At 47.3% G+C, this 72,089-nt stretch overlaps 1 long non-coding RNA gene across 1 annotated transcript; it reads right to left on the bottom strand.

Annotated features, from left to right (window-relative positions):
• Positions 1-16,412: 16,412 nt before the first annotated feature.
• On the bottom strand, positions 16,413-43,525 carry LOC142432176 (uncharacterized). Its single transcript, XR_012780870.1, has 3 exons — positions 43,477-43,525; positions 35,471-35,632; positions 16,413-16,717 (listed from the first exon to the last, which is right to left on the bottom strand). It is a non-coding gene; the product is annotated as an uncharacterized LOC142432176 (long non-coding RNA).
• Positions 43,526-72,089: the final 28,564 nt, after the last annotated feature.

Genomic DNA, 72,089 nt, shown 5'->3' with positions numbered 1-72,089 from the left:
GGGCCTGCTCCCCCTTTGCTTTGTTTGCTGAGAGAGCAGGATCTGTGGTTCTGCTCTCTGCGGATGTGTCACCGCCGCCTCTGCGTGGATTCAGATCCACGGTGAGGAATGCCGGAACTCAAATCCCTGCTTCGCAGTCTGCGAGGCATACTCCTTGGGCGGAATTGCTGGGCCATGCAGTTGTTCTACGTTTCAAAGGGCTGTTTTTGTTTCCATGGTTGCAGTATGTTAAGATTCCATCGCTTCAGAAGAGGGCTCCAATTTCCCCACATTCTCACCAGCACCCCTCCCGCGCGTCCAAAGGAACAGCCGAACTCGTGGTGGAAAGTCTGAACTCGCACATGCCTGATCTTGCTGAGCAATGTCTCTGCACTCCCGGGCCCTTCTTTGGACAAAGTCTACTCAAGTCCATTGCCCATTTTATAAATTGTTTGACTTTGTTATTGAGTGGCTAGGATGATTGATTTTTAGCAATTAAACCCGTACACATACAGCTTCCACATAGTTATCAGCTGTCAGTTGCTTTTTCAGTTTATTGATAGCTGTACTGTGTTTTCACCCCACTAAATAATTTATTATCGTAGTCAATTTGGCCACCACTGTTTTTAGTGTAGAGTGCTTTAGGGGTGCTTTCCGGAACGGTGGTTAAATTTTCTCCTTCGTCTAGAGCAACGGTCTCAGCCTGTGGGTCGCGACCCCTTTGGGGCTCTAATGATCCTTTCACAGGGGTCCCGATTTACAACAGTAGCAAAATGACAGTGATGAAGTAGGAACGAAAATAATGTGATGGTTGGGGGGGTCACCACCACATGAGGAACTGTATGGAAGGGTCGTGGCATGAGGAAGCTTGAGAACCACGGGTCTAGAGTGTCTTATTTAATATGTACTCGGCATGGGCCATTTCACTCCGTGGTCTCCCAGTGGTTGTCCTGTGGGGAGAATGTCCCACTGCCTTCTGGCCTTTGACTTTGCATCTTTGTCAGTAGCTTGACTTTTCCTCCTGATGGTGTTTTAGAAATATTCACCGTATCTTCATTGTTCTCAAATTTCCTAAAGTGTTCTTGAAATAAGTTTGTTTTTATGAGTTTATGTACTTTTCTCCTGATTCATTCCTTTCGAGGTGTATTTCAGTTAACTTCCTTCTGCTTACAGAATCCATTAGATTTTTAGTATTGCCGACCTTTTCATCGAATCCATGTAAGCGTTGTTTGCAAAGCTGTGCGTAATTCCGTGCAGCCTGTTCCTCTGATGCCACTGTCCCTGACTGGGATGCCCTCAGACTGCTCAAGTGGCTTCGAGTCTCGGGGTGCCAAGCCGTGTTTCCCCGTGTGTTCACTTCCGTTCACGGTGGGTTGTTTGCTCCTGTGTTTTGTCCGTTTTGACTGAACTGGTCTGTAATATTGTAATTTCTGTTGTAATGGAAAATAATTCGAGTTGCTGGTCACAGTGGATTGGCATCTGGGCTTCTATCAGGCATCTGATTAGTACTGACTGCCTGAGAATAATTGTCATCAGAGACTTGCAACATATAATTACCATAACATCTTACCCAACTAGTGTCTAGTTCAGGCTTTAAAGATGGCTCTCTCTGTCCAGAGCTCTCCATCAGCAGCAGAGTTTTAGTCTTTCATGCTTACCTATGAATGTTTGGGTTGACTTCTAGTACCCTCTCTACTAAGATTTCTTGGGGGTGTATCTAAACAATTTTGTCTTATGATTTCATCCAGTTTATCAAAGTGTGTAGCCCAGGATGGCCTCCAGGGTGGCCGTCTCCTGTGCTGGAACTGTGTGTCCTGGCTGTGGCTACGCCAGCTCTGCCGCAGGTGAGGGCTGAAGGGCAGTGCATGCAGGAGCCCTGAGGGCGAGGCATTCAGAATGGGGACCTGAGTCTGCTATTCGGGCAGGTGCCGCCTTTGGCAAGGATCTGATGCATGGACGCCCAGCTTCCTCAGTCATTTGGGGCTAGTAATGGTAAACGACTCCTTAGCTGGGGTGAAAATTAAATGAGACAATGTGTGTTATGAATGTGGCGTAACGCCTGGGCCACAGTAAGGAGTCACTAAATGGCCACATGTTTTACATGCGTACCGTCATATGTATAACAGGTTTTTAACTTCCAGAGACTAACCTGTCAAATGTTTAATGTTTCCCATGAAGTAGTCTAACATCACTGCACCACTGCTGAAATCCCCATTGGCTCACAGCACAAAAGACACCTATGAATGATGAGAGCACTGTGAACCATGGTCCGTGGCTCCGGAGTTCTGAGAAGTAGACTCCAATGATTCCATGATGATTAGGGACCTTTTGGCTAGAATGATGCTATACCCTGGACCATCCTGACTGCGAAGTCCATGAGTTGGCCAATAGCTACTACTGAGTGATAGACGGGTATGTGGCATGGAGGACAAGTCAAGGTTCGTAGTTCCAGACTAAGTAAAAGCTATCAAGGAATCAAGATGGAGGATTGGGAGGGAAAATTGGATGCTCCCTTACTGGCTCATAATTAGAAACCCGGGGTAAGAGTGAAGATTAATTCAAGCTAAATGACACGAGCATTTCAAACTAAAGAGACGACCATCTTCCATCCGTTCGGAGATGGTTACAGTCTCCCCAAGGCCCAGAAACCATTCTGTTAGGGAGAACACACAGACTGAAGAGGCAGGTGCCTTCCTCTTTTTGCTTCGCTGGGCTGATGAGATGGTCTGGAACCCAAATTCGGGGGGTGGGTTTGCGTCCTGTGGAAATATACAAGCATACCCTTGACCCGCTGTTATTGAAAGGTCGGGCCCTTTCCATTACCGATAAGTGGGTCTTTCCATTTGACCAGGGCTTTTTCCCAATGTCTTAAAATAGGAGTTTGCCCTTTCTCATCAGAGTTCAAAGAATTTAACACAAAAAGGGCATGATTTAGCACATGATGAGGAGAAATATGTTTGAATTCCCCAGCCATTAATTTCACAATTTGAGTTTTTAAAGTTTGATGAGCTCTTTCCTCCATAGCTTGCCCTTGAGGATTATAGGGGATTCCCGTATTATGATTAATGTCAAAATTAGAACAACAAGTCTTAATTGCTTTGCCAGTGTAAGCAGGAGTATTATATGTTTTAAGAGCTCTGGGTATGCCAAAATAAGCAAAACTTACATGAAAAGATGTTGAATTATGTCCTTATATGCTTCCGCTGCCTTGCAGAGGCCATAATTTCATGAGAATATGTGTCTATACATACATGCACTTAAGCCAATTTTCCAAATTGCGGGACATGAGTTAAATCCATCTGCCACAAATCAGTGGTCTTACACCTCGGGGGTTCACTCTCATAGGTAAAGAAACCGCATTTGGAGGACACGTTGGACAATCTTTGACTATAGCTCTGGCGGTTTCTTGGGGAAGGTGAAACTGATACCTAAGTGCAGAGGAGTTCTGGTCGTGTAAAGCATGGCTTTCTTTAGCTTCCTCAACTGCAGGAAAAATGAGAGGCCTTGTATAAAAATCTGCCAATCTATTACCATCATGTATAGGACCAGGAAATTGGGAGTGAGCTCTCACATATCCAATAAAAATGGATGCTTTCTTTGATGAGTTGAAGCCTGTAAATTTCTCAAAAGGGGAAAAAAATTGTGGTCTTATCTCCTGGAAGCGGGGCAGTTTCAATACGAGGAAATAGTTTTACAATATAATATGAGTCCATGTAAAGATTAAAAGGAAATGCAGGCAATGTGTTAAAAGCCTCTAAAACAGCCATCAACTCTACCTTTTGAGCAGATGTTTCTGTGGTTTCAGTACCTATTTTCTCAAAGTCTATAATAGTCACAACTGTGCCGTTAGAAGACCCATTAGTAAGCACTAGAATAGCTGGTCCTGGTAATGGCTGCTTTAAAGTACGCTTTGGAAAATGACTGGGTGGAGTTTGAGAAAATGCAATAAGGGATTATTAGGAAGATGATGTAATATATTTCAAAAATAAAATACCCTGTTACGGCCACTAGCCAATCATCATCATTTTCCATTAGATAGGTTAACTGTTCAACTGTGTAGGGAATGATAACATTAATAACATCCTTTGCAAAACTGTTTTTTCACTTTTTTTTCCTGGATTATTGTGGCCACTAAAGAAGAGTACCCTGGAACCATCCACTTCTGTGAAATCATCCAAACTCCCTATACTTTCCACTAACTGCATAGTATACGGAGACGTGGGTCCAGTTTCTTTAACAGCACTTTTCAGTTCTTTAAGTACTTTTAAAGGCAATGGTTCCCATTCAGGCTCCCCTTCATCTATAGCATCTGTAATGGGGAAACACCTCAGGAAATCATGCCTTCTCTTGGAGCCTGTTGGACAGCTCCTAAAACCCCTGCTTTAGTGGGAACCATTTTTGGAGCAGCCTTTTTCTTTTTAGTTTCTTCCAAACAAGGGCAGTAGGTTTTACAAACAAATCCCAATCCTCGTTGTTATATTTGGCTGCCTTGTTTAGCATCCTTTACTGTTAGATTCAGGGAAGGAAGGCGAGCTCACCTTGGGCGCACAGAATAATCACGACCAGCGGAGCTGCAAAAATGGCAACAGGAGTTTATTTGCTAGCTCAAGCTAGGGCTTTCCTCGCTCCGCTGCCCAGCGCAACAGGGATCCAGTGTCCAAAAGGGAAATAGCCCGGAGCTCTTTGTTCTCCAGGCTTTTATAGGGCCAGGGACAAGAGGCGGGACAAGGGGCAGTCCAGGCTTGCTGTTCTTTAAACTTATTGGAGAAAACTTCTGGCACCAGCATTGTCCAGCGGTGATTGGTGAGTAGGTTCGCATGTGCTTTCCTGATTGGTCGGTCACTGGTGGGCTGTCACTCGAACTCTATTGGCTAAGGCGTCATTGGGTGATGTGTCCCATTGGTTAGGTCGGATCAGGCGATGTGTTACATCAGTGACCAGGAACCTGAAACCGAAACTTAGGCTTACCTCAAACTTTGATTTTCAAACCGCGTGTTTGAACTTTTACTCTGCTGATTCTAGCAGTTGCACACCTGTGCCCCACATTACCAAAGGAATTTCTTCATGAGCCTCTACTGGTAATAAGTGGTTATTGCTTGTGGGACTTGGATCTAAACTATCTCTTAAAAGACTCTATAAAGAAAACATTTTTACAGGAACTTGTTCAGGACTATTTTCTTCATAATACTTTTCCAGGTCTTCTCCCACCTTCTGCCAGGTGTCTAAATCCAAAGTTCCATGCTCAGGAAACCAAGGAGAACACTCCTGGATAAAGGAGAGAAAACTTGCTAAAGTCTTATGGGCCCTAGCCCCCTTCTTTTTTAGGGTTTGCTGGATGATGTCAACAAATAACTCTCTTTCACGAGATTCAGAGTTTCCCATTACTACTCACCCTTTCGTACTTAGCCTTACCTCTGCTAAGGGGTCTGCAACACCCAATCGGTGAGAGTCTAGCCTGACCGAAATCTACTTAATTGTCAGGGGGTTCTTACCCGAGGGTCCCTGTTCGGGTGCCACCTGCCTCAGTCCAGCTGCAGCAAGGTCTGGGTTCCCTCAAGGTGGGTCACGGCATTGGCGAGTGGGAGACAGAAACCACATGACTCTAAGGTTGCGGGTGGCTGGTCCAATTTTATTCATGCAAAGCTTCAAATTACATGTTCTTTTTCTTGGCTTAAAGTTTATGGCCTGAGGTCATACATCAGGAAATTCTCAGGCCACAATGCCATGACAAGTTAAATAAATCACATCATGATTCTGGGTTAAAAATTAGTACATCTTGAAACCAAAGCTTTCTCAACTACAAGGGTGATAGACATAAACCTTCTAACAACAACTGAGTACACTTCATCCAACTAGGGCACATTGTTCTAACTATGAAATCAATAGAGCATTAATACATTTCATTATCAAAAATTACTTGACAGGCTTTAGCTGTTCTTTCTTAGGCTGTTCCTCTAGGGCTTTCATTTCTTGTTCTACTAAGTTCACATATATTAAACTCCCAAAAGTCTTTCTGTAACAAGGTATGAGTTGCCTCCCAATGGGTAGCTTTGCTTCAGTGGACTTCAAACATCATGGAGGCCCTCTTCTTGCTAACTTTTCCATAAAACTTAAACTACTAAAAGGAACTTGTACACTTTCTTTGTTAAGTATTCTTATGCCATTTTTATTATGAGCCCTCGTATAAGGTAAATCAGGGTCAGGAACTCTATTTCTCTTTGGGAGGGGGTTAGCATATTCTACCCCCTATGCAGTAACCAATATAAGTAGGGGGGAAAGAAGAAGATGATAAACTTTTTTAGAGTCTTGCACAAAAGCTTCCAAACGAGCTTCTGAGATTTCCGTGGGTTTCGGTTGCAATAGCTCAGCCTGCTCAAGATCTAATGTAAATTCCTTAAGGGGGGTTTCTGGCTTCCAGTTTCTAGTTTTATTATACAGTACACTTTGCACACAGTCAGGACATGGATCTTTCAAAGCCACAGGAAGGGGAGTAAGCTCAACCTCTAGGGAATATTCCTCAGTTGACATCAGTTGTTTCCTAAAAGGGTAAGTGATCAAAATTACCAAGAACCAGAGAGCAGCTAAAATTATCAATAGTGACAGATCAGGCCAATAATTCCAAAAGGTTCACCGGAGAGACTTCCTTGGGTGGAGCCTTCTTTGATTGCTCCTCCTCCATGCGCAGACTTTGTCAAGGCCCATGGTTGGAAGTGGTCTCGGCGTAAAATGGTTGCATTTTTGTTTCTAGTGTAAAGGACCCGGCTGTGTAATGAGTTACGTGTCAAGGTTGCTCACTGCAAGGTCAGTAGTTCAAACCCACAAGCCTCTCTGTGGAAGAAAAATTTGGTTTTCTGCTCTGGCAAAGATTTCACAACGTTGGAAACCTGAGAGAGCAGTTTCACGCTGTCCTGTTGGGTCACTGTGGGTTCACTGTGAGTCAGAGCACGCTGCAGTGCAAGATTTGATCTACATGACAAAGATAGCCTCATGGAACAGAAGTCATCTCTGTGAGTGCCTGTTTTTGAAGGATCAAGTCCTTTTATCCATATATATAAATAATATATTTGCTCCATTTTAATAAACAGAACCTACAGAGGTTTATCTGCGTGTGAAGGTATTTATGAACATGCATGTGGCATTTTGCATGACTTTTGCCATGCTGGAATGCAGTACATTTAGGAAGAAAATAATGCTGCTAGGTTATCTTCCTTCCCTCTTTTGGAAGTCTGCATATTTCTCGGTACAATGGCCAGAACATGTGGTGGTCCCTGGAACGTCAGCCGTGCACCTCTGCCTCACATCTACCGTATATACTCGAATATAAGCCGGCCCGAGTATAAGCCGATGTACCTAATTATTACCTGGGAAACCAGAAAAACTGATTGACTCTAGTATAAGCCTAGGGTGGAAAGTGCAGAAGCTATTGGTGAGTTTTAGTAATCAAAACAAATGAAAATAAAATTACTAAAAATTGAGACATCAGTGGGGTAATGTATTTAAATATTTATTTTAAATAAAAACATAAGTAAAAGGACAAGTCATTTAACATTAGTAAACCAGCACAGTAAGTGGAAAATAGGTTAAAAAAAACAGTAAGGTCTCAACAATGATACCTTAAGGAGTACTACAACCAAGCTAAATGTAAAGAGTTAAAATCCTTCAAAACTGGATCCCTCATCATCATCCGTATCCCAAAGCAGCACTTCAGCTGGTGTGAGGTCATCATAGACGCTGTCCTCCCTGAGATCGTCGTCATCACCACCACCGTCACTGCTGTCATTTTCATACAGAGCGCAGTCTTCACTGCCATCCAGAGCATTACTAATACTACATTTCTGGAAGGCACGTGGCACTAGGTCTTCTGGAATGTCTTCCCATGCATCTTGAACCCACTTTGCTATTAGTTTTATGTCAGTCTTCATGAGATTTCCTCCTTTTGTTAGTGGAGCTTGACCAGATGAGATCCATTCATGCCACATTCTTCGCACATGGTCTTTAAAAGGCTTATTCAAAGATACATCCAGAGGTTGCAGTACACATGTAAGCTCACCTAGAATAATGGCTAAAGTAACTTCACTAGATTTTGTGAATTGTTTTATGTCATCTGATAGGTGGGCTCTGAACAAATCCCAAACAAGTAACGATGGCTTTTTTTTTTTTTTAAAGGCTGCTCCTGGTCGTCAGCTCCAAATTTCTTCCAGCCATTTTTTTTTGTTCTTTCTTTATCCATCCAGCCTTTAACATGTGCACGCACAGTAATTCTTGGTGGGAAATTGATCTTTTTAGGCAAGGTCTTTCTTTTAAAAATAATGACAGGATGCAGCTTAGTTCCATTAGCCAAACTTGATAGAACAACTGTAAAGTGTTTTGTTTTTTTTTCATTTCCTGTGGTTTGGAGAAAAATGTGTTCTCCTAAACTTGCCACAGTTCTGTTGCTTGGAAGATCAACAGTCATGGCAGTTTCATCCATATTTCCAATATCTGCCAGGTCATAATTATAAATCCTTTTTTGTTTTATTATAAATGACTGGAATGACATAATTTTTTCCTTCAAGGTCTTGTGGCAATTTCTGGGAAATCTTTGTTCTTTGTCTCAAAGAGAGTAGGCCAAACCTATTCATGAAGCCGCCGGTACACCATCCTGCTGACACAGCAAATTTTTCAATGCCTGATGCTTTATAGTTGTCATCCTTAGCCATTTGGAGAGCACGTATGTGGATTCCCATGCGTGTTATGCAGTAACCATTTTGACGACACTCCATAATCCATTTATGCAATTCACTCTCTAGAGCCCCATAAAAAAGACGTTAAACCATGACAAGGTTTTTTAGCTTTTGGAATCTGTTCCAAGGCAGCCTTCATTTTCTGCCACTCTCTCACTTGCTTTCGTCAACACAGAATTCCCTACTTGCAATATTGTTATTACTCTCTTCTGCTCTTGACGTGTTAGCTGGGAGGAGTGGGGGGAGTCCATGTGGGCAGGGGATGCAGGATGTGAATTAACACAGAGACCAGAGGGGAGAGACGGAGCACAGCCACAGACACACCCTTACCGGTTCAGCTGCCACTATGGGTGCTTCTGCGAATTGGAGCCATCCTCGTCATAGGACGGCTCTGATTGGTTAGATGTGAGTAAACAAACATTCAAAGCCCTGCAGTGTCAGCGGGCCTTTGAATGAACGGGGGAGAAACGGCAATCAACCAGAAGATAACTGGCGGTAGTCCTGTTACCTGGGGCCGGGGGCAGCGAGATGTTACATCTCGCTGGGGTACCACTGACCCATGTATAAGCTGAACCCCAAGTTTTCAGCACATTTTTTGTGCTGAAAAACTCGGCTTATACACGAGTATATATGGTACTTCCTGTGGAACTGTCTGAGCGTCCGCCTGGAGCGAACGGAAGTTCACAGGACTAGGCCTGCACAACAGTCATGGATGTGGGGTCCTTTCCTCCACAAGCAAGGCAAACGGGGAGGAGCCACCATCCCCTAGAAGGTCCCCTGCCCACAGGGCACTGCTTCAGGAGGCCCTCCGCTCTCGCACTGCCACTCACAGCCAGCGCGCCTCTCAGCAGCCATCAGGTGGCGCCTAAATATTTTGATCGAATCCCAGCACCCATGTCAGGTGGTCTCAGCCATGCGATCAGTCCCTGTGCAGTGTTTAAAAAGGACTTTCAAAAGTACAGGTTTTATTAAGAATGTGGGAGCCTAAAAGAAAAGAAGAATTTACATAAGAATGCCATTAGGGTTGGTGGTTTGGGTGCTCCACTCAATAATTTTTGTCATTCAATCTCCTATTGATTATTAAATTAATCTGTTATTCAAACAGCAATCTAAAGCAACTCAGCCCTTATTTTCTGGGCACCTGTGCCTGTCAACAAGTCTAACAAAATTGGATGAGTTTGTTTAAAGTACCGTTCCACGGTTTCCCAGTGCGCGCCTTTTCTTTTGGCTCCTCGGCCCTCTCTGCCGAGAAGGCGACCCTCGGAAGTTTCCTGGGACTCTGAGTCAAGTGGCTGCAGCCAAGTAAGAGGAGCGAGCGCGTCAGAAAGAAAACTGAGCACAAATCCTGGCCACCGGGGCACGCTGTCAAAGTCTGGTCGCATTTCAGTGCTGGCGAGAGACTCCTTCCCACAGGCCCTGAGTTGTGGGGGGTCTTGTTGCCCTTGCTGGCTCGGGTGGTGTCACTCGTCGCTTTTCCTGCAGTTGAGTCACCTTCAGGTTCACCTTGGGATCTGTGTGCAAGCTTGGCTCACCTTCCGGAACCGCTGAAAGCTCCGGACATATTTTCCTTCTCTCATCACACCTCCCCGCACGCCTTTCATGTATCCGCTTGACCGAAAGGAAGTGATCGGCCTCAAAGCTGTGTTGACATATCTTGTGGGCGAGAGTTCAGAGCACCTAGTTTGGGGATTCCATTTTCCTGCAAACATCTCCAGTCTCCAGTTTCCTGTTGAGGTCTCCTGCGGAGTGGGCCACTAACCCCACGTCTTCGGACTGTTCTCCGTGGGCGGCCCTGCAGGTGTTCTTACCTCTCGGGCGCACTCGGGTGCACTTGAGGACAACCTGTAAAACTGAGCCGCCGAGCGTGGGAAACGGCATTTCCCATGAGTAGCAGCTAAGAAGAAGAACTCTAAAAGCAAATTACCCCACTTCACAGGAGAAAGGACTCAGCCAGCCATCGAATGCATTTGGTCTCAGGGTTCTCGTGTGTGTGTACGGGCAGTCATAACGCTACCTGGCTCGTAACAGAAGGGAGGTGTAGGCCTCAATGTAAATGCTTCTTCTGGGTGAGCTGCTTCCCCAGCATAACTCATCTACCCACCGGGGTAGTCAGGGGGACAGAGAGGCCCTCCGTGCAATCTTTGCTCCAGTTGCCTCTGCCCCAGGGGGAAAACTGGTAGTTTCATCTGGAAAGCAGGTGCTGATGTGTTGGTACCAACTGCACTTCCCTAGAGAACGCCTGCGTGAGACTACTGCCACTGTGTCTACTTGAGCTCTTGGTCAACTAACAAAAGTAGTGGTAACAACTAGGGGCCATATGTATTCTGAAAATGATCAGATACCTTTTACCCAGATTATGTACAAATTTTGCTCATGGGAGTACATTCATGTCATTGAATGATACAATCTGTAGATGTTAAAATGTATCTTCTTTTAAGCACTCACTTTGCAGGTCTGAACTAATTGGTTGCACCATTTCTGCATTTCCGGTTCTAGAGAGTCTTGCCAAACTCTTGTACTCGATCTTCAAACATACCCATGAACGTGACTCCGTTTCCCACGAAATCATCATGGACCGTTCCAAGGGTCATTTTGTTTACTCCTTTGCCCTGGGTGCTCCCTCTTTCGTGAGAGTGATGACAGGTCTGATCGGGCTGTCCTCCTCCTTCCCCAAGTCTCTCCTTGCTTTCCTTCCCTCTCACCAGCTTTGCCGTGTGGGGAGGTGCAGTACTGAGCTGGGGATGATCGGCCTGTCCCTGTGGCTAGGACAGCGTTACACCCAGCCTGCAGCTTCCTGCTGTCAGAGTCTTGCTGCCGCTCAGTGTCTCTGTCAGGTGGTTGCAGCAACCTTCGGATCCTGGAAACAATTCCTTTCCATCAGAAACGATTTTAAACATGGCTCTGTCAGATCCCTGAACTGCTCAAAGATGTGTGGTAGAATGTCCAGGAGGGTCCAGGTAGCCTTTAATAGAGGACTTGTATCTTTTTATATTGTGAGTAATTCCGTACAGTGAATCGCCTGGCTAGCCCAGTGTGTTTGTGGTTGCTAAAAAATGTTGTGGCTTTGCATTTTAAAAGCGTGGGGGGGGGGGAGGGGATAAATGCTTGTCTTGAGCAGTGTATTTTGAATTGTTGAAAGAGTACCAAAGAAACCTACATAGAATGAAGTGAAAGGCATGATCATTGGAATGAGACCCTGTCATCGATTTTCCTACCAGTTCTAAGTCTCCATTCAACCAAGCAAAGCCTTAGCTGGAAACTGGGCTTCCCCGGTTCTCTCTGCCTTAGATGGGGGTCAGGGATGTCCTGCTTCCAGCAGCAGAGATGATTACCACTTTGGGGACCCAGAGAGTGGGGACACTGTTGAGTAGGTGTTGCTATCTTTACTTGCCCCTTGATAAGCAGCGTTTCGCGAGTTTGAGCACAGGAACTGGAAATTACTGTTTTCTCTCTCCGGTCCGTGATGCAAAATGAGAGGGGGTGCATGTCTATACTGAGTAGGCAGGTCTCTACCTGACGTGAAGTCGTCACACAATTTGCCATCCGCACATTTCTTAATGTGTGGGACGCAGGTGGGAGCGCCTGCCGGTTTGGCTGGGCTCACAGCACTGGGAGGTTCTCCTCTTCCGTGCTGGAGGTGGGGAGAGCAGCCGAGCCACTGCGTGTTTTGAGACTGCTTATCCGCATGTGGGATGGGTTCGGGGGGGCGTGGAACTATATACCCACTGTGGACCCCACAGGCGGCGTTTCAGAGGCATAGGGTCTCCCTGGAGATGGTTGTTTGTGTGGTGACCGCCACCTCCCTGCCCTCAAAGAGCAGCCTCTCCTTCCCTAGGGCTGCCCAGTGCTGCACCTGAAGTGGCTCGGGGACTTGCCACAACCCTCTAGATGTCTGCTGATTAACTCTCCAGCTGGCCTTCCACTTGCTTATCTTGGAGAGGAGATTTCATGTCCCTCTGGGCATTAAAAAAACACCTGATGTATTAAAGGAGCTCAGAAGTTCAAACCAGAAATGTTGCTTCAAATGCAGCCTATTGACTATAGACACACAATTTCTAGACACAAAGCACTTTTTCAAGAGCATTTTGCACACTCAAGAAGAAAATGCTTTCCAAAGTGGCCACACCACCCCCTGACCTACCCACTTTGGGGAGGTGGAAATTGTCTTTGCCTTCAGTAAACCCTACCCCTCCCTGTTGGAGGATCGCCCGTGGTGTGCATTTTGACAAGAAGAGCCCTTTGCAGCCAAGGTGGAAGCAGGTCCCAACCTCAGTCAGATCTCCACGGCCACGAGGAGGCAGGTCCAAGACGACAAATACATCAGCTAGTCTTTCATGGTCAATGTTGTCTGTGAACTTGTTTAAAATGAAATTTCTTAAAAGTTGTTTACAGATGAGAATCTGCCTCACCTGGATCCAGAGTAATTAGTGGTGTGTGTGATCAAAGTCTGAAAATTCTCAGGTGAGAATCCATTTATCAGATGCTTCACCCACAAAACACTGTGATACTGATGTCTAGAGAGTAAACCAATCTATTTCATCCATGATATCTGGCTGTATGAGAATTCATAGGAATACTGTTTACTGAATGCCCAAGGAGCCTGTTGGTGCTCTGGGGCAGGCATGCAGCTGCTTACTTCCAAGTCAGCAAGTCAGCAGTTCAAACCCAGCAGCTGCTCTGGGGAAGATTTACAAGACCTCAGAAGCCCAATCGTGGCCCAGTGTGAATGGGAAAGGACTCAGTGGCTGTGGGTTCCGGAGTGCCTAGAGCCGGCTGTCCATCTCTGCCTGTAACTGTCTGTGTTCTCATTTCTCTGTGTTCCATCAAGGAAGAACCTGAATTTTGTTCTCCAGACCCGTGCTAACAGCTTCCACCGAGAGCGAGAGTCTCTTTAGATTAGGTCTGGCTCTCGGAAGCCTGCGAACTGACTGCTATTGGCATCGGGTAGCATGCCTCCCTGCCTTGGCACAGAGGCAACCACGCAGCCAGATATGGGGTTGTTTGGGGAAACTAACGATTCCACCATTTACACGGCTCACGGGAACAAATCTAAAAGACAAAGCAAAACAAACCCAGTCCCTCCGAGTCTGCTTTGACTCCTTGTGACCCTGCTGGAGGGTGGAGGACAACTGCCCCCATGTGGTTTCTACAGACGTGGATCAGTTGTTCTCAACCTTCCTCTCGCCACAAGCCTTCCATACAGCTCCTCATGTTCTGGTGACCACCACCACCACCCCCATCACATTATTTTCATTGCTTCTTCATCACTGTCATTTTGCTAAGAATCGGGCACCCCCTGTGAATGGGCCGTTCAACCTCCAAAGGGATCATGACCCACCGACTGAGAACCGCTGCTGTAGGTCTCTCTCCTGTGAAGCAGCTGCTGAGTGTGAACTGCCTGTTTAGAAGCCATAGCATTTAACTGCTCCTGCACCAAGGCTTCTTGGGACACACCCACCAACATCCGGATTAACAAGTGCCACACACACACCGACTACTGGCTTCATGCACATTTCCACGCCAACCTAACAGGGAGCATTCTCGCTGCTCTTGGCACACACTCCTGCTTATCCATCCCCGGCACAGGTGTGCTTTCTTCCCCGGCCAGGCCAGACAGAAAACACCGACATCGGTGTCACTCAGATCCGGATGTATATCAGTAGGACCACCGCATCCCAGCTAAGCAATTCTTGCCAGCAGGTGACTTGCCACCTCTTGGCTGCCATATGTCCATCGGTAAAATGAAGATGCTAATCGTGCCTACAGAAGGTTGGGTTGATGTGAACACGACGAAATATAATTATAGAAGAGACTTTATCCAGCACCTGCCATTTAGTTGGTGCTCAGTCCCTGGGAGGTCTTCTATTGAATTCACTGAAGATGGGGACCTGTTTTGTTCAGTCCTGTATTCCTAGCACTTAACCTGGGGCCCAGTGTATAAAGAGTGCTCAGAACATTGTTGATTGGGACAAGCTTTCCCAAGAGCAGGGCCTTTGGAAACTGTAACAGGAGGTGGTAATTCTAGGAGTGACACACCTTTATTTCATGTGATATTTGAAAACAAGTATTTGTTTGGAAAACAACGGAGAAGCTCAGATTCTCAAGAGCACAAAGGCAGTTTTGTGATTTTCTTTATGAGGAGAGGAGAAGGTGGCCCATAGAAGGGAGAGGGCTTGCCTGGAGCCCTACCGCCCACGAGCAGAAGGGGACCAGTTGGCACCCTGCAATTAGTTTTCCATCTGTACCATAGTGCTGCTCCACAGCCTCTCGTTTTCAATAACTATCAACTATTTTTTATTCCAAATATGCTACTCAAACATGGTAGATCAATCATGAAACACCGTGGGTGTACAGTGAGATGGAGTGCCCACGATGTTCTCCCTCTTTCTCCGGAGGCAGCTATGGTTTCCAACTCCTTCCAGGGATGTAGTGAACAGATACTAGCTCATGAGGTTTAGTCACCTTTCATGTCACACGCACTACACTGTTCCTTTTATTTGAAACATCTTGAAGCTATTGCCGTATCATTTATATAAAAGTAACCCTCCTTTTAATGGTTGCTTGATATCCCTCCATTAAAGAGAAGCTATAATTTTAGTCATTTAATCATAAGTTGAATTTTTGGATGGTCCCCAACCTTGGGTCACTTGTTACAAAGTAGCAGGGAAGACACCATGTTTGTATGCACTACATCTGTGGGAGAAAGCAGTAGAACAACCGATGGACCAAAGAGTATGCATGGTTGTATGCAAGCTGGTACCCACGGCTGTCCGGGGACATCGACGCACAGATACACTATACGACAAGACGAGGACTGCCAAGGGAAGTTGCTAAGGCTGTCATCTTTAGGGAAGCTGATTGCCACATCTCTTTCCTGAAAAGCAGCTGGTGGGTTTGAACTGCCAGCCTTTGGGCCAGCAGCTGATCACTTAACCACTGTGCCACTTGCAATTTTGATAGATGCTGCAAAAACCACACTCGGGAGAGTTGTTGTACCAACTTGTGCTTCCACCAGTTTTTGAGGCCGTAGGTGAACTAGCACGCTTACCCACATGGACGAATGATCTATCGAACCTGTGCTCTTGGCCTGTCTGATAGATGGACAGCGGAATGTTATGAGCACCTCAAGTTTTAATGACCAAGGTGGAGTCTCATTTCAAGTGCATTTCCTTCTCTGCATACTCTGTACCCGTAGTCCTCAGTTTATATGAGCCGTTAGTCTTAGGTTGCTATGTTGCTAGTCTTTTTTGTTTTAAGGTGTTGGACTTTTTGACTGACCTTATAGAATGAGAAATGGGAGGGTGTATCATACACCTTACATGTGACTATTGTCTGAATCTGGATAAAGGGAGGGGTGGATACAGTCGCACAATATTCTCAGCTCATAGACTTGTCTTCCTCATTACACAAGTCATGTAGCCAGTGGAAGTAAATGACCTACAGTCTCATCCTCCAGATATAAACTTACTGACAAAATTTCAGTGTAGTTGTTTCCAGTCATGCTTTGGCAGGTTTATTTGTTAATGGGAAATTTGTAAATACTATTCTATAGCATGGAGCTTTACATACTTTCAATGCTGTAAATCTACTTCCTTTCCTCAAAACATGTCTGTCACAGAATTTGATTTTTAAAATACCAGTCAGTAAGTGAATTGTGTTAGACCAGGTTGACTAGAGAAACAAATCCAGAGATACTCATTTGTGTGTGAGAAAGAGCTTTATATCAAAGAGCAATTGTCTGTTGAGGAAACATCCCGGCCCAGTCCAGATCAAGTCTGTAAGTCAAACAGTAGCCCATTTGTCCGATACTAATCCATAAATTCCTCTTCAGACTCACAACCATTCACAATGATGCCGAATGCAGGAAGATCACAGGCTGCTGGGTGGAAAGTCTTATGGATCCAGTGGTGGTGGAAGCATCTCCACATGGCTCCTCCAGCTCCTGAGTGTGTCTACTTAATAGGAAAGTGGAGCAGAGGGGGGGAGGAAGACCCATCTGTGTTAGACAGGGTTCTCTGGAGAGACAAAACCAGATTACTAGTAATTATATATAAATATATTTCTAAAGATAGATATATAACACAAGAAATGAACCGTTAAATTATATACAGATAGATAATACAGGAAATTCACAGTTAAATTATAAAGCAGTGAGACACTAGCAGTCCTTTAAGTCTTGAGAGCCGCCAGCCCCTTTCTGTAGAGAGAGCTGGGCTATATATACCCAGGCAGCAAACAGCAAGGCAGGTCACCAACTGTTGGTCCCCAGCTCTAGAGACAAACATTCCAATCGTGTGGGCTTAAAGGGACCTTGACTTACAGCGACACAGTCCATAGGCTAGGCATCCCACAGTTAGTGTACCTTTTAAATTGAGGCACAGAACAAGCAGGGCAGCCACACGCAGGCCTGATGATTAAAGAACGAGAGACAAGCAAGGCGAGGCTCACCGAGCCATTTATCTCTCCGCCCTTCAATTAATCCTACTTGTGTTTATCGGCCAGGCTGGCACAATAAACTATCGTACCATCTGAGTGGATGAGTTTGTTTCTCCAGTCAACCCAGACGAACACACTTAGTAATTGTGTGAGGCTGGGTTGAGTGGAGAAAGAAATCCAGAGACACGTATAAGTATGTCAGAGAAAGCTTGATATCAAAGAGCAACTGTATATTGAGAAAACATCCTATCCCAGATCAAGTTTGTAAGTCTAATATTAGCCTATCTGTCCAATACTAGTCCATAAATTCCTGTTGAGACTCACATAGCCGTTCACAATGATGCTGTATGCAGGAAAATCACAGGCTGGTAAGTGGACAGTCCTGTGGATCCATTGGCAGTGGGCATATCTCCAGGGCTCCGGCTGCCACCAGCATGGCTCCATGTGGCTTATCACCAGGAATGTGAAACACACACACACACACACCCACACACACCTGAATCCTCCTCATGAGAAGGCCACACCCACAAGAGGTATTATCATGCTGTGATCTGATTGACAGGCTAGACTCCACCCCTTCACTCCTTAATCTCACAAGCTGGGGCTTCCCTGCGTTTTCCTGACTTCCCTTTCTCTCCCACGGCACTTTGCCAGTGCCTTTATCTTCCGTTTGTTGTCACTGCACTGGACCTGTGTGGTTTCTCTCCCAGAAGGCTCTCAGTCTGTCATTGATGCGCTTTTCCACCCCTTCATGTCCATGTCATCACTGAACGAGGCAGACGGGGAGTGCACCCTCTGCTTAGGGAGCAATGGGCTGACCCGTCCCTCTGCACGCTACTTCCAGAGCATGGTGATTCCGCTTGGGGGGTGCAGGTGCACACGCCGGTTTCCAGGGGCTGGTGTCACTCTGGCCGACAAAGTTCGGGAAGGTGCTTCTCAGTCCCGTGCCCTCTGTGTCTTTCTCCCGGGGCTGCAGAGCAATGGATCCCCTGGCAGCATCCTCTTCTTCACTTTGTCAGGTTCACAGCACTGGCTGCCTGTCCACCCTCAGGTCCCCTGTCCAGGCTGCCATCTGCACGGTCGGCAGTTGGAAACCGCCACCAGCTCTGCACGAGAAAGACTGGGCTTTCTACTCCCGTCAGCAGTGACAGTCTCAGGAACCCACAGGGCGTCACTGAGTCAGCACTGACTCCATAGCAGTGAGTTTGCGTTTGCAGAGCTTGGGGAGCAGTCGATAGTGGACAAGAACATCACCGTCCCAGTCAGCATGTGTGACGTAAGAAACCCCACGTCAGCGTCTCTCCTGTGGACTTGGGACCTGCTGGTCAGGACGCTCTGGGGTCCGTAGGAAGCCTCCTCTGAAGTCTGTACAACCCCCCACAAAGCAGGCAGGAGTTAGCCCAGGGTCTGTGAGGGAGCAAGAGAGCAAGTCACACCCAGAAAGAAACCTGTGTGTCCACCCAGCGGCGGAGAATGCCTGGGTGCTACTTCTCCGGGACAGCTGGACTCTTGGTGAATTTAATGAGCACGCTGAAAGAGCAGGCCCTGTGGGCTACCAATGGATGGTGTGAGTCCACTTTTACTGGCACAGCAGACTGGCTCAAGTTAAAATCATAAAGACAGCCTTTTTGACAGTTCTTGTGTTTGGCAAACACCGTCTAGAACATTCCAGAAGCAGGACAGGAGGAAGTGCAGGCTCGGGCCATGGATTGGTGCACACCCTGCGCTAAGGCCAGCCCCAGGTCGGGTTCCTGCCCCACGGAGGCTGGCATTTCTAGGGCACCTCAGCACTGCTCAGGGGCCGCCCCCAGCTCTGGGTCTCCCAGTGAGCAGCCTCACCCAAGGGACACATGGATGCACCAACCATCCAGGGCCCCCACCTGGGGCTCCGTGTCATGACCTGGAAGGACAATGGGGAGAGGGGAGGGAGAGAGAGAAACAAGGAAGACATAGGTCAGGTGGGAGTGAAGGGTGAACAAACAGGAGGGGGAAGATAGAGGGGAGGGTGTGTGGGGTGAAGGGAGAGGTGAGGGTGTGAGGGATGAAGGCATAGGTGCATGGGTGCGTGCGTGGGTGGAAGGAGGGAGGGACGGAGGGAGGGCTGGAGGCTGGAAAGGCTTAGAGCTTACAGGGTCCCTGAGTTCTGATGGTAGTGCAGTTAGGGTGCTGGGTCCAGCATGTGAGCTGGGTGGATGGCAGGCAGACTGCCCCTTCCCCGCTCCCCTCTGATCCCAGGGGCCTGGAACATGGGCGTTGGAAACAGAAGGGTGTGTGTGTGGACAGGAGCCAGAGGCCCAGTGATAACCACATTCAGGATGGGCGGAGCTCACAGGCCCTCTCCCCTGGTCATCTCACCATGATGTCCACATGGTCTGTGGTGGGAGCCCCATGGGATCAGGCCTTGCTGGGGACAGGAAGGGGAGGGGAGGGGAGGAGCTGGGCGGTGGCCAGAGGGTGGACTCAGTGCTCCTTGAGGATGCACTTGCCACAGGGGCAGACCATCTCAGGGGATGAGCAGGAGTCCCCTCTGACCTGGCTTGCTCAGGGTCAAAGGTGCAACCCTGGAGGTGGCCCTGTGGGCTGGGGGCAATCTGCCCATGTTTGCTCATGGAGGGTCCCCTGGGGCCAGCAGGCGGGAGCATGAGTGGCCATGCACTCCCTGGGCTGCTGCCCCCCCTTGGGCAGCCGTGGTGGAGCAAGTTGGACTTGGGTTGGGGACAGGACAGGAAGCCTTCGGGACCCTGCAGCCTGAGGGCAGCATGCCCACTGTGGGTCCATGAGGGCGCACGGAGCTGGGCGGGGTAAGGCCATGAGGGTCCTGCCATGGCCTGGGCACGGTGAGGGTACGCTGGCTGGTGGTGGCAGCACAAGGTTGGTTACCCTGCAGGAATGGCCATGTCAGGGACCAGGCATCCTGGAAATATGGCCACTCCAACAGGGCACTCACTGGCCCCAATGCATGGGTGGAGGGAGGGATGCAGTAGCACACCTGGGGGTAGGGCCAGCAGGGATGTCACACTCAAGGCAGCTGCCCTGGGATGGGTGGGGGTGATGCAGTGTCAAAGGCTCAGGGACTCCACTAGGCATAGGGTGGGGGCGGGTCAGCGGCTGTGGGTTTAGCTCCTGCTTCAGAGCTTTGGTAGCTAAGGACCCGCAGATGAAACCAGGGCCTGAGCCCACTAGGGACAGATGGCCCTAAGGACTCCAAATGAACGAATGAGTGAAGGTGGAGTTGACCCAGTCAGCTATCATGCAGGGACCCAGGCAGGAGGGCAACACCCCACCCCCATCCTCTCTGTTCTCACCGGTCCCTGACCACGGAAAGTCCCGACCTGTCCTGTACCTCACGTGTACAGGAGTCTGGGGTCCCCCGAGGTCCCAGGGAACGGAATACTCTGTATCTCAAGAATGAAGAGAGTTTTTTGTGGAATGGAGTCCTGTGTGTCTCAAAGAATGATCATGACACTGTCACGCTCCTCACAACACGGACATGTTTGGAAGCTATTGTGCTGAGCAAAATCAGGCAGTCCCTGAAGACAGTCACTGTCGGAGGCCACTGTTACCAAAGGAAAATAAACGCAAGGAAAAATGGTTTTCCCACAGAGAGAAGCAGATGCTAGTGCTTGTGGAAAATCAGTGTGGGAGGGAAAGTAAAAGGAGGGGGCGTAAATAATGCCCAGAAAAGATACCTAGGTAATCACACACATGGGTAGAGACAGAGAGAGCAGCAGCTATAGGCACACAGATACATCCTAACAGAGTCTGCATAGAAAGAGACATGTAATAACACAGAGACATACAGGTGAGCAGACACATATTAACATAGTGCATGTATAAAAATGAAACAGCAGCACACATACAGGGTCATCAGAGAGGGATGTAGATAGAGAGTTGCATGACAGACCCAAACTCACTGCCGTCTTCTGGATTTGAACTCAAGGACCCTATGGGACAGCAGACCTGCCCCTGCAGGCTCCAGGGTGGTGACTCTGTACGCGCGGGGCAACTGATTTCTGTCCCCTGGAGCCAGCGGGTGGTTTCAAACTGCTGACCTGTAAGCAGGAGGCCACCCTGCTCCATAAGAGCACAGACAGTAACAAATGATGGTAAAGGGGATGAAGGGATCATAGTCTCCCACGGGGGTGTCGGCGATCCCTGCAGCTCCCTGTAGGACCCCCTTCCAGACTCTGATATTGGTCAGGGCCACCGAGCCGAGCTGTGGTCAGCCTGCCCTCCATCCCCCAGGAGTGGTGAACAGAGCAGGCAGGCAGGCTCAGGCATCTTGGTGGCTGTTTGCAGCAGGATGTCCAGAGAGCTGAGGAGTCCAGGGCTTGCGAACTATGATTCCGGGCTGCTGCCCGATGTCTGAGGTGAGACGTGGGGTCTGAGTGGGTTGGGGCTGTGCAGGGACCAATGTGAGCAGGAGCCAGGTCTCTTGCTGAGGAAGAGTTGCCTAAGCGACACACAGTTTGTAACATAAATGAAATCAACTATATCTGTTTATACAAAGGCATAAGAGAAACAGGTGAAAATGATAACACAGCAACATAATTTGAACCTCCTAACAGACTCATGGTACCTGCACACAAACAACATGCTACCTGCGCACAGTCACAGGGCACCTGCTCACAGACACACACATGATACCTGATCATAGACATACACAGGGTACCTGCTCATAGACACAATGTCCTTGCTCACAGAGCCATGGTACCTGCTCAAAGACACACAGTAACTGCTAACAGACAACATGGAACCTGCTCAGAGACAAGGGCACATGCCTACAGACACACATGGTACCTTGTGTGATACAGAAAGACCTTACCCCAGCTTTGTCTCCTCCAAAGCTATGCCAAACCTTAGAGGCTGTTTGCCAGCACATGGTGGGAAGTCGGATGCATCCAGATGTTCTCCCTGAAGGCATTCAGCCATCAGACTACTGGCTGGTCCACTGTAGGTGGGGCTCACACCCTACTGATAAGGACAGTAATCGGTTCCATGGAGAGACAGAGAAGTAGTCAAACCGGCTCAGGGACATCCAAAGTTAGGCTGCCATCCTGAATCTAGGACCCGCCCATCTTGTTACATGTATACTCCAATCCCTCCCCTTCATATTGCGTGTATACGCCTAGATTGTCCCCCTCTCATTACTGTATTACCTATAGTACAACTCCTTCCTGTGACATATGTCTTTACCTGTAATTAGGGGGCCTGCATGCCCCCTAAAGGTATAGAAGCCTCAGTTAGTAATAAATCTCACTCCTGCAATTCCCACCTTGCACATCCTCAAGTGGATCACCAAGCGGGTCTGAAGTGAGGATGTTACCATGAAATGTGTCTGACTTCTTTATTTCACTCTCTCCCTCCCCCCTATCTCTCTTAGTCTCTATGACTTTCCTATAATCTTCACTTATTATCGCTGTACAATTGCACCTGCTGGGCCTGTGATGATTTCTTAGGAGCTGGCTCCCCTGACGGTACCTGCTCACAGAAACAGGTTGCCTGCTCTCGGACACACAGTACCTGGTCAGAGACACACAGGACTTGCGCAGACAGCATGGTACCTGCTCACAGACACACACTGCCCTTCCTCACAAAAACATGGTACCTGCTCCCAGACACACCAGGTACCTGCACAAAGGCACACTGGACTCCTCACATACGGGACCTTTCACAGACAAAGGGCCCCTGCTCCCAGATGCACTGGACTTTCTCCCAGACGCAGGGTACCTGCTCACACACACGTGGTTCAGGAGTTGTACCCCGGGTTTCTACTGCTGGCAGTTGAGAGGTTAGTACACTGGATTTCTAGTTCTGGTGATTCGAAGTGTTGATCACTGGCTGGCTTCTCTGGGAAGTTGAGTGGTTAGTACCCTGGGCTGCTAGCTCTGGTGGTTCAGAGTGTTGTTCCCTGGGATGCTAGTTCTGGTGGTTCAGTTGTCAGTGTGCAGGCTTGCTAGTTCTTGTGGTTCAGTTGTCAGTGTGCAGGCTTGCTAGTTCTGATGGTTCAGGGAGTTGGTCGACGGGTTGCTAGTCCTGCTAGTTCAGTGGTTAGTACTCTGCGTTGCTAACCCTGGTGTTTCAGGGATGTGCTCAACAGGTTTCTCGTCCAGGTGCTTCAGAGGTTATTACGCTGGGTTGCTAGTTCTGGTGGTACAGGGCATTGTTCGACAGACCCAAGGCACCTGCTCACAGATACACACGTCACCAGCACAGACACACAGTGCTTGCTTAGAGACACACGGTATCAGCTTACTGATAATATACCACCTGCTGAGAGGCACAAGGCATCTGTTGTAGACACACAGGATAACTCCTTACAGAGAAATGTCCCCTGGTCACAAGCAAAGTATAACCCCTCCCAGACACACATGCTCAAGGACACAGGTTACCTGTTCACACACACAAGAATCTGCTCATATACAAACACACCAATGACGTGATCACAAACAGAAGAACCTGCAAATATACACACACAGGTTACCTGCTCACAGACACAAGAATCTGCTCAAATACACACACAGGTTACCTGCTCACAGACACAAGAACCTGCTCATATAAACACACAGGTTACCTGCCCACGGAAACACAATACATCCTCATATACTCAGAGTACCAGCTTCTATACACACAGGTTACCTGCTTATAGACAAACAATACTTGCTCATATACACACACACAGAAGATACCTGCTCACAGACACAGAGGAGCTGCTCATATACACACACTGGTTACCTGCTCATAGATACAAGAACTGGCTCAAATTCACACACAAGTCACTTGCTCACAGACACAAGAACCTGCTCATGTACACACCAGGCTACCTGCTCACAGACACACAGGACCTGCTCCTCTACACATACATGTTACCTGCTCACAGACACAAGAATCTGCTCATATATACACGCAGGTTACTTGCTTACAGACACACAGTACCTTCCCATAGACGCATACAAGTTATCTGCTCACAGTTACACATTATCTACTCATACACACAGGTCACCTGCTCACAAACACAAGATCCTGCTTGTATGCACACAGGTCACCTGCTCACAGACACAAAGGACCTGCTCCTATACACATACTGGTTACCTACTCACAGACACACAGGAACTGCTCAGATACACAAGTTACTGGCTCACAGACAGTGGTCCTGCTCATATATACATTGGTTGCCTACTCACAGACACGCAGTACCTCCTCATATACACAAATAGAGTACCTTCCCACAGACACAAGAACCTGCTCATACACAAACAAAGGTTATCTGCTTACAAACAAAATAACCTGGTCATATACATACCAGGTAACCTGCTCATAGACACACAGGACCTGCTCATATACACATACATGTTACCTGCTCACAAACACATGAACCGGCTCACATACACACCAGGATACCTGCACACAGACACGTAGTACCTGCTTATATAAACACAGGTTACCTGCTCTCAAACACAGAACCTGTTGATATACATACACAGTTACATGTTCACAGATAATAAAACTGGCTCATACACACACCAGGTTATCTGTTCCCAGACACAATAATCCACTCTTATAAACATCCAGGTTACCTGCTCACAAACACAAGAACCTGCTCATATACACACAAAGGTTTCCCACCCAGAGACACAAGAACCTGTCCTTAGAAACACACAGGTTACCTGCTCACACACACAGTACCTGCTCATACATACACACAGGTTACATGCTCACAGACACAAGATCCTGTTGATATGTACACCGAGGAGAACAGTCACAGATACTAAAATCAGCTCATATACACACGTTACCTCTTCACAGACACAGAGGAACTGCTCACAGGCACACACTAGTTATCTGCTCACAGAAATGCAGGACCTGCTCATACACACACACAGGTTACCTGCTCACAGACACAATAACCTGGTCATATGCACACACATGTTTCCTGCGCACAGACACACGAACCTGCTAATATACGTACAGATTAATTGCTCACAGACAAAATAACCTGCTCTTATAAAAATCCAGGTTACCTGCTCACAAACAGAAAACTTACTCATATACACACACAGGTTTCCCACCCAGAGACACAAAAACCTGCCTTTAAAAACACACAGGTTACCTGCTCACAGACACAGAGGACCTGCCCATATACACATACAGGTTACTTGCTCACAGACAAAAGAACCTGCTCATATGGACACAGGTTACCATCTCTCAGACACAAGAACCTGCTCATATACACACACAGGTTTCCTGCCCACAGATACAAGAACCTGCCCTTATAAACACACAGGTTACCTGCTGACATACACAGAGTACCTCCTCTTATACAAACACAGGCTTCCTACTCACAGACACACAGGACCTGCTCATATTCACAGGGGGCGCCTGGTCACATACCCACAGTTTACAAGCTCATATACACACCAAGGTTACCTGCACACAGGCACGCGGTTCCTGCTCATACACACACGGGTTGCCTGCTCACAGACACACAGGACCTACTCTTATACACATTAGTTGCCTGCACACAGACACAAGAACCTACTTATACATGCCTACAAGTTACCTTGTAACAGACACAAGAATGTGCTAATGTACGCACACTGTACCCTGCTCACAGACACAAGAACCTGCGTATGTACACATAGAGGTTATCTGCTCACAGACACAACAAATGTCTCAGAAACGCATGCAAGGTTACCTGCTCACAGACACATAGGAACTTCTCATAAACACACACGTTACCTGCTCACAGACACAAGAACCTGCTTCTACACACACACAAGTGATCTCACAGACACAAGAATTTGCTCGTAGATACACACAGCTTTCCTACTCACTGACAGTATGGAGCTGCTCATACACACACACCCAGGTTACCTGCTCACAGACATTAGTACCTCCTCTCTTACACACATAGGTTTTTGCTCACAGACAAAATAACCTGATCATACACACACAGTTTACCTGTTCCCAGACCCAAGAACCTAGACATATATACACCCAGGTTACCTTGCAACAGACAAAGGGACGTGTGAATATACCCAAAAAGTACCCTGCTAACAGACACAAGAACCAAGAAACAGCGTTATGTACACCTACAGATTATCTGCTCACAGACACAACAAAAGGCTCATAAACAAAGGCAAGGCTACCTGCTCACAGACACATAGGACCTTCTCATTAACACACACATACCTGCTCACAGACACACCAGACCTGCTCACATATGCACAACAGGTACATGCTCATGCAAAAAGGACCTGCTCACACACACATCACTGGCTATCTCTGGGAGTCTTGTAGGAATGCTTTTTCGCACTGCCTCCAGCTTATTACCCAATGGAAGTAACCTACCACTTGATGTTTCTGTGGCTTCCATCTGAGGGGAGTGACCAAGAAGTCTGCCGGGTTGCATGATTGGGTGTTGCGGAGGTTGGGCAGAGGTTCCTGCAGCAGCTGGGAACGTTGAGGGGTGTTGTCTGAGTTACATTAGGACCCCAGGCACACAGGCAGCAATGTCCCTTTAGGAAATCGAGCAGAACATCCACTGGTGCAGATCAGGAGGGCTGTCCCCAAACTAGGGCCACCTACACAGTGTGGAACTCACCTAGCTGCGTGTGGTACAGGCATAAATACCCTAAAATCAGGGGAGTGGTCGGGAGGTTAGCAGTAGTGTGTGGGAGACCAGGAGAGAGACTAAGAGGAGCAAGAAAACAACATTTAAAAGCTAGCCTGATGAGCCTGTGGGAGTTGGGGGCGGGGTGGATATAGTGAAGGGATGGAAACAAATGCACAATGTACCTCAGTCCCGATGCAGGGAGTGGAGCTGCAAGGGTTTAGTCCCTGCTCCCAGGTAGTATCAGCAAGCTGTGGCTGTGTGGATTAAAGGCCCCAGTGCAGCCCTCCAGGACCCAAGGGTCGGTGGGAGGGGAACAGAGAGGAGATGGAAACAAGGGCAACAATGCAGCTCAAACCCATCCCTGCCTGTGGAGCTGCAAGATTCCAGTCCCTGCCCTCAAGCAGGTGGTGGCAAGCTGTGGCTGTGCTAAGGCCAAGCCACTCCACAGGCTAAAAATGGTCCTGGTACCAGCAGAGACCAGGCGGGTCCAAAGTCAAGCCCCAGCCGGCCTCCACTGAGGATAGACAAAAGCCCCCAAGCCCTCAAAATCCCGTGGGTCTCTGCTTCCTTAATCTTGATGATGTTCCACATGGGTTCCAGCAGTGTTGATTTTCCCTCTAAGCAACGCTCCTGGGTTGAATTCTAGAGAGATCCTCCGTTTTATGTTAATCCGTCTGCATCTTTCCTGAAGTCAGGTTACATGCTCATATACAACACACGGGTTTCCTTGCCACAGACACAAAAATGTTCTAATGCAGACACACACACACACACACACACAGAGACATACAGGACACTTGTCACAGACAGAAGACCGGCCCTTGTACTCCTACAGGTTATCTGCTCACAGACACAAGGACCTGCTTATACACACAGGCAAGCTACCTTCTCAAAGACACATAGTACCTCCTCATATAAACACACAGGCTCTTACAAGCACACAGGACCTGCGCATATACACAAAGGTGACCTGCTGAAAAAGCCTACAGATGACCATCTCATGTACACAACAAGGTTACCCGCACACAGGCACGCAGTTCCTGCTCATAGACACACACACTTGTTGCCTGCTTGCAGATACACAGGAACGGCTCAGACACACGCCCAGGTGACCAGCTCGCAGACACACAAGACCTACTCGTGTTCACATTGGCTGCCTGCTCACAGACACGCAGTACCTGCTCATATAGCCACGCAGGTTACCTTCTACCAGAAACAAGACCTTTCTCATACATATACACAGGTTACCTGCACACAGACAAAAGTGCCTGCTCACACACACAGACAGCTTACCTGCTCACAGACACACAGGAACTGTTCACCTACACTCATTGAGGACCTGATCACAGATATACAAGACATGCTCCGATACACACTCAGGGTACCTGTTCACAAACACTATTACCTCTTCTTGTACACACACACAGGTTTCCAGCTCATAGACACAAAAGCCTGCTTCAGTGCGGACACAGGTGATTTCACAGACACAAGAACCACCTCATCTACACCCATAGGTGATGTGCTCACAGTGACAAGAACCTGCTCACATATACACACAGCTTTCCTACTCACAGACAGAAAGGCGCTGCTCATATACACAAACACAGGTTACCTGCTCACAGACACTAGTACCTCCTCCCTTACACACACAGGTTTCCTGCTCATAGACAACATAACCTGATCACGCACACACAGATTACCTGTTCACAGACACAAGAACCTAGACATATATACCCGCAGGATGCCTTCCACAGACAAAGGGACGTGCGAATATACCCACACAGTACCCTGCTCACAGACACAGGAACCTACGCATGTGCACATTCAGGTTATCTGCTCACAGACTCAACAAATGGCTTAAAAACACAAGCATATTGATATGCTCACAGACACACAGGACCTTGTCATAAACACACACGTTACCTGCTCACAGGCACACCGGACCTGCTCCCATATACACAACGGGTACATGCTCACACAAGAAGGACCTGCTCACGCACGCACGCGCGCACACACACGTTACGTCCTCACAGGCACGCAGTTCCTGTTCATATACACGCACTGGTTACCTGCTCACAGACACAAAACCTATACACACGCGTATTACTTGATCTCACACACACAGAACCCCCTAGTATAAAATCACAGGCTTTCTACTCACAGACACACAGGAACTGCTCATATAAATAAGGTGACCTCCTCATAGAAACACACTGGTTACCAGCTCATGTACACACAGGTTCCCTGCACCCAGGCACAAGTTCCTGCTAATAGACACACACCGTTTCTATCTGCCTTCTACAGATAAAAAGGAACTGCTCAGATACACGCATCAGTTCCCAGACACACAGGGCCTGCTCATATACAACTTGGTTGCCTGCTCACAGAAACTACTGCCTCCTCTTATACACACATACGTTTCCAGCTCACAGACACAAGAACCTTCTCATATACACACACAGGTCACATTACCACATACACCAGAATATATGCTGATTTACACACACAGTAACCTGCGCACAGACAAAAGGACCTACTCCTATATACACACAGGTTACCTTGCCATAGACACAAGAACCAGATAATATACAAACACAGTAAGCCAATAACTCTAATGATGTTCTGCTTCAAAGCATCACACATCATTCTTACGTTTTCTTCAGCTACTCTGATGATCTTATTAGATTTTTTTCATGTGGTTTAGGTCAGCTTGGTTGTCTTCTAAGTCCCTGATGCTGTTCTCTGATTCCCCCAGTCGATTCTTCAGGTCCCTGAGTCTGCTAATGGTTTTCGTTATCACCTCCCTAAGGTCCTGAATTTCCCTTTGGTTTATCGCTCTTACCTCTTCGATCATTTCATCCTTTTTCTCTATTGTTTTCCTCATATTGTGTATGACTCCAAGGTGCATTCTGAAAATTTCTCTCTATGCCTGCTCAATGTCTGCTTCTTCTATACATGTTATTCTGTTAAGGGCATCTTCTCTCATTGCTGTTAGTTTTTCCCATGTATTTTTTTATATTTTTACATTGAGTTGTTTGGGGCTGAAGGTGTTTTGCCTTGCGTTGTTTTAGAGGAGCCAGGACCCATTTTGCCTGTGTCGAAGAGCACTGTCTCTCTCTGGGAGACTTGTGGGAATGCTTTTTTGCACTGCCTACAGTTTATTTCACAATGGAAGTAACCTACCACTTGATGCTCCTGTACTTCCATCTCAGGGGATGTCCCGTCCCGCGGGACATTCACCATGGAACCTGGAGCAGAGAGTGGGAATTGGGTGAGTACAAGAGGCCCGGAGAATGAGGACAAGACAATATCCTGACCAAGTCCTGTTTTAATGAACAAAGAGTCACAGCTTATAACGGCCAGCGGGGGGGGGGGGGGGGTGGCGGGGGATCCTCAGCCGTACATGCAGATTAGGCTACCTTGGCAACAGGCCAATCGGAGTTCAGGGGAGCGTGTCCTTCCCGTGAGTCAGTAAGGACTTACAGTCTTCAATTAGGTATGGAGTGGAGTGGCATGTACACGCAAATCAAGCATAGGGGAGGACAATATTTTACCCAATCAAGGGGATGCAGGACACGGGTGCTTATCTAAAGAGCATCACCCCTTGTTTGCTCAAGCTTTACAGCTGCAGTGCTCTGTCACGTAGGCTGGGGTAGAAGAATGTCCAGAGCTCAGGCTAATAAATTCCAAGTAATGGCCAGGCCTCATGGCTCCAAGCAGGTCCTAATAAATTCCAAGCAATGGCCAGGCCTCCCTTTTATATATTTTTCAAAGCCAAAGCCAAGAGAAATCCCTTCGGGAACTGCGTTCTAGGTTGTCAGGCATCAAGAATCATCCTTACCCATCATTGATCAATGGAATGCCTCCATAAAATAAAAGCCAACCAATGTCTGTCTTAGGTTGCTATGTCTTGTGCCGATTTTACCCGTCAATGACTGCCTGTCCTTCAGGCTTTGTGGAGGGGGATTACTCCACGAACTTGGATCAACTCACGGCTGTTCAGATGAGCTTGTGCAGTACTTCATGCTAGCTTGGTTTGAGTACATTGCAGATAACAAGGCAATACATTTCAAAAATTATATAATGTACCGTTATCCTCCTTATATTCATGCAGAAACAACCCAGTGTTAATTATCTCATTGATAAGCAAGCACATTTGATACACATAGCAACTCTATCTTTTGCCAAGTTAGACATCCTTGAGAAAATTAAAACACCTGTTTTTCCAGACCTTGCATACTTTCTTGCTCTTGATAGAGTCATTGAAGAAATCAGCAAACACTGACACAAGTCATGAGAATTTTCAGCTGTTTTAAGGTTGTCTTAATGGCCTTTAACATCTTTCTTTCCCCCTTCTTAATTTACTGGAGACGTTTTCACTCAAAACCTCAGCATATGACTGTGTCTGGCTTAGGTGATCGAGTCCTGGTATCTCCCTTACCCGTCATCAGTAATAGTCCTTGAGGTGACTATGACCTGTCTTAGGTTGAGAGACTCAGACTCGATTTTACCCGTCATTGACTAACCAGTCTCTGCCTTACACCCCTGTTTGGGGAGGGTGCGAAATGCACAGGTGCACTTCATGAAGTTTTGTTCCTAAGGCCAATAATTTAACCATAACCTTGCACAGTATCATCGGAAGTATGCATAATATCAACAATACACACACTTGCTGTGACCATGTTATAAAAAGTATTAAATTTTTGTTCTAACATTCTAGCTTTTTGAGTGCCCAACACATTAGTCACATTTTTGGATAAAGTACAATTGCTTTAGTAATAGCAGTAGCAACTAAACAATATAGCTAAAATGCTATAAGCAAACCTACAAAACTTAGTTTTCTTAATCTCTTCAAATACCTGTAATCATCTTTTTAAATAATAAAAGATTGATACAAAATAGCAATGACAACACCCTCAGGGGTTCAGGTAATACAATTGGACAAATTACAATTATAAGGCATGTTAAACTTAAAATCATCATGATCTATAGTAATATTCCCTGCCAAAAGTACATAAGACGATGTTACACAGGCAGTAACGTTTCCTTGCAGTCTGTAGGAAAGGCCCATAAGCTTCACATTTCCAAAGTAGTCTCTATTTCCATTCGGCAATATTTTTTTTTTTTAGTATTGCCCTGGTTGCTGGACCAATCGATGATATCTCTCTCTTTTGTGATGTTATACTGGATGGGCTTGTCCGTGTGACCTGATCTCCACAATATGGTTTGAGTCTCTAGTCCACAAGAAGAAAAAGACTGTAGAGTGGATGAGATTACATTTCCTTCACCTTGTACAGGGAAGACGTGAGTCATTAACCCACACTGTGATTTCCAGACTCCCCAGACAGCAGGATGTAAGAGTGGTGGATCAGGAACTTAAGCCTAGTACTGCTCACTGTGCAATGTCCCCAGAAGCACCTAGAGGCAAATTACCATCTGTATAGTTTGCAAACTGCACCAAAGTTTCAGGCAGCCATCAGCCTCCTGTGGGAGAAAACACAAACATGCCCTCGCCCCCAAATCAGGAGGGAGCTGGCTTTTGCCATTTTCCATTAAGTAGTTCTTTCCATATTACGTATGCTTTGTCTTTGCTTGGCAGTCTTTTTCCAAAGGCAGTCAGCAGCAGACTGACATGTACATCCAATTCCCAAAATGTTAAAATAAAGTATGATGAATTAAATTGCGAGGCATAGAAGGGTATATCTCCCCCTTTTTCATTTTGTCTAAATGTCGCTTAATAGTTTCATTGGCACATTCCACAATACCTTGGGTTTGAGGAGTATAAGGGATTCCAGTTATGTGTTTAATTCGAAAAGTGACACAAAATTGAGTAAATGATTTACTAACATAAGCAGATTCATTATTTCTCTTTAAGCATTTATGTATACCAATTACAGCAAAACAACGTAACATGTGTTGACTAACTAAAGACATTTTTTCACCAGTCATAGGAGTGGCCACAATAAATCCAGGGTAAGTGTCCACTGTAACATGCAAATACCTCAATTTATCAAATGAAGGAATGTGAGTAATATCCATCTGCCAAAGACATAATTGAAAAACTGCTATGATTGCATGTAGCTCAACTAACTGTGCAGATTGAGCAGGGAATTTTTTTACCATAGTGTGTAGCTGCAGTTCCATTAGAGGGACCATCAGTAAATATTGTAAGAGCATGAAGTATGGGTTTATTTTTACAAACGCTGGGGAAAATACATAAATGTTTTTTAGCAAATAGTAACAATTTATCTGGAGGATAAATATTGTTCACCAATCCACAAAACTCAGCAAATGCTAATTCCCATGAATCACAACTTTCCCATAACCAAGAAGTTTGGAGTCTGTCATAAGGTATGACTATAGAAATAGGGTCTTTCCCAAAATATGTAACAGACTCGGACCTACCTTTCATCACTAATTCAGCTATTTCTTCAAAATAAGGTTTCCGAATTCTTTTTTCTTGAAGAAGCTAAATATACCCACAATAATGGTCTTTTCTGCCATAACACACCAGATGTAAAAGTACCAAGGTTTACTATAATTAATGTACATAATTTGTTGTTCTTGAATACGTAAATTTACTAATTTTTAAGGTTTGTTCTGCTAAAGGGGAAATTTCCCGAGTCTAATTTGGATTAGGATTTCCTTTTAAAATATCAAATAAAGGCTTAAGTTCTCCAGTACTTATTTTTAAATATGGTCTAAGCCAATTAATATCTCCTAATAATTTTTGAAAATCATTTACAGTTTGTAAGTGATCTTTTCTTGTTTCTATCTTCTGGGGTTTAACGAAACCTTTCTGTAAAATATGTCCTAAATACTTGTAAGGTTCAATAACCTGTACTTTTTCTTCTGCAATAACTAACCCATGCCTTTTTAATGTTTCCCGTAAAGAGTGAAAAATAAAGAGAACCCTTTTTGGTCCCTATGAGCCATCAAAATATCATTCATGTAGTGAATGATATACACCGATGTTTCAGAAGTTCTTACTGACTTTATAGCTGCAGTTACAAACTTTTGACATAAGGTGACGCTATTAGACATTCCCTGATATAAGACTTTCCACTGATAACGCTCCATAGGTTCTTTAAAATTAACATTAGGAACACTAAAAGCAAATCTTTTATAATCCAAGGGAATGGTATAAAAACAATCTTTTAAATCTAAAATGATTTTATATGTATTGGCTGAAATAGCAGAGGGGGAAGGGAGCCCAGGCTGCAGGGCTTTCATAAATTCCACAGTATCATTAACTCTCCTTTACTGTTTTTCCTTGCAAAGCAACTGCTATAGCAAGCCTTGCGTAAAGAAAGTTTTAACATTTTAGCATAGTCTGATATAATCAGACAAGTTGCTCTTGTTTCTTAAAGGTCTCAGCGCTACCTAGCAGGCAGTATTTGCATTTTCTGAAAAAAACCAATTGTTTAATTTTTTTTAATACAATTCCTGGTTTTAATTAGACAAAGGGACAAAATATTAGCACATACTTGAAGGTGACATAGTCTACAAATGATGGCAATATTTTCTTGAGAGAGTAGTATCATTGGTATAATTATTTTTTAAATACTCAAAAAAGACTCAACTTTAAGCAGTAATAAACACAAGCAAGTGATTTTATCCTTAAAATAAACATTCAGAAAAACGTCTTTGTACATACAAAGTGAAAGAGTATGTAATACGCGCGCACACGCACACACACACACACATTGTTCACACAAACTTTGTTCACACAAACAGCTTATATCTGCTGTATTTTGAAAACTCTCAAGAAACTCTGAATTTCACAAGTAGTCTTTTCCTGACAAACACGTTTGAGCCAGCTATTACCAGTCTTCTGCCCAAAACACATTCTCTCCTATCCCAGCTTCTACTAACTCCATAGTAAAATGAGCCACAGAACCATATTGAGAACACTCAGATTTTAAATCTTTTATAGTTTTGAATGGAATGGGGGGGGGGCATTCGCCCCTCCTTGAGCATTCTGTCCTTTAACTGGATAACATCCTGGAATTCCTAAATCTACTCCATGTTTTGTTGCTAATGACTCATACTCTTGCTCCCAGGCTACCTACCCCCTTTGCCATTGTTTCATCCCAGCAGGACGTCTGAGTCTCCCAGCACCAGGTTTCAAAGTCCTAGGTCCTTATCACGATAATGTATTCATCCGCCTTCTAACTGCTTTTGCCCACTTTCAAAGCCCTCAGGTTCTTTCCAGCAGCTTCTGGGGCTTCAGTGGTGGAGGGGGAGGAGCTGGAGGCTCAGCAGCAACTTTTCTTTCAATTTTGTTTGAGCATGCAATCAAATTATTCTCACCCCGGAGTCCTTCATGCTTAGATGACAGGCTATCCCTAACATTTACAGTCCCGTCCTTAGTAAACCAAGGATATATCTTAACTACAAAATCTGAAAACTTCTCTAATCTTTGGTAACTTATATTTGTTCCTTTAGCTTATAACATCTTTTGAAACATATTTACATACATACATTTATTTACTAGAAATCTGTCCCATTATTTATTACTTCCAACTTTTCACCACTTACTCTTAATTTTCTCTAAATATTCATGGCCGTGCTCTTCAGTGGTGTCTGTCATGGGATCCTTTGTTTTTAATCACAACTTTTAACCTTTACTACCCGTGCCATTAAGGCCTCTTTCAATTGTTTCACATAAATCTGATGCCTGCTTAATTCTTGACCCATCTTTAGGCGCTCTCACCTTCAGTCTCACCGCAGCAGGTTCCCATGGCGGCCGAAGGAATTTTCTTCCACTTTAACTCGCTGGCATATTCCTGCTCCTTCATTCATCACTTTATCCCTCGTATCCAGCTCACACAATGAGCACAAGTTGTCCCGTCCCGCGGGACATTCACCGTGGATCCTGGAGGAGAGTGGGAATTGGCGGAGGGGGGGGGGTACAAGAGGCACGGAGAATGAGGACAAGACAATATCCTGATCAAGTCCTGTTTTAATGAACAAAGAGTCACAGCTTATAACGGCCAGCCAAGGGGGAGGAGCCTCAGCCACACATGCAGATTAGGCTACCTTGCCAACAGGCCAATCAGGGAGTTCAAAGGAGGGTGCCCTGCCCGTGTGTCAGTAAGGGCTTAAAGTCTTCAATTAGGAACGCAGAGGAATGGCATGTACATGCAAATCAAGCATAGGGGAGGACGATCTTTTGCCCAATCAAGGGGATGCAGGACACGGGTGCTTATCTAAAGAGCATCACCCCTTGTTTGCTCAAGCTTTACAGCTGCAGTGCTCTGTCATGTAGGCTGGGGTAGAAGAATGCCCAGATCTCAGGCTAATAAATTCCAAGTAATGGCCAGGCCTCATGGATCCGGAAAAGGGAGTAACACAAGAGACTGCTGGATTGCATGATTGGGTGTTGCGGAGGTTGGGCAGAGGTTCCTGCAGCAGCAGGGAACGTTAAGGACTGTTGTCTGAGTTACATTAGGACCCCAGGCACACAGGGAGAAAGGTTCCTCTAGGAAATCGAGCAGAACATCCACTGGTGCAGATCAGGAGGGCTGTCCCCAGACTAGGGCCACCTACACAGTGAGGAACTCACCTAGCTGCGTGTGGTACAGGCATAAATGCCCTATAATCAGGGGAGTGGTCTGGAGGTTAGCAGTAGTGTGTGGGAGACCAGGAGAGAGACTAAGAGGAGCAAGAAAACAACATTTAAAAGCTAGCCTGATGAGCCTGTGGGAGATGGGGGCGGGGTGTATAGTGAAGAGGTAGAAACAAACGCACAATGTATCTCAGTCCCAATCCAGGGAGTGAAGCTGCAAGGGTTTAGTCCCTGCTCCCAGGTAGTATCAGCAAGCTGTGGCTGTGTGGATTAAAGGGCCAATGCAGCCCTCCAGGACCCAGGGTCGGTGGGAGGGGGACAGAGAGGAGATGGAAACAAGGGCAACATGCAGCTGAAACGCATCCCTGCCTGTGGAGCTGCAAGATTCCAGTCCTTGCCCTGAAGCAGGTGGTGGCAAGCTGTGGCTGTGCTGAGGCCAAGCCACTCCACAGGCTAAAATTGGTCCTGGTACCAGCAGAGACCAGGCGGGTCCAAAGTCAAGCCCCAGCCGGCCTCCACTGAGGATAGACAAAAGACCCCAGGCCCTCAAAACACCGTGGGTCTCTGCTTCCTTAATCTTGATGATGTTCCACATGGGTTCCAGCAGTGTTGAATTTCCCTCTAAGCAACGCTCCTGGGTTGAATTCTAGAGAGATCCTCCATTTTACATTATTCCGTCTGCATCTTTCCTGAAGTCAGGTTACCTGCTCATATACAACACACAGGTTTCCTTGCCACAGACACAAAAATGTGCTAATGCACACACACACACAGACATACAGGACACTTGTCACAGACAGAAGACCGGCCCTGGTACGCCTACAGGTTATCTGCTCACAGACACAAGGACCTGCTTACAGACACCCGCAAGTTACCTTCTCAAAGACACATAGTACCTCCTCATATAAACACACAGGCTTTACTCACAAGCACACAGGACTAGGGCATTTACACGAAGGTGCCCTGCTGAAAAAGCCTACAGATGACCATCTCATATACACACCTCGTTTACCCGAACACAGGTACGCATTTCCTGCTCATAGAGACACACTTGTTGCCTGCTCGCAGATACACAGGAACGGCTCACACACGCCCAGATGACCAGCTCGCAGACACACAAGACCTACTCATGTTCACATTGGCTGCCTACTCACAGCCACGCAGTACCTGCCCATATAGCCACGCAGGTTACCTTCTCACAGAAACAAGACCTTTCTCATACATATACACAGGTTACCTGCACACAGACAAAAGTGCCTCCTCACACACACGCACAGCTTACCTGCTCACAGACACACAGGAACTGTTCATCTACACTCATTGAGGACCTGATCACAGATATACAAGACATGCTCCTATAGCCATGCAGGTTACCTGCTCACAAACACTATTACCTCTTCTTGCGCACACACACAGGTTTCCTGCTCATAGACACAAAAGCCTGCTTCTATACTCACACAGATGATCTTCTCACAGACACAAGAACCTCCTCATCTACACCCACAGATCATGTGCTCACAGTGACAAGAACCTGCTCACATATACACACAGCTTTCCTACTCACAGACAGAAGGTGCTGCTCATATACACAAACACAGGTTACCTGCTCACAGACACTAGTACGTCCTCCCTTACACACACAGGTTTCCTGCTCATAGACAACATACTCTGATCACACACACACAGATTACCTGGTCACAGAAACAAGAACCGAGACATATATACCCACAAGATGCCTTCCACAGACAAAAGGACGTGCGAATATACCCACACAGTACCCTGCTCACAGACACAGGAACCTACGCATATACACATTCAGGTTATCTGCTCACAGACCCAACATGTGGTTTAAAAACACAAGCATGTTGATATGCTCACAGACACACAGTATCCTTGTCATAACCACACGTTACCTGCTCAAAGACACACCGGACCTGCTCCTATATACACAACGCGTACATGCTCACACAAGAAGGACCTGCTCACGCACGCACACACACACACACACAAACACACACACGTTACTTCGTCACAGGCACGGAGTACCTGCTCATACATGCACACTGGTTACCTGCTCACAGACACAAAACCTATTCCTGTACACACGCATATTACTTGCTCACACACACACAGAACCCCCTACTATAAAATCACAGGCTTTCTACTCACAGACACACAGGAACTGCTGTAAATAAGGTGACCTCCTCATAGAAACACACTGGTTGGCTGCTCATGTACACACACAGGTTCCCTGCACCCAGGCACAAGTTCCTGCTAATGGACACGCACTGTTTGTATCTGCCTTCCACAGATACTAAGGAACTGCTCAGATACACGCATCAGTTCCCAAACACACAGGGCCTACTCATATACAACTTGGTTGCCTGCTCACAGAAACTACTGCCTCCTCTTATACACACATACGTTTCCAGCTCACAGACACAAGAACCTTCTCATATACACACACAGGTCACATTACCACATACACCAGAATATAAGCTGATTTACACACACAGTAACCTGCGCACAGACAAAAGGACCTACTCCTATATACACACAGGTTACCTTGCCATAGACACAAGAACCAGATAATATACAAACACAGTAAGCCAATAACTCTAATGATGTTCTGCTTCAAAGCATCAGACATCATTCTTAAGTTTTCTTCAGCTTCTCTGATGATCTTATTAGATTTTTGTTCATGTGGTTTAAGCCAGCTTGGTTGTCTTCTGAGTCCCTGATGCTGTTCTCTGATTCCCCCAGTCGATTCTCCAGGTCCCTGTGTCTGCTACTGGTTTTTGTTATCTCCTCCCTAAGGTCCTGAATTTCCCTTTGGTTTATCGCTCTTACCTCTTCGATCATTTCATCCTTTTTCTCTATTGTTTCCCTCATATTGTGTATGACTCCAAGGAGCATTCTGAAAATTTCTCTCTATGCCCGCTCAATGTCTGCTTCTTCTATACATGTTATTCTGTTCAGGACATCTTCTCCCAATGCTGTTAGTTTATCCCATGTATTTTTTTATATTTTTACATTGAGTTCGTTGGGGCTGAAGGCTGTTTCCCTTGCGTTGTCTTAGAGGAGCCAGGACCCATTTTGCAGTGTGTCGAAGAGCACTGGCTCTCTCTGGGAGACTTGCAGGAATGCTTTTTCGCACTGCCTACTGTTTATTTCACAACGGATGAAACCTACCACTTGATGCTCCTATACTTCCATCTCAGGGGATGTCCTGTCCAGCGGGACATTCACCGTGGAACGTGGAGCAGAGAGTGGGAATTGGGTGGGTTCAAGACGCCCGGAGAATGAGGACAAGACAATATCCTGACCAAGTCCTGTTTTAATGAACAAAGAGTCACAGCTTATAACGGCTAGCCAAGAGGGGGGAGCCTCAGCTGCACATGCAGATTAGCCTACTTGGCAACCGGCCAATCAGGGAGTTCAGTGGAGCGTGCCCTGCCCGTGAGTCTGTTATGGCTTACAGTCTTCAATTAGGAATGCAGAGGAGTGGCATGCACACGCAATTCAAACATAGGGGAGGACGATCTATTGGCGAATCAAGGGCATGCAGAACATGGGTGCTTATCTAAAGAGCATCACCCCTTGTTTGCTCAAGCTTTACAGCTGCAGTGCTCTGTCACTTAGGCTGTGGTAGAAGAATGCCCAGAGCTCAGGCTAATAAATTCCAAGTAATGGCCAGGCCTCATTGCTCCAAGCAGGTCCTAATAAATTCCAAGCAATGGCCGGGACTCACGGCTCCGGACAAAGGGTGTGACCCAGGAGACGGCTGGGTTGCATGATTGGGTGTTCCGGTATTGGGCAGAGGTTCCTGCAGCAGCTGGGAACCTTGAGGGGTGTTGTCTGTGTTACATTAGGACCCCAGGCACACAGGCAGCAATGTCCCTTTAGGAAATCGAGCAGAACATCCACTGGTGCAGAGCAGGAGGGCTGTCCCCAGACTAGGGCCACCTACACAGTGTGGAACTCACCTAGCTGCATGTGGTGCAGGCATAAATGCCCTACAATCAGGGGAGTGGTCTGGAGGTTAGCAGTAGTGTGTGGGAGACCGGGAGAGAGACTAAGAGGAGCAAGAAAACAACATTTGAAAGCTAGCCTGATGAGCCTGTGGGAGATGGGGACAGGGTGTATAGTGAAGGGTTGGAAACAAATGCACAATGTATCTCAGTCCCAATCCAGGGAGTGGAGCTGCAAGGGTTTAGTCCCTGCTCCCAGGTAGTATCAGCAAGGTGTGGCTGTGTGGATTAAAGGCCCGAGTGCAGCCCTCCAGAACCCAATGGCCGGTGAGAGGGGGACAGAGAGGAGATGAAAACAAGGGCAACTATGTAGTTCAAACCCATCCCTGCCAGTGGAGCTGCAAGATTCCAGTCCCTGCCCTCAAGCAGGTGGTGGCAAACTGTGGCTGTGCTGAGGCCAAACCACTCCACAGGCTAAAAATGGTCCTGGTACCAGCAGAGACCAGGAGGGTCCAAGGTCAAGCCCCAGCTGGCCTCCACTGAGGATAGACAAAAAGCCCAGGCCCTCAAAACACCATGGGTCTCTGCTTCCTTAATCTTGATGATGTTCCACATGGGTTCCAGCAGTGTTGATTTTCCCTCTAAGCAACGCTCCTGGGTTGAATTCTAGAGAGATCCTCCGTTTTATGTTAATCCGTCTGCATCTTTCCTGAAGTCAGGTTACCTGCTCATATACAACACACGGGTTTCCTTGCCACAGACACAAAAATGTGCTAATGCAGACACACACACACACACACATACACACACACACAGAGTACACTTGTCACAGACACAAGACCGGCCCTTGTACTCCTACAGGTTATCTGCTCACAGACACAAGGACCTGCTTAAAGACACATGCAAGATACCTTCTCAAAGACACACAGTACCCCCTCATATAAACACACAGGCTCATACAAGCACACAGGACCTGTGCATATACAGAAAGGTGACCTGCTGAAAAAGCCTACAGATGACCATCTCATATACACACCAAGTTTACCCACACACAGGCATGCAGTTCCTCCTCATAGAGACACACTTGTTGCGTGCTCGCAGATACACAGGAATGGCTCAGACACACACCCAGGTGACCAGCTCGAAGACACACAAGACCTACTTACGTTCACATTGGCTGCCTGCTCATAGCCACGCAGGTTACCTTCTCACAGAAACAAGACCTTTCTCATACATATAAACAGGTTACCTGCACACACAAAAAAGTGCTTTCTCATACACACGCACAGCTTACCTGCTCACAGACACACAGGAACTGTTCATCTACACTCGTTGAGGACCTGATCACAGATATACAAGACATGCTCCTATACACACGGCGGTTAGATGCTCTCAAACACTATTACCTGTTCTTGTGCACATACAGGTTTCCTGCTTATAGACACAAAAGGCTGATTCTGTACACACACAGGTGATCTCACAGACACAAGAAGCTCCTCATCTACACCCACAGGTGATGTGCTCACAGTGACAAGAACCTGCTCACATATACACACAGCTTTCCTACTCACAGACAGAAAGGTGCTGCTCATAGACACAAACACAGGTTACCTGCTCACAGACACTAGTACCTCCTCCCTTACACACACAGGTTTCCCGCTCATAGACAACATAACCTCATCACACACACAGATTACCTCTTCACAGACACAAGAACCTAAACATATATACCCGCAAGATGCTTTCCACACACAAAGGGACGTGCGAATATACCCACACAGTACCCTGCTCACAGACACAGAACCTACGCATGTACACATTCAGGTTATCTGCTCACAGACCCAACAAATGGCTTAAAAACACAAGCATGTTGATATGCTCACAGACACACAGGACCTTGTAATAAACACACACGTTACCTGCTCACAGACACATCGGACCTGCTCCCGTATACACAACGCGTACATGCTCACACAAGAAGGACCTGCTCACGCACGCACACACACGTTCCTTCCTCACAGGCATGCAGTACCTGCTCATATACACACACTGGTGACCTGCTCACAGACACAAGACCTGTTCCTATGCACACGCATATTACTTGCTCATACACACACCGAAACCCCTACTATAAAATCACAGGCTTTCTACTCACAGACACACAGGAACTGCTCATATAAATGAGGTGACCTCCTCATAGAAACACACTGGTTACCAGCTCATGTACACACACAGGTTCCCTGCACCCAGGCAGAAGTTCCTGCTAATGGACACACACCGTTTGTATCTGCCTTCCACAGATACAAAGGAACTGCTCAGATAAACGCATCAGTTCCCAGACACACAGGGCCTGCTCATCTACAACTTGGTTGCCTGCTCACAGAAACTACTGCCTCCTCTTATACACACATACGTTTCCAGCTCACAGACACAAGAACCTTCTCATATACACACACAGGTCACATTACCACATACACCAGAATATATGCTGATTTACACACACAGTAACCTGCGCACAGACAAATGGACCTACTCCTATATACACACAGGTTACCTTGCCATAGACACAAGAACCAGATAATATACAAACACAGTAAGCCAATAACTCTAATGATGTTCTGCTTCAAAGCATCAGACATCATTCTTAAGTTTTCTTCAGCTTCTCTGATGATCTTATTAGATTTTTGTTCATGTGGTTTAAGCCAGCTTGGTTGTCTTCTGAGTCCCTGATGCTGTTCTCTGATTCCCCCAGTCGATTCTCCAGGTCCCTGAGTCTGCTACTGGTTTTTGTTATCTCCTCCCTAAGGTCCTGAATTTCCCTTTGGTTTATCGCTCTTACCTCTTTGATCATTTCATCCTTTTTCTCTATTGTTTCCCTCATATTGTGTATGACTCCAAGGAGCATTCTGAAAATTTCTCTCTGTGCCCGCTCAATGTCTGCTTCTTCTATACATGTTATTCTGTTCAGGACATCTTCTCCCAATGCTGTTAGTTTATCCCATGTATTTTTTATATTTTTACATTGAGTTCATTATGGCTGAAGGCTGTTTCCCTTGCGTTGTCTTAGAGGAGCCAGGACCCATTTTGCAGTGTGTCCAAGAGCACTGGCTCTCTCTGGGAGACTTGCAGGAATGCTTTTTCGCACTGCCTACTGTTTATTTCACAACGGAAGTAACCTACCACTTGATGCTCCTGTACTTCCATCTCAGGGGATGTCCCGTCCCGCGGGACATTCACCGTGGAACGTGGAGCAGAGACTGGGAATTGGGTGGGTACAAGAGGCCCGGGGAATGAGGACAAGCCAATATCCTGACCAAGTCCTGTTTTAATGAACAAAGAGTCACAGCTTATAACGGCCAGCCAAGAGGGGGGAGCCTCAGCCGCACATGCAGATTAGGCTACCTTGGCAAGAGGCCAATCGGAGTTCAGGGGAGAGTGCCTTGCCCGTGAGTCAGTAAGGGCTTACAGTCTTCAATTAGGTACGCAGAGGAGTGGCATGTACACGCAAATCAAGCATAGGGGAGGTCGATCTTTTGCCCAATCAAGGGGTTGCAGGACACGGGTGCTTATCTAAAGAGCATCACCCCTTGTTTGCTCAAGCTTGACAGCTGCAGTGTTCTGTCACGTAGGCTGTGGTAGAAGAATGCCCAGTGCTTAGGCTAATAAATTCCAAGTAATGGCCAGGCCTCATGGCTCAAGCAGGTCCTAATAAATTCCAAGCAATGGCCGGGCCTCATGGCTCCGGAGAAGGGGAGTGACCCAGGAGACTGCCGGGTTGCATGATTCGGAGTTGCGGAGATAGGGCAGAGGTTCTGCAGCAGCTGGGAACCTTGAGGGGAGTTGTCTGAGTTACATTAGGACCCCAGGCACACAGGCAGCAATGTCCCTTTAGGAAATCGAGCAGAACATCCACTGGTGCAGATCAGGAGGGCTGTCCCCAGACTAGGGCCACCTACACAGTGTGGAACTCACCTAGCTGCATGTGGTGCAGGCATAAATGCCCTACAATCAGGGTAGTGGTCTAGAGGCGAGGAGTAGTGTGTGGGAGACCAGGAGAGAGACTAAGAGGAGCAAGAAAACAACATTTAAAAGCTAGCTTGATGAGTTGTGGGAGATCGGGGCGGGTGTATAGTGAAGGGGTGGAAAAAACACACAATGTATCTCAGCCCCGATCCAGGGAGTGGAGCTGCAAGGGTTTAGTCCCTGCTCCCTGGTAGTATCAGCAAGCTGTGGCTGTGTGGATTAAAGGCCCCAGTGCAGCCATCCAGAACCCAATGGTCGGTGAGAGGGGGACAGAGAGGAGATGGAAACAAGGGCAACAATGCAGCTTAAACCCATCCCTGCCTGTGGAGCTGCAGGATTCCAATCCCTGCCCTCAAGCAGGTGGTGGCAAACTGTGGCTGTGCTGAGGCCAAACCACTCCACAGGCTAAAAATGGTCTTGGTACCAGCAGAGACCAGGAGGGTCCAAGGTCAAGCCCCAGCTGGCCTCCACTGAGGATAGACAAAAAGCCCAGGCCCTCAAAACCCCATGGGTCTCTGCTTCCTTAATCTTGATGATGTTCCACATGGGTTCCAGCAGTGTTGATTTTCCCTCTAAGCAACACTCCTGGGTTGAATTCTAGAGAGATCCTCCGTTTTATGTTAATCTGTCTGCATCTTTCCTGAAGTCAGGTTACCTGCTCATATACAACACACGGGTTTCCTTGCCACAGACACAAAAATGTGCTAATGCAGACTCACACACACACACACACACACACACACACACACACACACACACACACAGAGTATACTTGTCACAGACACAAGACCGGCCCTTGTACTCCTACATGTTATCTGCTCACAGACACAAGGACCTGCTTACAGACACATGCAAGCTACCTTCTCAAAGACACACAGTACCTCCTCATATAAACACACAGGCTCTTACTCACAAGCACACAGGACCTGTGCATATACAGAAAGGTGACCTGCTGAAAAAGCCTACAGATGACCATCTCCTATACACACCAAGGTTACCCACACACAGGCATGCAGTTCCTGAATTCCTGCTCATAGAGACACACTTTTTGCCTGCTCGCAGATACACAGGAATGGCTCAGACACACACCCAGGTGACCAGCTCGCAGACACACAAGACCTACTCACGTTCACATTGGCTGCCTGCTCATAGCCACGCAGGTTACCTTCTCACAGAAACAAGACCTTTCTCATACATATACACAGGTTACCTGCACACAAACAAAAGTGCTTTCTCATACACACGCACAGCTTACCTGCTCACAGACACACAGGAACTGTTCATCTACACTCGTTGAGGACCTGATCACAGATATACAAGACATGCTCCTTTACACACGGCGGTTAGCTGCTCACAATCACTATTACCTCTTCTTGTGCACACATACAGGTTTCCTGCTCATTGACACAAAAGCCTGCTTCAGTGCAGACACAGGTGATCTTCTCACAGACAGAAGAAACTCCTCATCTACATCCACAGGTGATGTGCTCACAGTGACAAGAACCTGCTCACATATACACACAGCTTTCCTACTCACAGACAGAAAGGTGCCGCTCATAGACACAAACACAGGTTACCTGCTCACAGACACTAGTACCTCCTCCCTTACACACACAGGTTTCCTGCTCATAGACAACATAACCTCATCACACACACAGATTACCTCTTCACAGACACAAGAACCTAAACATATATACCCGCAAGATGCTTTCCACACACAAAGGGACGTGCGAATGTACCCACACAGTACCCTGCTCACAGACACAGGAACCTACGCATGTACACATTCAGGTTATCTGCTCACAGACCCAACAAATGGCTTAAAAACACAAGCATGTTGATATGCTCACAGACACACAGGACCTTGTCATAAACACACACGTTACCTGCTCACAGACATATCGGACCTGCTCCCGTATACACAACAGGTACATGCTCACACAAGAAGGACCTGCTCACGCACGCACGCACACACACGTTCCTTCCTCACAGGCACGCAGTTCCTGCTCATATACACACACTGGTGACCTGCTCACAGACACAAGACCTGCTCCTATACACACGCATATTACTTGCTCATACACACACCGAAACCCCTACTATAAAATCACAGGCTTTCTACTCACAGACACACAGGAACTGCTCATATAAATGAGGTGACCTCCTCATAGAAACACACTGGTTACCAGCTCATGTACACACACAGGTTCCCTGCACCCAGGCACAAGTTCCTGCTAATGGACACACACCGTTTGTATCTGCCTTCCACAGATACAAAGGAACTGCTCAGATAAACGCATCAGTTCCCAGACACACAGGGCCTGCTCATCTACAACTTGGTTGCCTGCTCACAGAAACTACTGCCTCCTCTTATACACACATACGTTTCCAGCTCACAGACACAAGAACCTTCTCATATACACACACAGGTCACATTACCACATACACCAGAATATATGCTGATTTACACACACAGTAACCTGCGCACAGACAAATGGACCTACTCCTATATACACACAGGTTACCTTGCCATAGACACAAGAACCAGATAATATACAAACACAGTAAGCCAATAACTCTAATGATGTTCTGCTTCAAAGCATCAGACATCATTCTTAAGTTTTCTTCAGCTTCTCTGATGATCTTATTAGATTTTTGTTCATGTGGTTTAAGCCAGCTTGGTTGTCTTCTGAGTCCCTGATGCTGTTCTCTGATTCCCCCAGTCGATTCTCCAGGTCCCTGAGTCTGCTACTGGTTTTTGTTATCTCCTCCCTAAGGTCCTGAATTTCCCTTTGGTTTATCGCTCTTACCTCTTCGATCATTTCATCCTTTTTCTCTATTGTTTCCCTCATATTGTGTATGACTCCAAGGAGCATTCTGAAAATTTCTCTCTGTGCCCGCTCAATGTCTGCTTCTTCTATACATGTTATTCTGTTCAGGACATCTTCTCCCAATGCTGTTAGTTTATCCCATGTATTTTTTATATTTTTACATTGAGTTCATTATGGCTGAAGGCTGTTTCCCTTGCGTTGTCTTAGAGGAGCCAGGACCCATTTTGCAGTATGTCCAAGAGCACTGGCTCTCTCTGGGAGACTTGCAGGAATGCTTTTTCGCACTGCCTACTGTTTATTTCACAACGGAAGTAACCTACCACTTGATGCTCCTGTACTTCCATCTCAGGGGATGTCCCGTCCCGCGGGACATTCACCGTGGAACGTGGAGCAGAGACTGGGAATTGGGTGGGTACAAGAGGCCCGGGGAATGAGGACAAGACAATATCCTGACCAAGTCCTGTTTTAATGAACAAAGAGTCACAGCTTATAACGGCCAGCCAAGAGGGGGGAGCCTCAGCCGCACATGCAGATTAGGCTACCTTGGCAAGAGGCCAATCGGAGTTCAGGGGAGAGTGCCTTGCCCGTGAGTCAGTAAGGGCTTACAGTCTTCAATTAGGTACACAGAGGAGTGGCATGTACACGCAAATCAAGCATAGGGGAGGTCGATCTTTTGCCCAATCAAGGGGATGCAGGACACGGGTGCTTATCTAAAGAGCATCACCCCTTGTTTGCTCAAGCTTGACAGCTGCAGTGTTCTGTCACGTAGGCTGTGGTAGAAGAATGCCCAGTGCTTAGGCTAATAAATTCCAAGTAATGGCCAGGCCTCATGGCTCAAGCAGGTCCTAATAAATTCCAAGCAATGGCCGGGCCTCATGGCTCCGGAGAAGGGGAGTGACCCAGGAGACTGCCGGGTTGCATGATTCGGAGTTGCGGAGATAGGGCAGAGGTTCTGCAGCAGCTGGGAACCTTGAGGGGAGTTGTCTGAGTTACATTAGGACCCCAGGCACACAGGCAGCAATGTCCCTTTAGGAAATCGAGCAGAACATCCACTGGTGCAGATCAGGAGGGCTGTCCCCAGACTAGGGCCACCTACACAGTGTGGAACTCACCTAGCTGCATGTGGTGCAGGCATAAATGCCCTACAATCAGGGTAGTGGTCTAGAGGCGAGGAGTAGTGTGTGGGAGACCAGGAGAGAGACTAAGAGGAGCAAGAAAACAACATTTAAAAGCTAGCTTGATGAGTTGTGGGAGATCGGGGCGGGTGTATAGTGAAGGGGTAGAAAAAACACACAATGTATCTCAGCCCCGATCCAGGGAGTGGAGCTGCAAGGGTTTAGTCCCTGCTCCCTGGTAGTATCAGCAAGCTGTGGCTGTGTGGATTAAAGGCCCCAGTGCAGCCATCCAGAACCCAATGGTCGGTGAGAGGGGGACAGAGAGGAGATGGAAACAAGGGCAACAATGCAGCTTAAACCCATCCCTGCCTGTGGAGCTGCAGGATTCCAATCCCTGCCCTCAAGCAGGTGGTGGCAAACTGTGGCTGTGCTGAGGCCAAGCCACTCCACAGGCTAAAAATGGTCTTGGTACCAGCAGAGACCAGGAGGGTCCAAGGTCAAGCCCCAGCTGGCCTCCACTGAGGATAGACAAAAAGCCCAGGCCCTCAAAACCCCATGGGTCTCTGCTTCCTTAATCTTGATGATGTTCCACATGGGTTCCAGCAGTGTTGATTTTCCCTCTAAGCAACACTCCTGGGTTGAATTCTAGAGAGATCCTCCGTTTTATGTTAATCCGTCTGCATCTTTCCTGAAGTCAGGTTACCTGCTCATATACAACACACGGGTTTCCTTGCCAGAGACACAAAAATGTGCTAATGCAGACTCACACACACACACACACACACACACAGAGTATACTTGTCACAGACACAAGACCGGCCCTTGTACTCCTACATGTTATCTGCTCACAGACACAAGGACCTGCTTACAGACACATGCAAGCTACCTTCTCAAAGACACACAGTACCTCCTCATATAAACACACAGGCTCTTACTCACAAGCACACAGGACCTGTGCATATACAGAAAGGTGACCTGCTGAAAAAGCCTACAGATGACCATCTCCTATACACACCAAGGTTACCCACACACAGGCATGCAGTTCCTGAATTCCTGCTCATAGAGACACACTTTTTGCCTGCTCGCAGATACACAGGAATGGCTCAGACACACACCCAGGTGACCAGCTCGCAGACACACAAGACCTACTCACGTTCACATTGGCTGCCTGCTCATAGCCACGCAGGTTACCTTCTCACAGAAACAAGACCTTTCTCATACATATACACAGGTTACCTGCACACAAACAAAAGTGCTTTCTCATACACACGCACAGCTTACCTGCTCACAGACACACAGGAACTGTTCATCTACACTCGTTGAGGACCTGATCACAGATATACAAGACATGCTCCTTTACACACGGCGGTTAGCTGCTCACAATCACTATTACCTCTTCTTGTGCACACATACAGGTTTCCTGCTCATTGACACAAAAGCCTGCTTCAGTGCAGACACAGGTGATCTTCTCACAGACAGAAGAAACTCCTCATCTACATCCACAGGTGATGTGCTCACAGTGACAAGAACCTGCTCACATATACACACAGCTTTCCTACTCACAGACAGAAAGGTGCCGCTCATAGACACAAACACAGGTTACCTGCTCACAGACACTAGTACCTCCTCCCTTACACACACAGGTTTCCTGCTCATAGACAACATAACCTCATCACACACAGAGATTACCTCTTCACAGACACAAGAACCTAAACATATATACCCGCAAGATGCTTTCCACACACAAAGGGACGTGCGAATGTACCCACACAGTACCCTGCTCACAGACACAGGAACCTACGCATGTACACATTCAGGTTATCTGCTCACAGACCCAACAAATGGCTTAAAAACACAAGCATGTTGATATGCTCACAGACACACAGGACCTTGTCATAAACACACACGTTACCTGCTCACAGACATATTGGACCTGCTCCCGTATACACAACAGGTACATGCTCACACAAGAAGGACCTGCTCACGCACGCACGCACACACGTTCGTTCCTCACAGGCACGCAGTACCTGCTCATATACACACACTGGTGACCTGCTCACAGACACAAGACCTGTTCCTATACACACGCATATTACTTGCTCATACACACACCGAAACCCCTACTATAAAATCACAGGCTTTCTACTCACAGACACACAGGAACTGCTCATATAAATGAGGTGACCTCCTCATAGAAACACACTGGTTACCAGCTCATGTACACACACAGGTTCCCTGCACCCAGGCACAAGTTCCTGCTAATGGACACGCACTGTTTGTATCTGCCTTCCACAGATACAAAGGAACTGCTCAGATACACGCATCAGTTCCCAGACACACAGGGCCTGCTCATCTACAACTTGGTTGCCTGCTCACAGAAACTACTGCCTCCTCTTATACACACATACGTTTCCAGCTCACAGACACAAGAACCTTCTCATATACACACACAGGTCACATTACCACATACACCAGAATATATGCTGATTTACACACACAGTAACCTGCGCACAGACAAATGGACCTACTCCTATATACACACAGGTTACCTTGCCATAGACACAAGAACCAGATAATATACAAACACAGTAAGCCAATAACTCTAATGATGTTCTGCTTCAAAGCATCAGACATCATTCTTAAGTTTTCTTCAGCTTCTCTGATGATCTTATTAGATTTTTGTTCATGTGGTTTAAGCCAGCTTGGTTGTCTTCTGAGTCCCTGATGCTGTTCTCTGATTCCCCCAGTCGATTCTCCAGGTCCCTGAGTCTGCTACTGGTTTTTGTTATCTCCTCCCTAAGGTCCTGAGTTTCCCTTTGGTTTATCGCTCTTACCTCTTCGATCATTTCATCCTTTTTCTCTATTGTTTCCCTCATATTGTGTATGACTCCAAGGAGCATTCTGAAAATTTCTCTCTGTGCCCGCTCAATGTCTGCTTCTTCTATACATGTTATTCTGTTCAGGACATCTTCTCCCAATGCTGTTAGTTTATCTCATGTATTTTTTATATTTTTACATTGAGTTCATTATGGCTGAAGGCTGTTTCCCTTGCGTTGTCTTAGAGGAGCCAGGACCCATTTTGCAGTGTGTCCAAGAGCACTGGCTCTCTCTGGGAGACTTGCAGGAATGCTTTTTCGCACTGCCTACTGTTTATTTCACAACGAAAGTAACCTACCACTTGATGCTCCTGTACTTCCATCTCAGGGGATGTCCCGTCCTGCGGGACATTCACCGTGGAACGTGGAGCAGAGAGTGGGAATTGGGTGGGTACAAGAGGCCCGGGGAATGAGGACAAGACAATATCCTGACCAAGTCCTGTTTTAATGAACAAAGAGTCACAGCTTATAACGGCCAGCCAAGATTAGGCTACCTTGGCAAGAGGCCAATCGGAGTTCAGGGGAGAGTGCCTTGCCCGTGAGTCAGTAAGGGCTTACAGTCTTCAATTAGGTACGCAGAGGAGTGGCATGTACACGCAAATCAAGCATAGGGGAGGTCGATCTTTTGCCCAATCAAGGGGGTGCAGGACACGGGTGCTTATCTAAAGAGCATCACCCCTTGTTTGCTCAAGCTTGACAGCTGCAGTGTTCTATCACGTAGGCTGTGGTAGAAGAATGCCCAGTGCTCAGTCTAATAAATTCCACGTAATGGCCAGGCCTCATGGCTCAAGCTGGTCCTAATAAATTCCAAGCAATGGCCGGGCCTCATGGCTCCGGAGAAGGGGAGTGACCCAGGAGACTGCCGGGTTGCATGATTCGGCGTTGCGGAGATAGGGCAGAGATTCTGCAGCAGCTGGGAACCTTGATGTATGTTGTCTGAGTTACATTAGGACCCCAGGCACACAGGCAGCAATGTCCCTTTAGGAAATCGAGCAGAACATCCACTGGTGCAGATCAGGAGGGCTGTCCCCAGACTAGGGCCACCTACACAGTGTGGAACTCACCTAGCTGCATGTGGTGCAGGCATAAATGCCCTACAATCAGGGGAGTGGCCTGGAGGTTAGCAGTAGTGTGTGGGAGACCAGGAGAGAGACTAAGAGGAGCAAGAAAACAACATTTAAAAGCTAGCCTGATGAGTTGTGGGAGATGGGGGCGGGGTATATAGTGAAGGGGTGGAAAAAAACACTCAATGTATCTCAGCCCCGATCCAGGGAGTGGAGCTGCAAGGGTTTAGTCCCTGTTCCCTGGTAGTATCAGCAAGCTGTGGCTGTGTGGATTCAAGGCCCCAGTGCAGCCATCCAGAACCCAATGGTCGGTGGGAGGGGGACAGAGAGGAGATGGAAACAAGGGCAACAATGCAGCTCAAACCCATCCCTGCCTGTGGAGCTGCAAGGTTCCAGTCCCTGCCCTCAAGCAGGTGGTGGCAAACTGTGGCTGTGCTGAGGCCAAGCCACTCCACAGGCTAAAAATGGTCTTGGTACCAGCATAGACCAGGAGGGTCCAAGGTCAAGCCCCAGCTGGCCTCCACTGAGGATAGACAAAAAGCCCAGGCCCTCAAAACCCCATGGGTCTCTGCTTCCTTAATCTTGATGATGTTCCACATGGGTTCCAGCAGTGTTGATTTTCCCTCTAAGCAACGCTCCTGGGTTGAATTCTAGAGAGATCCTCCGTTTTATGTTAATCCGTCTGCATCTTTCCTGAAGTCAGGTTACCTGCTCATATACAACACACGGGTTTCCTTGCCACAGACACAAAAATGTGCTAATGCAGACTCACACACACACACACACACACAGAGTACACTTGTCACAGACACAAGACCGGCCCTTGTACTCCTACATGTTATCTGCTCACAGACACAAGGACCTGCTTACAGACACATGCAAGCTACCTTCTCAAAGACACACAGTACCTCCTCATATAAACACACAGGCTCTTACTCACAAGCACACAGGACCTGTGCATATACAGAAAGGTGACCTGCTGAAAAAGCCTACAGATGACCATCTCCTATACACACCAAGGTTACCCACACACAGGCATGCAGTTCCTGAATTCTTGCTCATAGAGACACACTTTTTGCCTGCTCGCAGATACACAGGAATGGCTCAGACACACACCCAGGTGACCAGCTCGCAGACACACAAGACCTACTCACGTTCACATTGGCTGCCTGCTCATAGCCACGCAGGTTACCTTCTCACAGAAACAAGACCTTTCTCATACATATACACAGGTTACCTGCACACAAACAAAAGTGCTTCCTCATACACACGCACAGCTTACCTGCTCACAGACACACAGGAACTGTTCATCTACACTCGTTGAGGACCTGATCACAGATATATAAGACATGCTCCTATACACACGGCGGTTAGCTGTTCACAAACACTATTACCTCTTCTTGTGCACACATACAGGTTTCCTGCTCATAGACACAAAAGCCTGCTTCAGTGCAGACACAGGTGATCTTCTCACAGACAGAAGAAACTCCTCATCTACATCCACAGGTGATGTGCTCAGTGACAAGAACCTGCTCACATATACACACAGCTTTCCTACTCACAGACAGAAAGGTGCCGCTCATAGACACAAACACAGGTTACCTGCTCACAGACACTAGTACCTCCTCCCTTACACACACAGGTTTCCTGCTCATAGACAACATAACCTCATCACACACACAGATTACCTCTTCACAGACACAAGAACCTAAACATATATACCCGCAAGATGCTTTCCACACACAAAGGGACGTGCAAATATACCCACACAGTACCCTGCTCACAGACACAGGAACCTACGCATGTACACATTCAGGTTATCTGCTCACAGACCCAACAAATGGCTTAAAAACACAAGCATGTTGATATGCTCACAAACACACAGGACCTTGTCATAAACACACACGTTACCTGCTCACAGACATATCGGACCTGCTCCGGTATACACAACAGGTACATGCTCACACAAGGACCTGCTCACACACGCACGCACACACACGTTCTTTCCTCACAGGCACGCAGTACCTGCTCATATACACACACTGGTGACCTGCTCACAGACACAAGACCTGTACCTATACACACGCATATTACTTGCTCACACACACACCGAATCCCCTACTATAAAATCACAGGCTTTCTACTCACAGACACACAGGAACTGCTCATATAAATGAGGTGACCTCCTCATAGAAACACACTGGTTACCAGCTCATGTACACACACAGGTTCCCTGCACCCAGGCACAAGTTCCTGCTAATGGACACGCACTGTTTGTATCTGCCTTCCACAGATACAAAGGAACTGCTCAGGTACACGCATCAGTTCCCCGACACACAAGGCCTGCTCATATACAACTTGGTTGCCTGCTCACAGAAACTACTGCCTCCTCTTATACACACATACGTTTCCAGCTCAGACACAAGAACCTTCTCATATACACACACAGGTCACATTACCACATACACCAGAATATATGCTGATTTACACACACAGTAACCTGCGCACAGACAAAAGGACCTACTCCTATATACACATAGGTTACCTTGCCATAGACACAAGAACCAGATAATATACAAACACAGTAAGCCAATAGCTCTAACGGTGTTCTGCTTCAAAGCATCAGACATCATTCTTAATTTTCTTCAGCTTCTCTGATGATCTTATTAGATTTTTGTTCATGTGGTTTAAGTCAGCTAGGTTGTCTTCTAAGTCCCTGATGCTGTTCCCTGATTCCCCCAGTCGATGCTTGAGGTCCCTGCGTCTGCTGCTGGTTTTCGTTATCACCTCCGTAAGGTCCTGAATTTCCCTTTGGTTTATCGCTCTTACCTCTTCGATCATTTCATCCTTTTTCTCTATTGTTTCCCTCATATTGTGTATGACTCCAAGGAGTATTCCGAAAATTTCTCTCTATGCCCACTCAATGTCTGCTTCTTCTACACATGTTATTCTGTTCAGGACATCTCCCAATGCTGTTAGTTTATCCCATGTATTTTTTATATTTTTACATTGAGTTCATTGTGGCTGAAGGCTGTTTCCCTTGCGTTGTCTTAGAGGAGCCAGGACCCATTTTGCAGTGTGTCCAAGAGCACTGGCTCTCTCTGGGAGACTTGCAGGAATGCTTTTTCGCACTGCCTACTGTTTATTTCACAACGGAAGTTACCTACCACTTGATGCTCCTGTACTTCCATCTCAGGGGATGTCCCGTCCCGCGGGACATTCACCGTGGAACGTGGAGCAGAGAGTGGGAATTGGGTGGGTACAAGAGGCCCGGAGAGTGAGGACAAGACAATATCCTGACCAAGTCCTGTTTTAATGAACAAAGAGTCACAGCTTATAACAGCCAGCCGTGGGGTGGGGTAAGGGGGGGATCCTCAGCCGAACATGCAGATTAGCCTACTTGGCAACCGGCCAATCAGGGATATCAGTGGAGCGTGCCCTGCCCGTGAGTCTGTTATGGCTTACAGTCTTCAATTAGGAATGCAGAGGAGTGGCATGCACACGCAATCCAAACATAGGGGAGGATGATCTATTGGCAAATCAAGGGCATGCAGGACACGGGTGCTTATCTAAAGAGCATCACCCCTTTTTTGCTCAAGCATTACACCTGCAGTGCTCTGTCACTTAGGCTGGGGTAGAAGAATGCCCAGAGCTCAGGCTAATAAATTCCAAGTAATGGCCAGGCCTCATGGCTCCAAGCAGGTCCTAATAAATTCCAAGCAATGGCCGGGACTCATGGCTCCGGACAAAGAGTGTGACCCAGGAGACGGCTGGGTTGCATGATTGGGTGTTCCGGTATTGGGCAGAGGTTCCTGCAGCAGCTGGGAACCTTGAGGGGTGTTGTCTGTGTTACATTAGGACCCCAGGCGCACAGGCAGGAATGTCCCCTTAGGAAATTGAGAACATCCACTGGTGCAGATCAGGAGGGCTGTCTCCAGACTAGGGCCACCTACACAGTGTGGAACTCACCTAGCTGCGTATGGTTGCAGGCATAAATGCCCTACAATCAGGGGAGTGGCCTGGAGGTTAGCAGTAGTGTGTGGGAGACCAGGAGAGAGACTAAGAGGAGCAAGAAAACAACATTTAAAAGGTAGCCTGATGAGCCTGTGGGAGATGGGGGCGGGGTGTATAGTGAAGGGGTGGAAACAAACGCACAATGTATCTCAGCCCCGATCCAGGGAGTGGAGCTGCAAGGGTTTAGTCCCTGCTCCCTGGTAGTATCAGCAAGCTGTGGCTGTGTGGATTAAAGGCCCCAGGGCAGCCATCCAGAACCCAATGGTCGGTGGGAGGGGGACAGAGAGGAGATGGAAACAAGGGCAACAATGCAGCTCAAACCCTTCCCTGCCTCTGGAGCTGCAAGATTCCAGCCCCTGCCCTCAAGCAGGTGGTGGCAAACTGTGGCTGTGCTGAGGCCAAGCCACTCCACAGGCTAAAAATGGTCCTGGTACCAGCAGAGACCAGGAGGGTCCAAGGTCAAGCCCCAGCTGGCCTCCACTGAGGATAGACAAAAAGCCCAGGCCCTCAAAACACCATGGGTCTCTGCTTCCTTAATCTTGATGATGTTCCACATGGGTTCCAGCAGTGTTGATTTTCCCTCTAAGCAACGCTCCTGGGTTGAATTCTAGAGAGATCCTCCGTTTTATGTTAATCCGTCTGCATCTTTCCTGAAGTCAGGTTACCTGCTCATATACAACACACGGGTTTCCTTGCCACAGACACAAAAATGTGCTAATGCAGACTCACACACACACACACACACACACACAGAGTATACTTGTCACAGACACAAGACCGGCCCTTGTACTCCTACATGTTATCTGCTCACAGACACAAGGACCTGCTTACAGACACATGCAAGCTACCTTCTCAAAGACACACAGTACCTCCTCATATAAACACACAGGCTCTTACTCACAAGCACACAGGACCTGTGCATATACAGAAAGGTGACCTGCTGAAAAAGCCTACAGATGACCATCTCCTATACACACCAAGGTTACCCACACACAAGCATGCAGTTCCAGAATTCCTGCTCATAGAGACACACTTTTTGCCTGCTCGCAGATACACAGGAATGGCTCAGACACACACCCAGGTGACCAGCTCGCAGACACACAAGACCTACTCACGTTCACATTGGCTGCCTGCTCATAGCCACGCAGGTTACCTTCTCACAGAAACAAGACCTTTCTCATACATATACACAGGTTACCTGCACACAAACAAAAGTGCTTCCTCATACACACGCACAGCTTACCTGCTCACAGACACACAGGAACTGTTCATCTACACTCGTTGAGGACCTGATCACAGATATACAAGACATGCTCCTTTACACACGGCGGTTAGCTGCTCACAATCACTATTACCTCTTCTTGTGCACACATACAGGTTTCCTGCTCATTGACACAAAAGCCTGCTTCAGTGCAGACACAGGTGATCTTCTCACAGACAGAAGAAACTCCTCATCTACATCCACAGGTGATGTGCTCACAGTGACAAGAACCTGCTCACATATACACACAGCTTTCCTACTCACAGACAGAAAGGTGCCGCTCATAGACACAAACACAGGTTACCTGCTCACAGACACTAGTACCTCCTCCCTTACACACACAGGTTTCCTGCTCATAGACAACATAACCTCATCACACACACAGATTACCTCTTCACAGACACAAGAACCTAAACATATATACCCGCAAGATGCTTTCCACACACAAAGGGACGTGCGAATGTACCCACACAGTACCCTGCTCACAGACACAGGAACCTACGCATGTACACATTCAGGTTATCTGCTCACAGACCCAACAAATGGCTTAAAAACACAAGCATGTTGATATGCTCACAGACACACAGGACCTTGTCATAAACACACACGTTACCTGCTCACAGACACATCGGACCTGCTCCCGTATACACAACGCGTACATGCTCACACAAGAAGGACCTGCTCACGCACGCACACACACGTTCCTTCCTCACAGGCACGCAGTACCTGCTCATATACACACACTGGTGACCTGCTCACAGACACAAGACCTGTTCCTATACACACGCATATTACTTGCTCACACACACATAAAATCACAGGCTTTCTACTCACAGACACACAGGAACTGCTCATATAAATGAGGTGACCTCCTCATAGAAACACACTCGTTACCAACTCATGTACACACACAGGTTCCCTGCACCCAGGCACAAGTTCCTGCTAATGGACACGCACTGTTTGTATCTGCCTTCCACAGATACAAAGGAACTGCTCAGATACACGCATCAGTTCCCCGACACACAAGGCCTGCTCATATACAACTTGGTTGCCTGCTCACAGAAACTACTGCCTCCTCTTATACACACATACGTTTCCAGCTCAGACACAAGAACCTTCTCATATACACACACAGGTCACATTACCACATACACCAGAATATATGCTGATTTACACACACAGTAACCTGCGCACAGACAAAAGGACCTACTCCTATATACACATAGGTTACCTTGCCATAGACACAAGAACCAGATAATATACAAACACAGTAAGCCAATAGCTCTAACGATGTTCTGCTTCAAAGCATCAGACATCATTCTTAATTTTCTTCAGCTTCTCTGATGATCTTATTAGATTTTTGTTCATGTGGTTTAAGTCAGCTAGGTTGTCTTCTAAGTCCCTGATGCTGTTCCCTGATTCCCCCAGTCGATGCTTGAGGTCCCTGCGTCTGCTGCTGGTTTTCGTTATCACCTCCGTAAGGTCCTGAATTTCCCTTTGGTTTATCGCTCTTACCTCTTCGATCATTTCATCCTTTTTCTCTATTGTTTCCCTCATATTGTGTATGACTCCAAGGAGTATTCCGAAAATTTCTCTCTATGCCCACTCAATGTCTGCTTCTTCTACACATGTTATTCTGTTCAGGACATCTCCCAATGCTGTTAGTTTATCCCATGTATTTTTTATATTTTTACATTGAGTACATTGTGGCTGAAGGCTGTTTCCCTTGCGTTGTCTTAGAGGAGCCAGGACCCATTTTGCAGTGTGTCCAAGAGCACTGGCTCTCTCTGGGAGACTTGCAGGAATGCTTTTTCGCACTGCCTACTGTTTATTTCACAACGGAAGTTACCTACCACTTGATGCTCCTGTACTTCCATCTCAGGGGATGTCCCGTCCCGCGGGACATTCACCGTGGAACGTGGAGCAGAGAGTGGGAATTGGGTGGGTACAAGAGGCCCGGAGAGTGAGGACAAGACAATATCCTGACCAAGTCCTGTTTTAATGAACAAAGAGTCACAGCTTATAACAGCCAGCCGTGGGGTGGGGTAAGGGGGGGATCCTCAGCCGAACATGCAGATTAGCCTACTTGGCAACCGGCCAATCAGGGATATCAGTGGAGCGTGCCCTGCCCGTGAGTCTGTTATGGCTTACAGTCTTCAATTAGGAATGCAGAGGAGTGGCATGCACACGCAATCCAAACATAGGGGAGGATGATCTATTGGCAAATCAAGGGCATGCAGGACACGGGTGCTTATCTAAAGAGCATCACCCCTTTTTTGCTCAAGCATTACACCTGCAGTGCTCTGTCACTTAGGCTGGGGTAGAAGAATGCCCAGAGCTCAGGCTAATAAATTCCAAGTAATGGCCAGGCCTCATGGCTCCAAGCAGGTCCTAATAAATTCCAAGCAATGGCCGGGACTCATGGCTCCGGACAAAGAGTGTGACCCAGGAGACGGCTGGGTTGCATGATTGGGTGTTCCGGTATTGGGCAGAGGTTCCTGCAGCAGCTGGGAACCTTGAGGGGTGTTGTCTGTGTTACATTAGGACCCCAGGCGCACAGGCAGGAATGTCCCCTTAGGAAATTGAGAACATCCACTGGTGCAGATCAGGAGGGCTGTCTCCAGACTAGGGCCACCTACACAGTGTGGAACTCACCTAGCTGCGTATGGTTGCAGGCATAAATGCCCTACAATCAGGGGAGTGGCCTGGAGGTTAGCAGTAGTGTGTGGGAGACCAGGAGAGAGACTAAGAGGAGCAAGAAAACAACATTTAAAAGGTAGCCTGATGAGCCTGTGGGAGATGGGGGCGGGGTGTATAGTGAAGGGGTGGAAACAAACGCACAATGTATCTCAGCCCCGATCCAGGGAGTGGAGCTGCAAGGGTTTAGTCCCTGCTCCCTGGTAGTATCAGCAAGCTGTGGCTGTGTGGATTAAAGGCCCCAGGGCAGCCATCCAGAACCCAATGGTCGGTGGGAGGGGGACAGAGAGGAGATGGAAACAAGGGCAACAATGCAGCTCAAACCCTTCCCTGCCTCTGGAGCTGCAAGATTCCAGCCCCTGCCCTCAAGCAGGTGGTGGCAAACTGTGGCTGTGCTGAGGCCAAGCCACTCCACAGGCTAAAAATGGTCCTGGTACCAGCAGAGACCAGGAGGGTCCAAGGTCAAGCCCCAGCTGGCCTCCACTGAGGATAGACAAAAAGCCCAGGCCCTCAAAACACCATGGGTCTCTGCTTCCTTAATCTTGATGATGTTCCACATGGGTTCCAGCAGTGTTGATTTTCCCTCTAAGCAACGCTCCTGGGTTGAATTCTAGAGAGATCCTCCGTTTTATGTTAATCCGTCTGCATCTTTCCTGAAGTCAGGTTACCTGCTCATATACAACACACGGGTTTCCTTGCCACAGACACAAAAATGTGCTAATGCAGACTCACACACACACACTCACACACACACACACAGAGTATACTTGTCACAGACACAAGACCGGCCCTTGTACTCCTACATGTTATCTGCTCACAGACACAAGGACCTGCTTACAGACACATGCAAGCTACCTTCTCAAAGACACACAGTACCTCCTCATATAAACACACAGGCTCTTACTCACAAGCACACAGGACCTGTGCATATACAGAAAGGTGACCTGCTGAAAAAGCCTACAGATGACCATCTCCTATACACACCAAGGTTACCCACACACAAGCATGCAGTTCCAGAATTCCTGCTCATAGAGACACACTTTTTGCCTGCTCGCAGATACACAGGAATGGCTCAGACACACACCCAGGTGACCAGCTCGCAGACACACAAGACCTACTCACGTTCACATTGGCTGCCTGCTCATAGCCACGCAGGTTACCTTCTCACAGAAACAAGACCTTTCTCATACATATACACAGGTTACCTGCACACAAACAAAAGTGCTTCCTCATACACACGCACAGCTTACCTGCTCACAGACACACAGGAACTGTTCATCTACACTCGTTGAGGACCTGATCACAGATATACAAGACATGCTCCTTTACACACGGCGGTTAGCTGCTCACAATCACTATTACCTCTTCTTGTGCACACATACAGGTTTCCTGCTCATTGACACAAAAGCCTGCTTCAGTGCAGACACAGGTGATCTTCTCACAGACAGAAGAAACTCCTCATCTACATCCACAGGTGATGTGCTCACAGTGACAAGAACCTGCTCACATATACACACAGCTTTCCTACTCACAGACAGAAAGGTGCCGCTCATAGACACAAACACAGGTTACCTGCTCACAGACACTAGTACCTCCTCCCTTACACACACAGGTTTCCTGCTCATAGACAACATAACCTCATCACACACACAGATTACCTCTTCACAGACACAAGAACCTAAACATATATACCCGCAAGATGCTTTCCACACACAAAGGGACGTGCGAATGTACCCACACAGTACCCTGCTCACAGACACAGGAACCTACGCATGTACACATTCAGGTTATCTGCTCACAGACCCAACAAATGGCTTAAAAACACAAGCATGTTGATATGCTCACAGACACACAGGACCTTGTCATAAACACACACGTTACCTGCTCACAGACACATCGGACCTGCTCCCGTATACACAACGCGTACATGCTCACACAAGAAGGACCTGCTCACGCACGCACACACACGTTCCTTCCTCACAGGCACGCAGTACCTGCTCATATACACACACTGGTGACCTGCTCACAGACACAAGACCTGTTCCTATACACACGCATATTACTTGCTCACACACACATAAAATCACAGGCTTTCTACTCACAGACACACAGGAACTGCTCATATAAATGAGGTGACCTCCTCATAGAAACACACTCGTTACCAACTCATGTACACACACAGGTTCCCTGCACCCAGGCACAAGTTCCTGCTAATGGACACGCACTGTTTGTATCTGCCTTCCACAGATACAAAGGAACTGCTCAGATACACGCATCAGTTCCCCGACACACAAGGCCTGCTCATATACAACTTGGTTGCCTGCTCACAGAAACTACTGCCTCCTCTTATACACACATACGTTTCCAGCTCAGACACAAGAACCTTCTCATATACACACACAGGTCACATTACCACATACACCAGAATATATGCTGATTTACACACACAGTAACCTGTGCACAGACAAAAGGACCTACTCCTATATACACATAGGTTACCTTGCCATAGACACAAGAACCAGATAATATACAAACACAGTAAGCCAATAGCTCTAACGATGTTCTGCTTCAAAGCATCAGACATCATTCTTAATTTTCTTCAGCTTCTCTGATGATCTTATTAGATTTTTGTTCATGTGGTTTAAGTCAGCTAGGTTGTCTTCTAAGTCCCTGATGCTGTTCCCTGATTCCCCCAGTCGATGCTTGAGGTCCCTGCGTCTGCTACTGGTTTTCATTATCACCTCCGTAAGGTCCTGAATTTCCCTTTGGTTTATCGCTCTTACCTCTTCGATCATTTCATCCTTTTTCTCTATTGTTTCCCTCATATTGTGTATGACTCCAAGGAGTATTCCGAAAATTTCTCTCTATGCCCACTCAATGTCTGCTTCTTCTACACATGTTATTCTGTTCAGGACATCTCCCAATGCTGTTAGTTTATCCCATGTATTTTTTATATTTTTACATTGAGTACATTGTGGCTGAAGGCTGTTTCCCTTGCGTTGTCTTAGAGGAGCCAGGACCCATTTTGCAGTGTGTCCAAGAGCACTGGCTCTCTCTGGGAGACTTGCAGGAATGCTTTTTCGCACTGCCTACTGTTTATTTCACAACGGAAGTTACCTACCACTTGATGCTCCTGTACTTCCATCTCAGGGGATGTCCCGTCCCGCGGGACATTCACCGTGGAACGTGGAGCAGAGAGTGGGAATTGGGTGGGTACAAGAGGCCCGGAGAGTGAGGACAAGACAATATCCTGACCAAGTCCTGTTTTAATGAACAAAGAGTCACAGCTTATAACAGCCAGCCGTGGGGTGGGGTAAGGGGGGGATCCTCAGCCGAACATGCAGATTAGCCTACTTGGCAACCGGCCAATCAGGGATATCAGTGGAGCGTGCCCTGCCCGTGAGTCTGTTATGGCTTACAGTCTTCAATTAGGAATGCAGAGGAGTGGCATGCACACGCAATCCAAACATAGGGGAGGATGATCTATTGGCAAATCAAGGGCATGCAGGACACGGGTGCTTATCTAAAGAGCATCACCCCTTTTTTGCTCAAGCATTACACCTGCAGTGCTCTGTCACTTAGGCTGGGGTAGAAGAATGCCCAGAGCTCAGGCTAATAAATTCCAAGTAATGGCCAGGCCTCATGGCTCCAAGCAGGTCCTAATAAATTCCAAGCAATGGCCGGGACTCATGGCTCCGGACAAAGAGTGTGACCCAGGAGACGGCTGGGTTGCATGATTGGGTGTTCCGGTATTGGGCAGAGGTTCCTGCAGCAGCTGGGAACCTTGAGGGGTGTTGTCTGTGTTACATTAGGACCCCAGGCGCACAGGCAGGAATGTCCCCTTAGGAAATTGAGAACATCCACTGGTGCAGATCAGGAGGGCTGTCTCCAGACTAGGGCCACCTACACAGTGTGGAACTCACCTAGCTGCGTATGGTTGCAGGCATAAATGCCCTACAATCAGGGGAGTGGCCTGGAGGTTAGCAGTAGTGTGTGGGAGACCAGGAGAGAGACTAAGAGGAGCAAGAAAACAACATTTAAAAGGTAGCCTGATGAGCCTGTGGGAGATGGGGGCGGGGTGTATAGTGAAGGGGTGGAAACAAACGCACAATGTATCTCAGCCCCGATCCAGGGAGTGGAGCTGCAAGGGTTTAGTCCCTGCTCCCTGGTAGTATCAGCAAGCTGTGGCTGTGTGGATTAAAGGCCCCAGGGCAGCCATCCAGAACCCAATGGTCGGTGGGAGGGGGACAGAGAGGAGATGGAAACAAGGGCAACAATGCAGCTCAAACCCTTCCCTGCCTCTGGAGCTGCAAGATTCCAGCCCCTGCCCTCAAGCAGGTGGTGGCAAACTGTGGCTGTGCTGAGGCCAAGCCACTCCACAGGCTAAAAATGGTCCTGGTACCAGCAGAGACCAGGAGGGTCCAAGGTCAAGCCCCAGCTGGCCTCCACTGAGGATAGACAAAAAGCCCAGGCCCTCAAAACACCATGGGTCTCTGCTTCCTTAATCTTGATGATGTTCCACATGGGTTCCAGCAGTGTTGATTTTCCCTCTAAGCAACGCTCCTGGGTTGAATTCTAGAGAGATCCTCCGTTTTATGTTAATCCGTCTGCATCTTTCCTGAAGTCAGGTTACCTGCTCATATACAACACACGGGTTTCCTTGCCACAGACACAAAAATGTGCTAATGCAGACTCACACACACACACTCACACACACACACACAGAGTATACTTGTCACAGACACAAGACCGGCCCTTGTACTCCTACATGTTATCTGCTCACAGACACAAGGACCTGCTTACAGACACATGCAAGCTACCTTCTCAAAGACACACAGTACCTCCTCATATAAACACACAGGCTCTTACTCACAAGCACACAGGACCTGTGCATATACAGAAAGGTGACCTGCTGAAAAAGCCTACAGATGACCATCTCCTATACACACCAAGGTTACCCACACACAAGCATGCAGTTCCAGAATTCCTGCTCATAGAGACACACTTTTTGCCTGCTCGCAGATACACAGGAATGGCTCAGACACACACCCAGGTGACCAGCTCGCAGACACACAAGACCTACTCACGTTCACATTGGCTGCCTGCTCATAGCCACGCAGGTTACCTTCTCACAGAAACAAGACCTTTCTCATACATATACACAGGTTACCTGCACACAAACAAAAGTGCTTCCTCATACACACGCACAGCTTACCTGCTCACAGACACACAGGAACTGTTCATCTACACTCGTTGAGGACCTGATCACAGATATACAAGACATGCTCCTTTACACACGGCGGTTAGCTGCTCACAATCACTATTACCTCTTCTTGTGCACACATACAGGTTTCCTGCTCATTGACACAAAAGCCTGCTTCAGTGCAGACACAGGTGATCTTCTCACAGACAGAAGAAACTCCTCATCTACATCCACAGGTGATGTGCTCACAGTGACAAGAACCTGCTCACATATACACACAGCTTTCCTACTCACAGACAGAAAGGTGCCGCTCATAGACACAAACACAGGTTACCTGCTCACAGACACTAGTACCTCCTCCCTTACACACACAGGTTTCCTGCTCATAGACAACATAACCTCATCACACACACAGATTACCTCTTCACAGACACAAGAACCTAAACATATATACCCGCAAGATGCTTTCCACACACAAAGGGACGTGCGAATGTACCCACACAGTACCCTGCTCACAGACACAGGAACCTACGCATGTACACATTCAGGTTATCTGCTCACAGACCCAACAAATGGCTTAAAAACACAAGCATGTTGATATGCTCACAGACACACAGGACCTTGTCATAAACACACACGTTACCTGCTCACAGACACATCGGACCTGCTCCCGTATACACAACGCGTACATGCTCACACAAGAAGGACCTGCTCACGCACGCACACACACGTTCCTTCCTCACAGGCACGCAGTACCTGCTCATATACACACACTGGTGACCTGCTCACAGACACAAGACCTGTTCCTATACACACGCATATTACTTGCTCACACACACACCGAATCCCCTACTATAAAATCACAGGCTTTCTACTCACAGACACACAGGAACTGCTCATATAAATGAGGTGACCTCCTCATAGAAACACACTGGTTACCAGCTCATGTAGACACACAGGTTCCCTGCACCCAGGCACAAGTTCCTGCTAATGGACACGCACTGTTTGTATCTGCCTTCCACAGATACAAAGGAACTGCTCAGATACACGCATCAGTTCCCCGACACACAAGGCCTGCTCATATACAACTTGGTTGCCTGCTCACAGAAACTACTGCCTCCTCTTATACACACATACGTTTCCAGCTCAGACACAAGAACCTTCTCATACACACACAGGTCACATTACCACATACACCAGAATATATGCTGATTTACACACACAGTAACCTGCGCAGAGAGAAAAGGACCTACTCCTATATACACATAGGTTACCTTGCCATAGACACAAGAACCAGATAATATACAAACACAGTAAGCCAATAGCTCTAACGATGTTCTGCTTCAAAGCATCAGACGTCATTCTTAATTTTCTTCAGCTTCTTTGATGATCTTATTAGATTTTTGTTCATGTGGTTTAAGTCAGCTAGGTTGTCTTCTAAGTCCCTGATGCTGTTCCCTGATTCCCCCAGTCGATGCTTGAGGTCCCTGCGTCTGCTACTGGTTTTCGTTATCACCTCCGTAAGGTCCTGAATTTCCCTTTGGTTTATCGCTCTTACCTCTTCGATCATTTCATCCTTTTTCTCTATTGTTTCCCTCATATTGTGTATGACTCCAAGGAGTATTCCGAAAATTTCTCTCTATGCCCACTCAATGTCTGCTTCTTCTACACATGTTATTCTGTTCAGGACATCTCCCAATGCTGTTAGTTTATCCCATGTATTTTTTATATTTTTACATTGAGTACATTGTGGCTGAAGGCTGTTTCCCTTGCGTTGTCTTAGAGGAGCCAGGACCCATTTTGCAGTGTGTCCAAGAGCACTGGCTCTCTCTGGGAGACTTGCAGGAATGCTTTTTCGCACTGCCTACTGTTTATTTCACAACGGAAGTTACCTACCACTTGATGCTCCTGTACTTCCATCTCAGGGGATGTCCCGTCCCGCGGGACATTCACCGTGGAACGTGGAGCAGAGAGTGGGAATTGGGTGGGTACAAGAGGCCCGGAGAGTGAGGACAAGACAATATCCTGACCAAGTCCTGTTTTAATGAACAAAGAGTCACAGCTTATAACAGCCAGCCGTGGGGTGGGGTAAGGGGGGGATCCTCAGCCGAACATGCAGATTAGCCTACTTGGCAACCGGCCAATCAGGGATATCAGTGGAGCGTGCCCTGCCCGTGAGTCTGTTATGGCTTACAGTCTTCAATTAGGAATGCAGAGGAGTGGCATGCACACGCAATCCAAACATAGGGGAGGATGATCTATTGGCAAATCAAGGGCATGCAGGACACGGGTGCTTATCTAAAGAGCATCACCCCTTTTTTGCTCAAGCATTACACCTGCAGTGCTCTGTCACTTAGGCTGGGGTAGAAGAATGCCCAGAGCTCAGGCTAATAAATTCCAAGTAATGGCCAGGCCTCATGGCTCCAAGCAGGTCCTAATAAATTCCAAGCAATGGCCGGGACTCATGGCTCCGGACAAAGAGTGTGACCCAGGAGACGGCTGGGTTGCATGATTGGGTGTTCCGGTATTGGGCAGAGGTTCCTGCAGCAGCTGGGAACCTTGAGGGGTGTTGTCTGTGTTACATTAGGACCCCAGGCGCACAGGCAGGAATGTCCCCTTAGGAAATTGAGAACATCCACTGGTGCAGATCAGGAGGGCTGTCTCCAGACTAGGGCCACCTACACAGTGTGGAACTCACCTAGCTGTGTATGGTTGCAGGCATAAATGCCCTACAATCAGGGGAGTGGCCTGGAGGTTAGCAGTAGTGTGTGGGAGACCAGGAGAGAGACTAAGAGGAGCAAGAAAACAACATTTAAAAGGTAGCCTGATGAGCCTGTGGGAGATGGGGGCGGGGTGTATAGTGAAGGGGTGGAAACAAACGCACAATGTATCTCAGCCCCGATCCAGGGAGTGGAGCTGCAAGGGTTTAGTCCCTGCTCCCTGGTAGTATCAGCAAGCTGTGGCTGTGTGGATTAAAGGCCCCAGAGCAGCCATCCAGAACCCAATGGTCGGTGGGAGGGGGACAGAGAGGAGATGGAAACAAGGGCAACAATGCAGCTCAAACCCATCCCTGCCTGTGGAGCTGCAAGATTCCAGCCCCTGCCCTCAAGCAGGTGGTGGCAAACTGTGGCTGTGCTGAGGCCAAGCCACTCCACAGGCTAAAAATGGTCCTGGTACCAGCAGAGACCAGGAGGGTCCAAGGTCAAGCCCCAGCTGGCCTCCACTGAGGATAGACAAAAAGCCCAGGCCCTCAAAACACCATGGGTCTCTGCTTCCTTAATCTTGATGATGTTCCACATGGGTTCTAGCAGTGTTGATTTTCCCTCTAAGCAACGCTCCTGGGTTGAATTCTAGAGAGATCCTCCGTTTTATGTTAATCCGTCTGCATCTTTCCTGAAGTCAGGTTACCTGCTCATATACAACACACGGGTTTCCTTGCCACAGACACAAAAATGTTCTAATGCAGACACACACACACAAACACAGAGTACACTTGTCACAGACACAAGACCGGCCCTTGTACTCCTACAGGTTATCTGCTCACAGACACAAGGACCTGCTTACAGACACATGCAAGCTACCTTCTCAAAGACACACAGTACCTCCTCATATAAACACACAGGCTCTTACTCACAAGCACACAGGACCTGTGCATATACAGAAAGGTGACCTGCTGAAAAAGCCTACAGATGACCATCTCCTATACACACCAAGGTTACCCACACACAGGCATGCAGTTCCTGAATTCCTGCTCATAGAGACACACTTGTTGCGTGCTCGCAGATACACAGGAATGGCTCAGACACACCCAGGTGACCAGCTCGCAGACACACAAGACCTACTCATGTTCACATTGGCTGCCTGCTCATAGCCACGCAGGTTACCTTCTCACAGAAACAAGACCTTTCTCATACATATAAACAGGTTACCTGCACACAAACAAAAGTGCTTTCTCATACACACGCACAGCTTACCTGCTCACAGACACACAGGAACTGTTCATCTACACTCGTTGAGGACCAGATCACAGATATACAAGACATGCTCCTATACACACGCCGGTTACCTGCTCACAAACACTATTACCTCTTCTTGTGCACACACACAGGTTTCCTGCTTATAGACACAAAAGCCTGCTTCAGTGCAGACACAGGTGATCTTCTCACAGACAGAAGAAACTCCTCATCTACACCCACAGGTGATGTGCTCACAGTGACAAGAACCTGCTCACATATACACACAGCTTTCCTACTCACAGACAGAAAGGTGCTGCTCATAGACACAAACACAGGTTACCTGCTCACAGACACTAGTATCTCCTCCCTTACATACACAGGTTTCCTGCTCATAGACAACATAACCTCATCACACACACAGATTACCTCTTCACAGACACAAGAACCTAAACATATATACCCGCAAGATGCTTTCCACACACAAAGGGACGTGCGAATATACCCACACAGTACCCTGCTCACAGACACAGGAACCTACGCATGTACACATTCAGGTTATCTGCTCACAGACCCAACAAATGGCTTAAAAACACAAGCATGTTGATATGCTCACAGACACACAGGACCTTGTCATAAACACACACGTTACCTGCTCACAGACACATCGGACCTGCTCCCGTATACACAACGCGTACATGCTCACACAAGAAGGACCTGCTCACGCACGCACACACACGTTCCTTCCTCACAGGCACGCAGTACCTGCTCATATACACACACTGGTGACCTGCTCACAGACACAAGACCTGTTCCTATACACACGCATATTACTTGCTCACACACACACCGAATCCCCTACTATAAAATCACAGGCTTTCTACTCACAGACACACAGGAACTGCTCATATAAATGAGGTGACCTCCTCATAGAAACACACTGGTTACCAGCTCATGTACACACACAGGTTCCCTGCACCCAGGCACAAGTTCCTGCTAATGGACACGCACTGTTTGTATCTGCCTTCCACAGATACAAAGGAACTGCTCAGATACACGCATCAGTTCCCCGACACACAAGGCCTGCTCATATACAACTTGGTTGCCTGCTCACAGAAACTACTGCCTCCTCTTATACACACATACGTTTCCAGCTCAGACACAAGAACCTTCTCATATACACACACAGGTCACATTACCACATACACCAGAATATATGCTGATTTACACACAAAGTAACCTGCGCACAGACAAAAGGACCTACTCCTATATACACATAGGTTACCTTGCCATAGACACAAGAAACAGATAACATACAAACACAGTAAGCCAATAGCTCTAACGATGTTCTGCTTCAAAGCATCAGACATCATTCTTAATTTTCTTCAGCTTCTCTGATGATCTTATTAGATTTTTGTTCATGTGGTTTAAGTCAGCTAGGTTGTCTTCTAAGTCCCTGATGCTGTTCCCTAATTCCCCCAGTCGATGCTTGAGGTCCCTGCGTCTGCTACTGGTTTTCGTTATCACCTCCGTAAGGTCCTGAATTTCCCTTTGGTTTATCGCTCTTACCTCTTCGATCATTTCATCCTTTTTCTCTATTGTTTCCCTCATATTGTGTATGACTCCAAGGAGTATTCCGAAAATTTCTCTCTATGCCCACTCAATGTCTGCTTCTTCTACACATGTTATTCTGTTCAGGACATCTCCCAATGCTGTTAGTTTATCCCATGTATTTTTTATATTTTTACATTGAGTTCATTGTGGCTGAAGGCTGTTTCCCTTGCGTTGTCTTAGAGGAGCCAGGACCCATTTTGCAGTGTGTCCAAGAGCACTGGCTCTCTCTGGGAGACTTGCAGGAATGCTTTTTCGCACTGCCTACTGTTTATTTCACAACGGAAGTTACCTACCACTTGATGCTCCTGTACTTCCATCTCAGGGGATGTCCCGTCCCGCGGGACATTCACCGTGGAACGTGGAGCAGAGAGTGGGAATTGGGTGGGTACAAGAGGCCCGGAGAGTGAGGACAAGACAATATCCTGACCAAGTCCTGTTTTAATGAACAAAGAGTCACAGCTTATAACAGCCAGCCGTGGGGTGGGGTAAGGGGGGGATCCTCAGCCGAACATGCAGATTAGCCTACTTGGCAACCGGCCAATCAGGGATATCAGTGGAGCGTGCCCTGCCCGTGAGTCTGTTATGGCTTACAGTCTTCAATTAAGAATGCAGAGGAGTGGCATGCACACGCAATCCAAACATAGGGGAGGATGATCTATTGGCAAATCAAGGGCATGCAGGACACGGGTGCTTATCTAAAGAGCATCACCCCTTTTTTGCTCAAGCATTACACCTGCAGTGCTCTGTCACTTAGGCTGGGGTAGAAGAATGCCCAGAGCTCAGGCTAATAAATTCCAAGTAATGGCCAGGCCTCATGGCTCCAAGCAGGTCCTAATAAATTCCAAGCAATGGCCGGGACTCATGGCTCCGGACAAAGAGTGTGACCCAGGAGACGGCTGGGTTGCATGATTGGGTGTTCCGGTATTGGGCAGAGGTTCCTGCAGCAGCTGGGAACCTTGAGGGGTGTTGTCTGTGTTACATTAGGACCCCAGGCGCACAGGCAGGAATGTCCCCTTAGGAAATTGAGAACATCCACTGGTGCAGATCAGGAGGGCTGTCTCCAGACTAGGGCCACCTACACAGTGTGGAACTCACCTAGCTGCGTATGGTTGCAGGCATAAATGCCCTACAATCAGGGGAGT

This window comes from Tenrec ecaudatus, chromosome 18 (genome assembly GCF_050624435.1).
Source record: "Tenrec ecaudatus isolate mTenEca1 chromosome 18, mTenEca1.hap1, whole genome shotgun sequence".
Lineage (NCBI taxonomy): Eukaryota > Metazoa > Chordata > Mammalia > Afrosoricida > Tenrecidae > Tenrec > Tenrec ecaudatus.
The sequence above is the reverse complement of the archived record's forward strand: the minus strand, read 5'-3'. Positions and strand labels throughout refer to the sequence as shown.